The sequence below is a fragment of the Tursiops truncatus genome, chromosome 11 (assembly GCF_011762595.2).
Source record: "Tursiops truncatus isolate mTurTru1 chromosome 11, mTurTru1.mat.Y, whole genome shotgun sequence".
NCBI lineage: Eukaryota > Metazoa > Chordata > Mammalia > Artiodactyla > Delphinidae > Tursiops > Tursiops truncatus.
The window spans coordinates 7933485-8005573 of NC_047044.1; the positions used below are offsets into that span (position 1 = coordinate 7933485).

The 72089-nt window shown below is 39.9% G+C and overlaps 1 protein-coding gene across 9 annotated transcripts; it reads left to right on the plus strand.

Annotated features, from left to right (window-relative positions):
* Window positions 1-424: 424 nt before the first annotated feature.
* On the plus strand, window positions 425-57726 carry SLC25A17 (solute carrier family 25 member 17). Of its 9 annotated transcripts, none has more exons than XR_002178058.3 (10): window positions 425-598; window positions 21123-21183; window positions 24022-24088; window positions 25443-25594; window positions 36153-36269; window positions 37596-37741; window positions 37830-37925; window positions 39168-39250; window positions 53345-53572; window positions 54931-57081. XR_002178058.3 is itself a non-coding variant. In XM_019943883.3 (10 exons), the coding sequence occupies exons 1-10, from the start codon at window positions 545-547 to the stop codon at window positions 53366-53368; spliced, it is 837 nt and encodes a 278-aa protein (XP_019799442.1). In that variant the 5' UTR covers window positions 426-544; the 3' UTR covers window positions 53369-57081. The 9 variants fall into 9 exon arrangements, 8 of the variants coding, with proteins under 8 accessions (XP_019799421.1, XP_019799442.1, XP_073644237.1 ...); XM_019943883.3 differs by adding an exon at window positions 52593-52629 and having other exon boundaries at window positions 426-598; window positions 53345-57081; XM_019943877.3 differs by lacking the exons at window positions 53345-53572; window positions 54931-57081 and adding exons at window positions 17660-17764; window positions 44741-45373 and having other exon boundaries at window positions 502-598.
* Window positions 57727-72089: the final 14363 nt, after the last annotated feature.

Genomic DNA, 72089 nt, shown 5'->3' on the forward strand with positions numbered 1-72089 from the left:
ATTTCCTCTTGACCAAAATGTGACTAAAAATACTAGCGAGAGCAAATACGAGTAAAGTCTCAAAAGAGAAACAGGAAGATGAGTCCCCCATCTTGCTTGTCTCCATCTTGTCTTATGGAGAGAAGTGGAGAAAAATGAGGCTGTCCAGGTTTTCTGAAGTCTCCAGTGTTGCAGTAGGTGTGAAGTACGACTGGCCAGGTCCCGAGAACGTAGCGGAAGTCGAAGCTGACCCATCCCGTACTGAATTTCGGCCCGACCCACCGCTCCGCGTGATAGGGGCAGCACAGTGCTGCCCCGCCCCGCGCAAGGCCTGGGGGCCAATCAGAGCCAAGGGGCGTTCCCAGTCCCGTCTTTCCCTCTTCCTTCCCCTGCGGCCGACGGCCGGGAGACTGGGCGGGCGCCCTGCGACCCGGAAGTAGTTCTGGAGGAGGTGGGCCTGAGGGGTTGGAGCTGGTGACGTTGCCTCCCGGGGCTCCGGCGCTTGTTACCGCCTGTTTGCGGCTCCTGCGAGAAAACTGTGGCCAGGTCTGCGGGAACCGCACCTATGGCTTCCGTGCTGTCCTACGAAAGCCTGGTCCACGCCGTGGCGGGAGCCGTGGTGAGGCGGGATCTTTATGCCCGGGGCCACTGCGGGGTGTGGGGGTTTTCTGGGGCCAGACCGGGATATGGCTGGGGGGTGGGGATGAGAAGCAGATCGTATCGTGACTGGGACATAGAGGAATGGAGCATAGGCGAAATGTTGCTGGAAGAATTTGGGGCGAGGCCCGACACTCACCCTCCGCCCCTGGCTACCGCTTTGACCTCTTACAGAATATCTGGGATGTAGGCAGCGGTGATCCCACACCGCCACAGGGAGTCAGGAAGAAAATCATTGCCGTTTTCTTTGCCTTCTGAAATTTAAAGGGCAGTCGTCCCCCTAAACCCACCCCACCGCACGCCCCAACTTTGTCTGACTGGGCCAGAGGAAAACCTAGGTGTGAAGCTGTGTTGCTGAATCACATTCTTAACTACAGCCTATTTTCACACACTTGCTGCAGACAAGTGGCAGTACCTAGCAGGGATATCTCTGGCCAATATCATTGGCAGGAGAAGATACTTTTTTTTTTTAATTAAATCAAGATCAGAGTCGCTGTCTACCACATATGTGGTTTACTATGAGGAATGTGCTTGGTGCTTGGGCTCCTGGATTTCTCGCTTCCATTTGACACCACTCCCTTTTCCTTGAAACTTTCCACTCTTGGTTTGAGTAACTTCCTCAGTGGTTCTCGTCCTGTCTCTCTGCCTGCCCTTTCTCACATCCTTCTCTAGCTGTCAACACGCACGTGGAGTCACTGGGACTTCAGAGGAATATCACTGACTGAGTCCTCTTCTCCTAGGCCCCCAAAAGTGCACTGAGAGCTCACGTTCTGTGTAGGCTAATGGGAGTTGAACCCCAACTCGTCACTTGTTAGATGGGTGGCCTGTAAACCTCACTTTCCTAATCTGTAAAGTGGGGGTATTGACACCTACCTCACAGAGTTGTTACGTGAATTAGATGACACAATAGTTCATGGAAGTGCCTGATTCAGGAGTCCTGGTTCATTCAGTTAGATCAAGCTTTCAGCCAGTGTAAAGGCGCTGAAATGGAAGCTTGTTTGAGATGCTCTAGGATAGGCATTGGAGGCCTGTGTGTCTGGCATGGAGGGAACAAAGAGGCAAAATGATTTCAGGAGACCAAATTGTGTAAGAATTTTAACTCTGAGCGTGAAAGACAGCTAACTAGCTATTAGAACAAGTTCTTTTGAGCATGCAGCAACTTGCAGAGGTACATTTTAAACGTGATCACCCTGGCTGCTCTGTTGAGAGTAGACTGTACGGGAGCAAGGGTGGAAGCAGGGAAACTTTCAAGGGACTAAGATGGTAGTGAGGTTGTGAGAAGTGATCATGAACCTGGAATATATTTTGAGATAGAACCACCAGGGTTTGATGGTAGATTGGATGTTGGGTGTAACACGATGCGAGTTGGTTGACTCCCAAGAGTTTGGGTCTTGAGCAACTGGAAGGATGATATTCCCATTTACTGAGATGGTGAAGACTGTAAAGGAGCAGCTTTTGGGGGAAAGATGAGAATGGTTTTGGATTTTGACTAGTTAAGTTTGAAATGCCTAAGAATAGTTATGAGACTAGATGAGCTAACAAAGAAATGAGTGTGGACTGAGAGAAAAGTCTCAAAGACTTAGCCTTGAAACATGCCAACGTTAAGAGGTTGGGGAAATGAGAGCACCAGCAAAGGAGACTAAGGAAGGGCCACTAGGGTAGGATGAAAACTAAGAGAATGTGGTGTTCTGAGAGTCGCATGGAGAAGGATGTAGACCAACTGGGTCAGGTGCTGCTGGTGAGTCAGATAAGATGAGGACTGAGAATTAACCATTAGATTTATCAACATGATAAATCCAGTGGTTAATTGAGAGGACTTGTTTTGGTGTATTAGGGGGGAGAATAGAGTGCAACAAAGAGAAAATGGGAAGATGGGAAATGTTTGTTCTCCTTTCCCTCAATAAATGCCATTCATTCAACATCTTTACTGAGTGCTTTTTACGTGCCATGCACTGTTCTAGGTGCTAGAAGTATAGTGGAGAACAAAGTCTTTCTTCATGAAGTTTGCATTCCAATGGGGAAGTCAGACAATAATTGAGTAAATCAAAAAATAAATAATTTTAGATAGTTTTAAGTTTTATGAAAGAAAATAAGTGTTGGCAAACTTTTGCTTTAAGGAGGCAGATGGTAAATATATAGGTGTATCGTCTCTGGTGAAGCTGCTCAACCCTGCCATGATAGTTTGAAAGCAGCCATTGACAATAAGTAAATGAATGGGCAGAGCTGTGTTCCAATAAAATCTTATTTATGAAACCAGTCAGTGCATCAAGTTGGCCCTTGGTCTTAGTTTTCTGAGCCCTGCTATAGACAGTGATTGGGGGTAGAGGTGATACTATCTCTATTTAACCTGCAAAGACATTTCTATTTTTTTTTCTCTCCTTGTTGCCTATTTTTCTCTTGTTAAAAGTTCTGCTTGAAATTATGCACCCTGAATTTGCAGTGGTTTTTCTTTCTCCCATAAGCTATGTTAGATTATCTAATAGATATACTTTTGTAAAAATAATTTTTTTTTCTCTTGCTTCCCTCGGGGCAGTACTGTTCCTGGCACATGTCTAAATGAGAAATTGCATTGTGTTTTGTTATTCTTTTGAATTTTCATGCCAAAGAGTGGTTCTCAAACTCTTTTTGCAAATTTTTGAGTTAAGGATAAACCACACAACATGGACCCAGCTTTCTTCTGGTTGCTACCAAAGGAAAACAATTTCACCACAAAATGTCACTACATTTGATGAGACGTTTGACAAGAAAAATGGCATTGCTTTTAATGGTATAGTACTGTGGTAATGAATGGCTCATGTTTAATTAAATGCCTTTGCCATGATGTTCAACCAAAGCTTTGAGATGATCCAGGAGAGCACAGTAGTTAAGAGCATTTGAATGCCTGACTTGAGCTAGGCAGCCTGGGTCGGAATCCTGGCATAAACTTCAGGATTTGGTATAAACTCCAGAGTTGCCTGGAGTAATTAGTTGTGGCTTCTCCCCAAAAGATTGTTGGGTCATTGTTTAAGATGTTGATTTACAACCTTTTTTTTTTTTTTGCGGTACGCGGGCCTCTCGCTGTTGTGGCCTCTCCTGTTGCGGAGCACAGGCTCCGGACGCGCAGGCCCAGCGGCCATGGTCACGGGCCCAGCCGCTCTGCGGCATGTGGGATCTTCCCGGACCGGGGCACGAACCCATGTCGCCTGCAGGCGGACTCTCAACCACTACGCCACCAGGGAAGCCCCTACAACCTTTTTGAGTTGACATGTTTCATGTTTGCTTATTCACTTCTTTCCAGGTCCTACACTTTCTCACCCCAAGTGTGGTGTTATGTGTGCGCACACACACACACACACACACACACACTTTAAAAATTAAAATAAACAGATTAGTGATTTTGAGTGTTTTATGCTTCACTTTGGTATAAGTGCAGATAATCTCAAGTATTTGAAAATCAGAATTGTGCTGTTTCAGGAGAATGCTTTATCTCCAGTTGATGACTATTGTCTGATACAATTAATGGCCTCGCATGTAAATACTTCTCAAAATTTTGAGTATAATTAGGTTTATAATTTTATATTTTTGGTTCTCAGATTAGCTTCCAAAGATAGATTTTATTTGTAGAAGTGTACATTTGTAATTAAAAGAGATTTTATTAGTCTAGAATTTGAAAAGTGAGATTGGTTGGAATTGTCTAGGGGGTTTAGATGCCAAAACAGACTTTGGAATTGTAATGATAATTATTAATCAGTAACTTTCAGGGGTCTTCTTTTTTCCCTATTGTTTATTTAAAAATTGTTTTTTAAATTTTAATTGCATAATTTGTTTTAAAAGAATTACATTTCATTGAATAAATGCTGACCATTAAAAAATTCAAGTCATACAGAAATATGAAAGAGTTCTTTCTCCTTCCACTCTACCTATTATTGTGCTGTGACTCAAATCCCAGACATACCTCTCCTTAGAACTGTGTAAAAAGGCTTATTCGGAGCACTTTTCTCCAGTTGGTATCAAAGGAGAAAATTAGGCCCAACTATCTGACTCTGTAGCTCATACTCATACACTTAACATTACAGTGGACTTTCTACCATATAGACTCACTACCTGCCTTTTAGAAGTAGAAACCAAGTAGAACTTGTTGATTTTCTGTACAAGGTCTTCTGGATATAAAGGTTATCAGTGGAAAAGTCCCTGTCCTCAGGAAGCTCTTCTTAGGTGTATAGTGGTGGTGTGGATAAGACCCCTGGTGGTACCTAGGAAGAAGTGGTGGGCTGCCCCTGTGAAGATAATGGGAAGCCCCCAACGTTGACATATTACCAAGACTGTGCACAGTGGGAAGAGGTAAAGAAAATCAGGAAAAGGGAATGTTGCTGTGTGGCCCAAAACATCAGATATCCACTATATCATGTTGTTAAAAAGACTTGAAAAATCATTGGCTTTTTAGTATAAAATATTCTATCATATGGGTATCCCATAATTTATGGACATTTGCGTTGTTTCTAGCTTTTCACTGTGGTAAATATTTAGTATAGATGTTAATGTGACCTCCCAGCACCCCATTATGAAGAAACTATGGGATTGCTTGGTTAAGTGACTTTCCTAATGTTACTCATTGATTTATAGATTAGAAACAAAAACCTAAATTTTCAGATTCAGTTTAGTTAACTCTGATTCTAATTTGTTAAATGCCAACAACCTCACAGGGTTCTGTGAATATTAATAAAATAACTTAATTAAAACAGCTTTTATACTATCTGACACATAATAGGGGCCCAATAAGTGAAAGCCATTAATATTTTTGTCCACAACTATGTTTTCTAATTTTCTATGCATCCTAACTTGTTTGAGTTAGTTAATTTAATATTAGATTTAATAATAATATTTAGTACTTATAGAATTCCCTATCTTCTCACATCTGTTAACAACTTTGATAGGTAGGCAATATAACAAGTAGTTAAAAGTATGGCCTCTGAAACCAGACTTGCCTGAGTTCAAGTCCCAGTTTTGCCACTTATCACATGTGTGACCTTGGGCATGTCTCTCAATCTCTCTTGCCTCAGTTTCCTCATCTATAAACTGGGGAAGATAATAGTACTCACTTCATAGGGTTGTTTCTGAGGCTCTTAGACAAGTATCTTTATTCTCATATAGAGACAAGAAAATGGAAACAGGTATGTTAAGTGTTTTTGCCAAGATTACCAGTAAGTTATTTGGTCACAGGCCTGGGGCAAGAACCCAGGTCTCCCTTCTCTGCTACTCTTCTGTTGCTATGCCTAGCTGCCTGTTCCTTCATACTTCTTGTCTCTTTTCCCCATCCCTTTGTTTAATTCAAAACTAGCCCCTGAACATCTTTAGATTTTCAGAAAAAAGTGACATTAAATATTACATATATACATGTATAATCAAACTGGAGGCACTTGGACATTAATTGTTCATCAGGTGCACTTTAAACCACATATCGAACAATTTAAATGTTAAGTTCGTTTTGGAAGGGTTTTCTTTTCCACAGCTGGCTCATCCAGACCCATAGTTTGAATCTAGTCAGATTCTCATAGAATTAACTTAGGTTAGTATACATCTGAGAGCGTTGTATTACTTTGGTTTAGAAACCTTAAAAGGAGGTAATTAGAAAAAGTCTTCATTGTCTTTACTTCCTTGCTGTTTTATTTCATTTAGGCTTCCACTAAATTATGATTGAATTCTTTTTTTTTTTTTTGATTGAATTCTTATATAGCTTTTAATCTTTAGGACTTCTTTGCCTCACTACTCATCTAAAATATATCTTGATATCTTGATAAACTTTTTTTCAAGACTTAGTTTTTTAGAGCAATTTTAGGTTCACAGCAAAATTGAGAGGAAGGTACAGAGATTTCCCATGTGTCCTCTGGGCCCCCCCAGCACTCCCCTCTGGCCAATGCACAGCCTCCCGCATTATCAGTATCCCCCACCAGAGTGGTACGTTTGTTACAAATGATGAACCTACATTGGAACATCATAATCACCCAAAGTCCATAGTTTATATTAGGATTCATTCTTGGTATTGTACATTCTGTGGGTTTGGATAAATTTTATAATGACATGTATCCACAATTACATTATTATATGGACTATTTTCACTGCCCTAAAAATCCTCTGTGCTCTGCCTGTTCATCTCCCCCCCTCACCCCAATAAACTTTTTAGCTAATAGGGTCATGTCAGTTCAGTTCTCTTCATCTTAAAGGTTCTTATGTAGTCTTGATTGGAATTATTTTTCTAACTTTAATTTGCTTTGTGCCTGAGTAGTCTATGACTTAATTTTTTTTATTGAAGTAGAGTTGGTTTACAATGCTGTGCCAACCTCTGCTGTACAGCAGAGTGACTCAGTTATACACATAGAGACGTTCTTTTTTAAATATTCCTTTCCATTATGGTCTATCCCAGGAGACTGCATATAGTTTGCTGTGCTATACAGTAGGACCTTGTAGTTTATCCATTCTAAATGTAATAGTTTGCATCTACCAACCCCAAATTCCCAGCCCATCCCTCTCCCTTCCCTGCTCCCCCTTGGCAACCACAAATCTGTTCTCTGTGTTTGTGAGTCTGTTTCAGTTTTGTAGATAAGTTCATTTGTGCCATATTTTAGATTCCACATATAAGAGCTATCATATGGTATTTATATGACTTAATCTTTTTAAAGGAACAAATATGGTAGAATAGCTGAAAAAGGGATTTGGAGTAAGACGTAACTATCTGTGTCATCTTGGGTCATTTATGTTTTCTTTCTGAACCTGAGTTTTCTGAGCTGTAAAATGAAAACAATAACACTTTACTTACTGGGTTCTCTTGAGAAGCCAATGTGGTAACACTTGTGGAGTACCTATTGCAATACCTGTAATAGTGTAGTAAGGCCATAATCATTCGTTTCTTTTTCAGAGATTTTTTTTTTTTTTTTTTTTGCTGTACCCGGGCCTCTCACTGTTGTGGCCTCTCCCGTTGCGGAGCACAGGCTCCGGACGCGCAGGCTCAGCGGCCATGGCTCACGGGCCCAGCCGCTCCGCGGCATGTGGGATCTTCCCGAACCGGGGCACGAACCCATGTCCCCTGCATCGGCAGGCAGAATCTCAACCACTGTGCCACCAGGGAAGCCCTTCAGAGATATTTGTACCCAATTTTAGGAATTCAGTGGAATTGAAATTTTCTCTCATCTTGTTTAGTCAACTGTATCCATTCACTTGTAACAGATGATCTCGGCTTTTGCTCTAGATAAAATAGAGGCTACTTGGGATGAGCTTTCTAACGTTTCTGTTTTTTCTATTACAGAATCAACTGCAATTGTACCCAGTATTTCCTACATTGTGCTGATCTCAGGAAAAACAGATGTGGCTGGTCTCTGCTATCTTGATTCCGCCCTCCTGCTCCCCCCTGCCCAACTTACACTACCCACAGTTATCTTTTGGGACTTTGCTCCATTCATTTTCACTTCTTTCCTATAGCTTTAATCTTTTTCCATTGTTTTTCCCTTCAGCCCTGACCTGTAATAAAACCATACCAATCGGGTCTACACACTGCCTTTTTAGGTGCCGCTCATTCTCCTTCCCTTTATGCTAAGTTTATTTAATGACTATTCTGTACTTCCTGCCTCTCCTCCTCATCCTACTCTGATTGCTGGAACTGCTCTTCCATAGGCCATCACTGACTTTCTGCTGACTTAGTCTACTGACTTTTTCCATTCTTATTTGATTCGACTTCTTTGTAGTATTTTACACTGTTGACCCTCCTACCTTCTTGAAGCTCCTTCTGAAAGAGCAGTTATTCTTTTTTAAAAAAAATTAATTAATTAATTAATTTTTGGCTGCATTGGGTCTTCATTGCTGCGCATAGGCTTTCTCCAGTTGTGACGAGCGGGGACTACTCTTTGTTGCGGGGTGCGGGCTTCTCACTGTGGTGGCTTCTCTTGTTGTGGAGCACGGGCTCTAGGTGCGTGGGCTTCAGTAGTTGTGACACACGTGCTCAGTAGTTGTGGCTCGCGGGCTCTAGAGCGCAGGCTCAGTAGTTGTGGCTCACAGGCTCTAGAGCGCAGGCTCATTAGTTGTGGCACACGGCTTAGTTGCTCCGCGGCATGTGGGAATCTACCCGGACCAGGGCTCAAACCCGTGTCCCGTGCATTGGCAGGTGGATTCTTAACCACTGTGCCACCAGGGAAGTCCCTTTATTTTTTACTAAATGACAGTTGCTCTTTTGGAAGGAGTGTAAGTAACCGTTGCTAATTTTAGGACCTTGATTAATATTGAGCCCCACTGCTAAAAAATGCTGTAAAAAGGATATATAGGAAGCAACATTTGTTGAATGCCAACTGTGTACTTGAAATGATGCTGGGTCTTTCCATAAGTTAATTCTCACTTCTCACAGCAGCCTCCACATTTTTTATTGGTCCCCAAATTACAAATGGGGAGATTGAGGCATGGAGATTTGAAGTAATTTATTGTACAGTATGTACTGTAGCTGGGACCAGAACCCCAGTTTATTTTATTCCAGAGTCCATGCTTTTTCCGTTGGGCACTCAGGTGTGTTATCTATTAAGCCTTTTGTTTAACTTGTGTATCTTTGAATGGGTATGAGAGTTAGCTTGTTTGTTGTATCAGGGGAAAGACTTACATTAACTCTGATTAGGTGAATAACATTTTTGAATGTGAAAGCCACAATAAGTGGCTTTCATCTTTGGAATTTCATGAGCTCCAGATCTACCACTGACAGTGTATTTTAGTTGATTTCTTTTAAAAATAATCTTCTGTCCAGTAATGCCATATACTCCATCAGGAGATGCTGTACACTGATTTCAGTTGTCCTCCTGTGACTCAACCACCATTTCTGGACTCCTCTGGAAATTGACTTTGGAACTAGCATTGCATTTTTTTGGATTATTTTTCATCCTTCAGGGGTGAAGTAGCATTTTGGGAATGGTTGAATTTGGTTAGTAGGCCGTCATTGTTCATACTTAAAGGGTGTGATACTCTGCTTCTATATTTATGTGTGTCCCTGTCTGTCATTCCCATAAGATGGCACATGCTTGCAGAACCAAGCCTTGACCAAGTTTGCCCTACTGCTTCCTTCTGACTTTGTGGTGTTGGGTGCTTCAGTTCCACACCACGTGGGTTTGTGTCACAGCCAGATTAAAAGGTGGACTGAAAAAAAAAAAAAGGTAGACTGGATATTTATTGACTGCATATTTATTTGGCTGCGCTGGGTCGTAGTTGCAGCTCGCGGGATCTTCGTTGCTGGTGCAGGATCTTTTAGTTGTGGCATGCGGGATCTTTTAGTTCTGACATGTAGGATCGAGCTCCCTGACCAGGGGTCGAACCCGGGCCCCCTGCATTGGGAGCATGGAGTCCTAGCCATTGGACCACCAGGGAAGTCCCTGATTCTTTCTTTTATAGTTCTTTTTTAGTTCTTCTGGTAGATATCCCTTCTCCGTTTTCCTAGCCACCACTCAAAGTGATTCAAGGCCTTAGTATTTTAAATCAGATGTACTTTGCTAAAGCAGTGTTTGTATTTGTGCTCTGGTCTTTCAGGTTGAAAGCTTTTAAGGTTACTTGGATGGCTCCCTAAAAGGCCTTTGGTGTGTCTTTTAATCAGACACTTGTGTACAAAGGGCCTAATTTAAGATTTCTGGGTTTTTTTTCTCCCTGATTTTGTCATTTTCCTAATTTTCACGTCCAGGTGAAATGGTAGCTATTTTATGTTTGTTCTGATTTGCTTTTGTTTACTATTTGTTACACTACAAAATTTTATAAATTTTTGGAGGCAGGGTGATTAAGTTAAGAATAAATTTCTTAGTTCAATTGTTAAATATGCAAGGAACATAGAAGAGAGGTGGTAGATGCTATGGGGTAATAGATTCAAAATGTGAATATGTCACCAACCTGCCCGTATACAATCTTATGAAATAAGAACAAAATAGAATAAATAGCAAAGGAATAAACACACTCACAAATATTTTTAAATATTTATTTGCTAAGACTAGCAACAGTCCATTGTAAAATACCTAAAATGGGATTCCTGTTTCTAAGGAGCTTATCAAACTTTCTCCTGAAAACTTCCCTTTATAATTTAAAAAAATCTGTATAAAATATTTTTTAAAAAACAGTTACTTATTTTTTCTTAATTAATTAATTTATTTATTTTTGGCTGTGTTGGGTCTTCGTTTCTGTGCGAGGGCTTTCTCTAGTTGTGGCAAGTGGGGGCCACTCTTGATCGCAGCGCGCGGGCCTCTCACCATCGCGGCTTCTCTTGTTGCGGAGCACAGGCTCCAGACACGCAGGCTCAGTAGTTGTGGCTCACGGGCTTAGTTGCTCCGCGGCATGTGGGATCATCCCAGACCAGGGCTCGAACCCGTGTCCCCTGCATTAGCAGGCAGATTCTCAACCACTACGCCACCAGGGAAGCCCAAAACAGTTACTTCTTAAAAGCATTAATAAGGTGACAGGAAGGTAAGGAACTTTTAGAAATAGAGAATGAGTGAAGTCAGGACCCAGAGTCAAGGAGAGCAGTCTTTGCCCTGTAGGAATTGCTTAGCCAGGTAGACACGAGCTTTAGATTTGTAGCTTACAGAGATACAGGGAAGAAAAGAAAGAGTCCATTCTGTCCAAGATAAGTCCAGTAGGGGATCACCGAATAAACCTGAAATCCCAAAGGAATGCGCTATAAAGGTAAATGGGAAATAAACTTACTCCTCCCCAGGAAAATCGGCTGTCTCCAACCTTGGCACTAATTTGAGAGAGGAAATCACCACTGACATTTTGAAGCCACAGGTCCTCCCTTAGGTTGCAGCCTGAATTCTCACTATTTGATTGGAAAACCTAAAGTGAGTAACTTAGAGCGATTCCAGGTTGGTGGGTCCCCAGAGTGCCTGGCAGAAATCCTTTCCAGAGGTACTTACCTTTATCAGGTCTAAAAAAAAGCCCAAAAATAAAATTTTAAGGGAAATGAGCAGCTCAATCCAAATTAACAAAACTAACAGAGAAACAAGGCAATGTGAACAAGTACAGTAGACAGGAGCAACAATCAGAAAATGGACTTCTCAGTCACAATCTAAAAAGCTATTTAGTCTGTATAAAAATAAAAGGCTAGAAAATATGTGCAAAGAACAAGAAACTAACATTGGCCAAGCAGATTTGAAAATTAACCACGTAGAATATTTAGAAATGGAAAGTAAAATAATTGAAATTTAAAAATTGATTGTGTGATAGTCATGGGAACACTAAATATTGATTTAAGCAAAAATCAAAACTCTTAGAGGGCTGGCAGAAGAAGCAGAGGGGAATATGAGAGCTAAATTCTTACCCTCCGTAATAGAAGGTGAATAATGTCTAAAATTGATGAATCAAAAGATACCAGGATATTTTAAAGTTATATGGAGATGTGTAAATGACAAAAGATACAGCTAAAAGAAAATACTTTCCTCTGGGGAGGAAGATTGTATAAAATGGGCAGGAACTACTTATTTTGTCATTTATATTACATGACTTTTTAAAGTATATGCATGCTCTGCTTTGATCAAATAAACATTTAAAATTAAAATATTTAATGCATAGCTATGAATTGATCATTGTTGAAGCTGAGTGATGGGTTCAAATTCAAGCGTTTTTATACCATATTAGACACAGCTGAAGGTAGAATTAGTGAGCTAAAGGATAATTTAGCTGAAACCTGATTCTCACTTGCAATGATTGTAGTCAGGAAACTGGAATGTTTTCTACATTTTGCTGAGAGAAAATGACTTCCTACCTAGAATGCTATGTCCAGTGAAAAGTTTAAAAACATACATGAAAGAGAGACATTTTCAGATCATCAAAAGCAGTTTGCCACTAGCAAGATCCTCACTTGGAGAAATTCTAAACCTAATGAATATTTTTAGAATTGATAAGTTAGGAATATATGTTGTAATTACTAGATAGCTTGTAAAAGAATTAGAAACTATAACTTAAAATTTATTGGAAACTCTAGTCAAATAAGAAAGCAGTAAAGGGCAGAAAAAGCAACATAGAGCATGTATGACACATAGCACAAAATAAGATGACAGCTGGGAATTCCCTGGTAGTCCAGTGGTTAGGACACTGAGCTTTCACTGCTGTGGCCTGGGTTTGACCCCTGATCGGGGAACTAAGATCCCACAAGCCACATGGCATGGATATAAAAAAGATGACAACTATAAATCCAAATAAATGTTAATGAACTAAGTGTTTCAGTTAAAAGAAATTGTGCTAGATTGGTTTTCAAAAGGGAAAAATGCTATTTATAAAAGATATGTCTAAAAGAAAAGGATACAGAAAGTTTGAAAGTAAAAATGTGAGAAAAGACATGCTAGACAAATACTAAGCCAAAACTGTTAACATCAAAATAGACTGTTAACAACAAAATAGACTACAGTAATGTCACTACTAGAGATCAAGAGAATGACATCATAGAGAAAAAGGCTCAGTATGTCAGGAAAATAAAGCAGTTTTAAGTTTGTGTTCATCTAATAATATAGTCTCAATATCTTTAAAGCAAAAATTAATAAAACTTTAAGAGGAAATATCCAACCTGTCATCGAAGTGGTAGATTTTAATATATCCTTCAGTAATTGATAGAACAAAAAAGGAGGGAAAAAATATAGAAGATTGAATATGTATTTAACAAACTTGACCTAATAGATACATACAGAACATTGTACCCAACAACTGCAAAATACACATTATTTTCAAGCCAAACATGGAAAAGTTATGAAGACTGACCATTTACTGGGCTGTAAAGCAAAACTTAAATTTTGAAAAAGTTTTGAAATAGTACAGAATGCTTGAAGCACAGTGCAATTAAGCTAGCAACCAGTAACAAAAAGGTAACTTTACAATATAAATATATATATACATATATATATATATAAAACATATATGTTTGAGCATTAAACACATTACTGAATGATCTATGGGTTAAAGAAGAAGAAATCATAATGGAAATAAGAATGCATTTAAAACTGAGTGATAGCACAGATGGTGCATACTAAAACTTGTAGCTATACTGAAAATAAGTCATCACTGAAAAAAATTAAAATACCTAAGTAAGTGGGAAGGCATCCTCTGAATAAGTGGATTGGAGGCCAAGACTGTCAAGATGGCAACACTCCCTAAAAGGATCTACAGATTCAGCGTACTCCCTGTCAAAATTCCAATTTGCTTTTTTGCAGAAATTGATAAGATGATCCTAAAGTATATATGAAAATGCAAGGGATCCAGAATAGCCAAAAAAATCTTGGAAAAGAAAAGTTGGAGGACTCATACTTCCCAATTTCAAAGCTTAGTACAGAGCTACAGTAATCAAGAGACTGGTACCGGCATAAGGATAGACAGGTAGATCAACAACAGAATTGAGAGTCCAAAAAATAAACCTACAAATTTGTGTTCAAGGATGCCAAGGAACATCAATGGGGAAAGAGCAGTCTCCAATAAATTGTGCAGGGACAACTGGACATCCACATGCAACAAAATGAAGTTGGACCCCTACTTCACACCATACACAAAAATTTACTCAAAATGAACCACGGACCTAAATGTAAGAACTAAAACTACACAACTCTTAGATGAAAACATTGGCATAAATCTTTACAACCTTGGATTAGGCAGTGGTTTCTTATATATAATGCCAAAAGCACAAGTAATAAAAAAATATGTAAATTGGACTTGATCAAAATTAAAACTTTTTGTGCTTCAGATACTATCAAGAAAGTGAAGACAGCAGAATGGAGAATACATTCATAAGTCATTTATCTGATACAGCGTCTGGTATCCAGAATATGTAAAGACTGCTTACAACTCAATAATAGAAAGGCAAATAGCCCAATTAAAAAATGTACAAGGGATATGAATAGACGTTTCTCCTGTGAAGTTATATGAGTGGCCAATAAACACATGAAAAAATGCTGGATGGCATTACTTATCAGAGAAATGCAAATCATAACCACAATGAGATGCTATTTCACACCCACTAGGGTGGCTATAATCAAAAAGCACAGGTAATGACAAGTGTTGAAAGGATATGGAGAAATTTGAAACCTTGTTTTGCTGGTGGGAATATAAAATTATGTAGTCACTGTGGAAAACAGTTTGGTAGTTCCTCAAAATGTCAAACATAGAACCATATGACCAAGCAATTCCACTCCTAGAGAACTGAAGACATCCATATAAAAACTTGTTACAGGAATGTTCGTAGCAGCATTTTTCATAAAGCCAAAGAGTGGAAACAACCCAAATCCATCAACAGATGAGTGGATAAACAAAATGTGGCATATCCATATAATAGAATATTTTTCAACCATAATATAGAACGAAGTTCTGATTTGATAACATGGATGAGTTTTTTTGTTTTTAAATATTTATTTATTTATTTGGCTGCGCTGGGTCTTAGTTGAGACATGTGGGATCTTCGTTGGGATCCTTAGTTGAGGCATGTGGGCTCTTAGTTGTGGAATGTGCGATATAGTTCCCTGACCAGGGATCAAACCTGGGCCCCCTGCCTTGGGAGCATGGAGTCTTAGCCACTGGACCACTAGGGAAGTCCCCGTGGATGAGCCTTGAAAGAAGCCAGCCACAAAAGATCATGTGTTATTTGGTTCCGTTTACATGAAATGTGCAGAAGAGGCAAAATAGAGACAGAAAACAGATTAGTGGTTGCCAGGGTGTGGGAGGAAGAGAATGGAGAGTGACTGCTAATGGGTATGGATTTTCTTTTAAGGTGATAAAAATGTTCTGGAGGGGCTTACCTGGTGGCGCAGTGGTTGAGAGTCCGCCTGCCGATGCAGGGGACACGGGTTCGTGCCCTGGTCCGGGAAGATCCCACATGCCGTGTAGCGGCTGGGCCCGTGGGCCATGGCCGCTGAGCCTGCGCGTCCGGAGCCTGTGCTCTGCAACGGATGTTCTGGAGTTGGTAGTGGTGAATGTTGTGCAACTTTGTGGATATATGAAAGACCACTGAGTTGTAAAGAAAGAAACTTGTCAGATACAGCTAAAATACCTCGAGGGAAATGAGTAGCATTTAAATCAAGTTTGAAAAAGAACTTTCAAAACTAAACTGAACTGTACAATTTAAAATGGTTAATTTCAAAACTAAAACTAACACATACTTATTGTTTACAAATAATAATTATACAGAGATGCATCACAAGAGAAATGGAAGCCACCTTTAATTCCTTCCTCTCCTTGTATAGTCCCTGTTAAGAATTTCCCGGATTTTGTGTGTGTGTGTGTGTGTGTGTGTGTGTGTGTGTTTGTATTGTGTATACTTTTACAATTAGAAGAGAAAAATGAAAAGTCACATATCTTGATTGCAAAAAGGTTGAGAACTTAGGTAGAACGGTGAACAGTAGAACTTGGAGTTGAAGAGAGCTAGGTTCTAACTCCGCCTCTGCCACTCTGGCTTTAGGCAGACCTTAACAACCCTGTCCAAGACTTCTCAGTTCACAGGGGAAGGGTCTGCACTGCTAGGTTATCTCTGAAGGATTTTCCAGCTCCAGGTGCCAGTGCGGTGTAGGAATTCATTTGCTTTCCCAGCACCAAATGGTTAAATGCCAGTAGGGGATGGTAGAATGTTGTGACTAAAAATGTTTGATTTTGGTGAGATACAAGAAGGTTGTTTCTCTGGAAATAGAGTCTTTTAAATTGTAATTGTTGTCAGCAATAGAACTCCCACTCAGATGGTTAGAATTCTGTGGGACTCACAATAATGGGTTGATTTGTATGCCTCTCTGGCACAACAGTATTGTATCTTGTAGTTACCTTCTTACTATTTTTTGCCTTCTAATTTTATATAAGTAAACAGGCAGTCCTAGAGAAAAAAAACAACACTGAGTATTTATGAAAAGAGGAATTTAATTCAAATTCTGAAAAATCATATGATTGTATAGCTTAGCATAAGACTTGCATATATAATAAATATTTTCCTTCAGGTAACAGCTGCTTACGAAAATAGTCATCTATCTGTGTGTTTGCTTGGTCAGGAGACAAATATAGCAAATCCCCAATGTACAGAATAGCTATGTTCTAAATTTACCTTTAGCATTTGCAATACACTTTCTCGTAGATATTAAGTTTATATGTAGGTGGATACAGTCATACATTTATTAACAAGTTCAGGGCTTATGCTACGCCAGGCTCTCTGCTGGGTTTCCAGACTAGTCCATAAAAAAAAAATTTTTTTTGACACATAGTAGATCCCATATTACTATATTGCCTTCATTTTAAAGCTAATTTTTAGTTCTATATTAGTAAATTTTTAAGTTTTAATTACAACACTTGTTAAGTATGGACTCTGGAGCCAGACGGACTACATTCAAATACTGATTCTGCCACCTGCAAAGTGTATGACTTGAGAAAAGTTGCAAAACCTCTTAGTATCTTTTCCTCATCTATCAAATGGAGAGGATAATAGTACTTACCTCATATGGTTGTTGTGAGGATTAAATTTTTTTTAAAATTGAGATGTAACTCACATAACAAAATTAACCATTTAAAATTGTATAGTTCAGTGGTATTTAGTCTGTTCACAGTGTTGTGCAACCATTACCTCTATCTCATTACAAAGCATTTTGAATAGATAAACAAAATGTCATATTATACATACAAGGGAATTTTACTCGGCCATAAAAAAGAAAGAAGAACTGATACACACTACAAAGTGGATAAGCTTTGAAAACACTGTGCTGAGTGAAAGAAGCCAGACACAAGAGGTCACATCTTGCACGATTGTTTTTATATGAAATGTCCAGAATATGTACATCTGTAGAGACAGAAAGCAGGTTAGTGGTTGTCAGGGCCGAGGGGAGGGGGAAGTGGGGCATGCCTGCTTAACAGACACAGGGTTGTCTTCGGGGTGATGAAAATATTCTGGAACGTGATACAAGTGGTGGTTACACAATATTATGAACGTACTTACTAAATGTCACTGAATGGTATACTTTCAAGTGGTCGATTTTATGTTATGGGAATTCCACTTCAGTTAAAAAAAAAATAATAACAAAGCCCCTTGATCACTTAGACTCGCAAAAAAAATCCTCTCAATGAACACCAAGGAGGCTGCTTAACCCTATGAGTTTCTACTCTTCTTTGTGGCCCCAAGGAGGTTCAGCTAATCATTTAAAGGGTACGTGTTATATTTTATTTTTAAATTTTTAAAATATTTTATGTTTTAGTTAACAGTTCTAGGTATTTTGTAGTGTGTGGTGTATGCCAGCATATTGCTGGCAGTGGAAACCCCCATTTCACCCTTACATCTTTAACTCTCACATTTAAACTTAGGTTTTTTGCCAAAACCTAGAATAAATTCATGTGTGTATGTGTATATCCTCTTCTTAAATAGGGTAAAACTAGTAAGCTTTTTATTTCCTTGCCACTGCGCGCCCCTCCCCCTGCCTGTACTTGTTTACTGCTGGCGGCTTCCAGGAATTGTGGTATAAAGGTGGCATGTGTTCTGGCAAGGTGTGACAGTGGCTAGGTCTCAGCGTTTCTGCTCACCTCAGGCAAGTTCAGGTTTCCATATTCACAGTCACTGCCTGGGGTGGGGACTGCCTGGCTGTGGTTGTCACGGTACCAGCTAGTCAACCGGAAAGTCACCCCAGAGCTCCCTTCTGCTTCCCCGGGCTGGTCCCCACCATTTGTAGTAATCCTGTTTTATTAGTTTTCTATTGCTGTTGTAACAGGTTACCAGATTGAATGGTTTAAAACAACACAAGTTTAATATCTGTAGGTCAGAAGTCTGATGTACAGCTCACTGAGCTAAAATTAAGGTGTCAACTGGGTCATGTTCCTTTCTGGAGGCCCTTAGGAGAAAATCCATTTCCTTTTTCTGGCTTCTAGAGGCTGCCCACATTCCTTGGCTAGTGGCCCCTTTGTCCATCTTAAAGCCAGCCATGATGGGTTGAGTCCTCCGTTGCCTCACTCCCACCTACTCTTCCACTTTTTATTTTATTTTTTTTTGGCTGCGTTGGGTGGGTCTTGGTTGCTGCGCGCGGGCTTTCTCTAGTTGCAGCGAGCGGGGGCTACTCTTCATTGCGGTGCGTGGGCTTCTCTTTGTGGTGGCTTCTCGTTGCAGGGCACAGGCTCTAGGTGTGCGGGCTCAGTAGTTGTGGCTCGCGGGCTCAGTAGTTGTGGCTCGCGGGCTCTAGAGCGCAGGTTCCGTAGTTGTGTCGCACGGGCTTAGTTGCTCCACGGCATGTGGGATCTTCCCAGACCAGGGCTCGAACCCATGTCCCCTGCATTGGCAGGCGGATTCTTAACCACTGTGCCACCATGGAAGACCTACTCTTCCACTTTTAAGGACCCTTTTAAGGACCCACTCAGAAAATCCAGACTAAACTCCTTATTTTAAGATCAGCCAATTAGCAACCTGCCATGTAATGTAACATGTTCACAAGTACTGTGGATTTGAATGTGTTCATCTTTCAGGGGGCCATTTTTCTGCCTGCCATAGCTATTGTCTGTGCATTTTGGTCTGTGATTTCTTCTTTCAGAACAGCCTCACTCTGCTATCCTTTTAATTTCTGGTCCACCATTCAGACCCCTTTTGTTTTTCTACACAACACTTTTATATGTAAATCTTCTCTCATTATTAGTGATTGGAATGGGGAGGAGGCAATGGTAGGTTTTCAGTTCACCATCTGGATCCAGTCTTTCCAGTACTAATACAATTTTAAGTGTTTTTTATTTTTACAGATTTGAGTTTTTTATGCTAGTCCTTGAGGAGGTAATAGATCTTTGAGCTCTTTGGACAGACTGTTCTCTTTTATCTTGGTGTAAAATGTACTTTAAGATTTCAAGGTAGGTAGGGCAGGGTCTTCTAAGTTAGGAAACTTCAGGTGTCTATTTAAAGCTGACAGGGAAGAGGGATGGAGGTAATCCAATTGTATGAAAAAGTAGTTTCCAGGCAGGACTTTTTTGCATAGGTGTGCTAGTACCACGTGATAGGAAGTAAAGGCCTTAATAACCTTGATAAGCGTTCTCCAGCTTTGCAGCCCCCATTTTTCTTGGAAATTGCCTGTAAGGTGAGCAAGGATGCCGGAAGAATAGATTTGTAAACTGTAAACCTTTACAGATCCAGTGTTTCTTGAAATATTAAGTATTATCTAGTTCTTACTAGGAAAGATCATTTATGTGGGAGCCATCTAAGTTGTATAAATAACTGAAAGTAGAGTGAATTTAATAAACATTTATTTAAGAATCTATGGTATACCAAGAGATAAATGGATATTCTTGCAATCCGGTGGAAGAGTTAGGTTTCACTGCAATATGAGTGCTCTAAGAGACATATAAACAAGTGCTGTGGGAACACAGAGGAACCTGATTGGTAGGGTGTTAACATTTAATCTGAGTCTCGAAGAGTAACTAATGGGACAATACAGTGTTCTTCCTTGTCAAATAGGCTGATCTATTTAAATAGATAAGAGACCTAGCAAATTTTTATTCTTATCTATAAAGTTGACCTAGTTTCCCATTGTTATCATGATAAAAATATGTATGTTACTGTTATTCTATCAGTAGCTTAAAACTTGACCTTATGCCTGAGAATATATACCACTGGGCCTGCATCTAGGTTGAGAACCATAAACCCACCTGGAGATATTATGCATATAATTTTATCCCTAACTGTATACTTGTGGTTTTTATCTGTCACAGGGCCTTATGAATGAAAAGACTGGTTGTTGGCTTCTTTTTTTTTTCCAGTCATAATTTTTGTCATGTTATCTTGGATAAATTATTTATAGAATTTTTAGCAAAGATATTGCCCCTCTTTTTTTTTTTTTTTGTGGTACGCGGGCCTCTCCCTTTGCGGACCACAGGCTCCGGACGCGCAGGCTCAGCGGCCATGGCTCATGGGCCCAGCCACTCCGCGGCATGTGGGATCTTCCCGGACCGGGGCACGAACCCGTGTCCCCTGCATCGGCAGGCGGACTCTCAACCACTGCGCCACCAGGGAAGCCCTGTCCCTCTTTTTTAAAACATAAGCAAACAGAACTGTTTTAAAGAACAATATGATTTTAAAGAACAATATGATTCTTATATTGTGGTGAATATATTGATTAAGCAGAGAGTATAGAAATACATATCTGTTTGATCACTAGATTTTTTGGTTTCTGGGGGTATCAGAGGAGAGCATAGGAGCAGTAGCTGACCAGTAAAAGGTTAAAAATCCATTTACCTGCTGTCTTTGACATGTGTCCTAGGTTGTAAATCCCTAAGTTTGTCATCTCCAGGGACCCACTACATTTACTTTTTCAATATCAGAGAGAAAGAGATTTCTTCTGGAAAATTAAATACGTCTGTTTAAGTATATAACTACAGAAGTTTGAACACTAATGATCCCAATAGATAAAAATATTCTGTATATTTGTTCACTGAAAATTTCATCTGACCCATTGATAATAATGAACTTTTTGTTCATTTAAAAGTTGTGGCTCATTATTTTTGTGATACTGTAATGGCTAAAGGCTTTTCAAACTTTTCAGGGAAGCATGACAGCAATGACAGTATTTTTTCCCTTGGATACAGCTCGACTTCGACTTCAAGGTAAGTATCTTATTGTCATCATATTCCTGTTCATTTGGTATCAGGAAGCAAACATACTTCTCTACTAAGTTCTAAGTTAACATAGGATTTCCCATTTCATTAGAAATCTGTTGTCCATTTTCACTAACTTTAAATACTTTTATTTTTGATGTTTGTGAATGAGTCATAGCCTCAGCCATTTTCTAATCTGAGAGACCTGAGTGGGCTTGCATTAGTAATTTTGAATCATTACAGTTCATTCTAATAAACAATACGGCTTTTGAAAGGCACAATGTAGAGATTTTTTTTTTACTGGGGGTAGATTTTCTGGAAAGAGAACAGAGAATAGGAAACATGGTGGAGCCAGATACCATTGTCACTGCTCACGTGGGTACGTAGTCCTAGTCTCCCTCTTTCACTTTACAGGGCTATGCAACTTTCTGTAACTTATGCTTGTTCTTTCCTCAGTATTTTTCAACTTTAAATTATAAACCTATGCCAGAACTTAGATGAAGAGATAAGAGTAAGATTAGCTTTGAATAAACTAATTCCTATATTAAAATCCTTCATGGCCACTATTTTTAATTAATTTTAGAGATTTTGGAAAGGTAATAATTTTATATGACTCAAAAACCAAAATACATAAAAAGATAGGCAGTACAGTGAAATATCTCACTCTACACTGTCTCCTTTTCTCTCCCCTGTAGATAATGTCTCTATTAGTCTCTCAAAGAGCCCTGAGAGTTTCTTTATGTAGAAAAACAAGCAAATAATATATATTCTCAATTTCCTCTCTTTATTACTCAAAAAGCATACTTTTCACACTGTTCCATATCTTACATTTTTCACTTAACAGCATTTTTTAAATATCTTTATTGGAGCATAATTGCTTTACAATGTTGTGTTAGTTTCTGCTATACAGCAAAGTGAATCAGCTATATGTATACATATATCCCCCATCTCCTCCCTCTTGAGACTCCCTCCCACCCTCCCTCTCCCACCCCCCCTCTCCCACCCCTCTAGGTCATCACAAAGCATCAAGCTGATCTCCCTGTGCTATGCAGCAGCTTCCCACTAGCCGTCCATTTTGCATTTGGTAGTGTATATATGTCAATGCTACTCTCTCACTTCGTCCCAGCTTCCCCTTCCTCCCCATGTCCTCAAGTCCGTTCTCTACGTCTGGGTCTTTATTCCTGCCCTGCCACTAGGTTCATCAGTACCATTTTTTTAGATTCCATATATGTGTGTTAACATACGGTATTTTTCTCTTTCTGACTTCACTCTGTATAACAGACTCTAGGTCCATCCACCTCATTACAAATAACTCTATTTCATTCCTTTTTATGGCTGAGTAATATTCCATTGTATATATGTGCCACACCTTCTTTATCCATTCATCTGTTGATGGACATTTAGGTTGTTTCCATGTCCTGGCTACTGTAAATAGTGCTGCAATGAATATTGTGGTACATGTATCTTTTTGAATTATGGTTTTCTCAGGGTATATGCCCAGTAGTGGAATTGCTGGGTCATATGGCAGTTCTATTTTTAGTTTTTTAAGGAACGTCCATACTGTTCTCCATAGTGGCTGTATCAATTTACATTCCTACCAACAGTGCAGTGCCTTTTCTCCACACCCTCTCCAGCATTTATTGTTTCTAGATTTTTTTAAATAAATTTAATTAATTAATTTATTTATTTTTGGCTGCATCGGGTCTTTGTTGATGCGTGCAGGCTTTCTCTAGTTGTGGCAAGCGGGGGCTACTCTTCATTGCGGTGCGTGGGCTTCTCGTCGCAGTGCATGGGCTTCTCATTGAGGTGGCTTCTCGTTGCAGAGCATGGGCGCTAGGCGCGCAGGCTTCAGTGGTTGCAGCATGCAGGCTCAGTAGTTGTGGCTCGCGGGCTCTAGAGTGCAGGCTCAGTAGTTGTGGCTCGCGGGCTTAGTTGTTCCACAGCATGTGGGGTCTTCCTGGACCAGGGCTCGAACCTGCGTCCCCTGCATTGGCAGGCAGATTCTTAACCACTGCACCACCAGGGAATTCCCCATATGCTAATTTGTTTCTGTAAGTTCTATGAGATAAATTCCCAGAAATAGGATTGTTTGATCAAAGGGCAAATGTTTGTAATTTTGATAGTTATTGTTAGATTGCCTTGTACAGGGGTTTCCTAATTTGGCATCCCATGAGCCATAAAGGTACCAATTTTAATTCTTAAGAAATCGGTTCATTTTCCTATTTTTATGTTTTCAAAATAGTCTTCAGATGTGGGTAGGAAATTTGAAGTTAATTAAGGTACGTTTTGTTTTATTTAGAATGCCAAGAAAAGCAGAGTTCCCATCTTTTTGAGACCTTTTATTTTTTTAGATTAGGGAACAGAGCACAAGGTTAAAACTTTGTAAACTTGAATTTTAATCCCAGCTCTGCTGCCAACTACATGTGTCCTTCACAGCTTTGTGTCTGTAACCTCTTCTCTGAAAGGGAAATGGTAATTTATTTCCTCTCTACTTTATAAGATATTAAGATAAAAAGGAGAATATATAACTTTGAAAAAAACCTAGAGAGCCCTATGAAATATAAGAAATAAATTTCTCCTGTTACATTTTTTACTTTGGAAATTAGGTATTGAATTAAAATGCTTTATGGTTCATGAATAACAGATGAAACCATGGAATCAATAGTAGGAAATTTAGCACATGGGAACAGAGGAGGATCATTGAGTTCTGAGGCAAATGAGGGAGCGCAAAGAATAGGGTGAGAGACTGCTCATGTGAGGTAAATGGCGTTTCAGTGAAACTTGCTGATGCTGAAGATAACAATTCTCAAAGGATTTAGTTTAAACATGTACTCTTTGGTCTTGTAGTTGATGAGAAAAGAAAGTCCAAAACGACACACATGGTGCTCCTGGAGATCATTAAAGAAGAAGGCCTGTGAGTACTACCTTGTTCATCCTTGTTAGGTAGAGCAGCTCATTAGGAGATTCCTGGGCGTCCATCATACCTACACTCACTTTCTATCCATTCTCTAAGCCTCACAGTGTTGTGAATTTGTAATTGCCTGAGTTGTAAGTAAATACATAGTTGTTTTCATTTCCTTAAAGTTCTGTGGTTGACCATTTTGATTCTTGATCATGGCGTCTTACATGAAACCAATGAACAATAAACTGAAGAAGGTAATAGTTGTTCAGCTCATTCTATCAGATGCATTCAGACCTGTGTACCTTTTAAAAAACTTTTTATTTGGAAATAATTTCAAATTTACAAAAAGTTGCAAAACTAAAATAGTACAAAGAATACCAGTATGTGTTTTAACCAGATCGACCTGTTGTTAACACTCTTCCGTTTGTGCTCATGCTTTCTCCCTCCCTTCCCCACTCCCTCCTTCTTTCTTTACTACACAGACACATACACACACCACACACAGATTTTTTCAGAATTAATTTGAGAGTAAGTTACATACCATACATCAAAGCCCCTTACCCCTACGACTGACATTTTCAAAGATGTGGACCTTCTCCCCTTATTTTTCCTTAAATAAAATTTTTCTCACTTTAAGTTTGCCTCATGTTTCTTCATGATTAGATTGAGTCTATGCATTCTTGGCCAGAATAATGTATAGTTGAAATTGTGTCCTCCTCAGGATGTCACATTGGAGTCACATATTGTCTACTTGCCCTCCATTGGTTAATTATGATTTCTTAGATTCAAGTTAGCACTGAATAATTTTATTTTTCCTCTTTTGCAACTATAAGCAGTCTATGAGGAAATAATTTAGTATCATACAGACTCAGAAATTCAATGGTTTACAATTAATTACTTAATTATTTTGGTGCTCAAATTGTCCCAGGTGTGGCCAGTGGGAGCTCCTTCAGTCTGGTTCCTGTGCCCTTATAACATGCCCCCATCACTTTTTTTTTTGCACTTCTATATTTACTTCATTTTAAATGTTCTTGCCCTGTAATGAAATGTGAATGATGCTATATTAACTAACAGCCATGAGGAAATTGTCTTTAATTTTACATAGCAATTTACTAAAGGAAATCGAGGGGGGAAATCAATAAATCAGTCATAGAATGTATGTTGTTTCTTTGGTATCATTAACGCTAGAAAAGAATTCTTGGTTTGGGCATCCTCAGAATGTAGAATATGTGTACAGTTTGGAGTACATTGTAGTGTAGGAGTGAACTTTGAGAATATGTGAATGATGATCAGCCTTTTCTAGGACTCTCATTTCTAGTGCCTTTTGTTCAGCATTTTTACTTTGCTTATTGTGTTCTTCCCCTAGCCTGGCACCATATCGAGGGTGGTTTCCAGTTATCTCCAGTCTCTGCTGCTCCAATTTTGTCTATTTCTACACTTTTAATAGCCTCAAAGCAGTCTGGGTCAAAGGTCAACATTCTACTACTGCAAAAGATCTGGTAGTTGGATTTGTTGCAGGTAACTAAGTTTTCTGAATATAAGATATTTTTATATTTTGTTGCTTATATTGTGGTCCATATACCCCGAGAGGTTATTTTAACACAAAGTAATGCTACAAAGAATGTAATTAGTTTTCTGACTTGACTCTGTGTGTGTGTGTGTTGTGTGTGTAGTAAAAATGCATAACATAAAATTTACCATCTTAACAATTTTTAAGTGTACATTTCAGTAGTAGGTTTACTTACATTATTGTGAAACAGATCTCCAGAACATTTTCATTTTATACATGAGAAGTTCTGTACCCACTAAATAACAACTCCCCTCTCCACCCTCCCCCCAGCTCCTGGTAAGCACAGTTCTACTTTCTGTTTCTATGAATGTGACTACTTTAGATGCCTCGTATAAGTGGAATCATGCAGTATTTGTCTTTTTGTGACTGGTTTATTTCATTCAGCATAATATGTACTCAAGATTCATTCATATTGTAGGATGTAACAGGATTTCCTGGTTTTTTAAGGGTGAATAATATTCTATTGTATGTATATACCACATTTTGTTTATCCATTCATCTACTGATGGACATTTGAGTTGTTTCCACCTCCTGGTTACTGTGAATATTTGCTGCTATGAACATGGGTTGTATGAATAGTTCTTTTGAGTCCCTGCTTTCAGTTCTTTTGGATATATTCCCAGAAGTGAGATTGCTGGATCATATGGTAGTTCTTTTTTTAATTTTGAGAGGAACTACCATACTGTTTTCCACACTGGTTGCACTATTTCAAAATCCCACCAGCAGTTGGTTCCAGGTTCTCCACATCCTTACAAACACTTGTTATCTTCTATTTTTTCTATAGTAGCCATCCTAATGATGGCAAAGTGATAGTTCACCATGTTTTTTGTTTTTTTTTTTTTGCGGTACGCGGGCCTCTCACTGTTGTGGCCTCTCCCGTTGCGGAGCACAGGCTCTGGACGCGCAGGCTCAGCGGCCATGGCTCACGGGCCCAGCCGCTCCGCGGCATGTGGGATCTTCCCGGACCGGGGCACATACCCGTGTCCCCTGCATCGCAGGCGGACTCTCAACCACTGCGCCACCAGGGAAGCCCTCACTGTGGTTTTGATTTGCATTTCTTTTATGATTAGTGATGTTGAGCATCTTTTCCTATGATGTTGAGCATCTTTGGAGAAATGTCTGTTCAAATCTTTTGCCCATTTTTTGAGTTATTTGATTTTTTGTTGTTGTTGCACTATAAGTATTCTTTATGTATTCTGGATATTAACCCCTTATCAGATATACGATTTGCACATATTTTCTCCCATTTTGTAGGTTGCCTTTCACTCTGTTGATATGTCCTTCGATGCTCAAAAGTTTTTAAGTTTGATATTGTGCCATTTGCATATTTTTCCTTTTTTGCCTGTGCTTTTGGTGTCATGTCCAAGAAATCATGCTGAGTTTAATGCCATGAAAGCTTTCCTCCTATGTTTTCATCTAGGAGTTGTATAGTTTTAGGTCTTTAATCCATTTAGAGTTAATTTCTGTGTGTGATGTAAGATAACGATCCAACTTCATTCTTTTGTATATGGAAATCCAGTATTCCTAATACCATTTGTTGATGTGGCTAGACTGTCCTTTCCCCCTCTGAATGGTCTTGGCACCCTTGTGAAGATCAGTTGACCATATACACAAAGTTTTATTTTTGAGCTGACTTGGCTTATTTTTATCTTCTTAATCCAGAGAGGAGGGTCAGTTATCCCTGTTTAGCAGCCTGTACCCAGAATTTATGGACATAAGGTCTCTTTTTTTAAAAATGAAAATTACAATACCTTTCCTGCTTACTTTCTGGGGATTTTGGGGGGGATTTTTTTTGTTTGTTTGTTTTGTTTTGTTTTTTTGGACTGAAGATTGCATGCAATGTTTAACATGAACAGGACTGGCTACATAATTTTCAGGGTCCAGTATAAAATGAAAATGCAGGACTCCTTGTTCACAATTTATTAAGCATTTCAAGATGGTTGACACTAAAGCATTAAACCAAGCACAAGACAGGTTACACACTCATGAAGCCCACCATGAGTGTGAAAGCATTTAGTCAGATGTGACAAAGAGTTTTTAGTGCACAGCCCAGTGTAGTCAGTATCACCATAGTCGTTAGTACCCTAGGGGTTCATAGGAGAAAGGTCACTTTTGGCTGGGAGGTATCTCCTTATAGGAAGCAGTGCCTCTTGAGCTGAGCCTTGGCAGAATTAGTAACACTTGGAGATAAGTGGTGATGGTTTCTGGATGGAGAGAATGGTAGCAAACTGAGAGAATACAGGACCACATTTAGATCAGTGAGTTCTATAATTTTGTGAGTGAGTGTAGGAACATGAGCAATAAAGTTGGAGAGTTGAATAGGAGCCCAATTTTAGAAGACTTTGGATCCTTGTCATCTGAGACTTCAGAAGCACTAAGGAGCCACTAACCTGATATTGTGAATATTTAGTTACTGTCTGTCTCTACTTAGTGGAATATGAGCTCTATAAGAGCAGGCATCTTTATCTATATATGGTATATCAAAGATATATATAAGATGCAGAGTAGTATCTTATATATACTTTATATATATAAGATATAGGGGCTTCCTTGGTTGTCCAGTGGTTAAGACTCCGTGCTTCCAGTGCAGGGGGCACAGGTTCAATCCCTGGTCAGGGAACTAAGATCCCGCATGCCGCGTGGTGTGGCCAAGAAAAAGAAAGTTAAAGATATATATTACATGAGTAAGACAATATATATTGCAATTATAAATTTATCTCTATATATGTATAATTGTTATATCTATACATATATAAGATAACGAATACATATGATACCTGCTTTTGTGGCATATGTGTATATATATATATCTGTTCCCCCCTGCCTTGCTAAATTTTCAGTAAGAACAATTCCTAACATGTAGTAGGAGCTCAATAAATATTTGCTAAATAAACAAAATATTTGTTGAATTAATCAGGGTTTTATTAAAGAGATGGGAAAAAAGTAGATCTCTTTCCTATGGGTTTTTTGTGTTTATCTAGTCTATATCTAAATTAATTTATTTAAATGTTGCATGTTTAGTGTTAGTATTTTGTGGACTCACTTATTGATATATTCTTTGAAAAATTACTGATTTGGGAGCCACACAGTTGAATAATGTAAATGTCCATTTGAAATGAAAATGATTTGATTGAAAAATAGTTACCAGGCCAGGAGTATTCATGGCCCCCAGTTCTTCCTCTTCACCTATATGAGACCACTGCTGTTTTTTTATTTGGTCTCTGAGCCTTTCTTATGCTTAGTACTCTCATTTTAGTCTCAAGTTGATTTTGATATAATGAACTTTCACTTGGACCAACTTTTTTTTTTAATTGAGATATAATTGACATAATATTCTATTAGTTTCAGGTATATGACATAATGATTCAATATTTGTGTATAATGTGAAATGATCACCACAAGAAGTCTGGTTAACATCCATCATCACAGATATTTACAATTTTTTTTCTTTTCTTGTGGTGAGAACTTTTGAGATCGACTCTCAGCAACTTTGAAATATGCAGTTCAGTATTATTAAGTCTAGTCACCTTCTGTGCATCACATCCCCATGACTGACTTATTTTATAACTGGAAGTTTGTGCCTTTTGACCACCCTCATCACCCCCAACCCCCACCAGACCAACTTTCACATAAAGAGTATAACACACAGGGTTTCATTTTCTGGGGTAATAAGTGAATACTTGTAGGTAGGTAACTCAGGATAGAAATCTGGAAGTCTTCATAGAGGGTGCTCTCTTACCCTCCATGTCTGCCTGGTCTTCATGAACCATCAGTGTGTCTCTTAAATATCTCTTGAATCCATTCCCTCGTCTCCATGTCCGTAGCCGTTTCCCAAAATCAAGTGCCATCATCTCTCCCTTGGACCATTGCTCTGTTCTGATCTCTTTGCCTCTCAAGTCTTTCTCACTAACATACTTTGCATAGTTGTGCTTCAAGTAGCCTTTCTAGAAGAATGGTTTTCAAGCAATGTCATAATTCAAAGAACTCAAGTTTGAGATTTGTTCACTTGAAAAAATATCAGAATAGATCCAACCTGTAGAGGAGGAATCTTCTTTTTTACATAATTGCAACAAATGGCAATCTGGTATGATGTTTTATACTTGACACCAAGTATTGGTAATACCTTGATTTTAATACTTTTTTTTTTTTTTTTTTTTGCCCGCGCTGTGTGGCATGGGGCATGCAGAATCTTAGTTCCCCGACCAGGGATCAAACCCGTGTCCCCTGAATTGGGAGTGCGGAGTCTTATCCACTGGACCGCCAGGGAAGTCCCTTAATACTTTTTAGATTACCGTGGTTCATATGTATTTACATTTAAAAGGTTATGACTCACTGTCAGAGACTAACTCATATAACTTCCCACGAAACTACTAGTTTATGAAGTATATGATTAAATCTTCTTCTTTTTAGGTGTCCAAAGTTGTTTGTTTGCTGTCATCTGGCATCCCATTATCTACTAGGTACACACAACCCCTTGTTATTCTCTCTCACTGTGCTCTGCTCATTTTCTTTCTAACTCTTATGCAGTTTATAATTACAGTAGATCCTCCCATACCTAAAACAGCTAGACTGGTATGGTAGGGCAGTTAGTTTTAAAAAGTCAATGGAAGTAGGGACTATCATAGCCTACATGCCTTAAATATTTTATTTTAACCTAAGATATGTGAATATATACTTATCCAATTTTTTGTATGGCCAAGACATATCCACTCACTGATGGAAGTTTTGTACTTTTTTTCTTGTATAACCCATACCTGTAAATGCTTTGCCTACTGTAACAGATATGGCCGACATAAGCAGGTTTGAGAAAAGACATAATTCACTCCTGGTAAGCCTAAACCCCTGTGGGATGGAAGTAGAAGAGCACGGGTACACTAGGGAGTAGCCTACTGGCCGTAGCTATCAGCGTGCCGTGGCATCTGTCGGTGTGTCCTGTAAAGGGAAAGAGGAACACAGGTTTATCTGGTGAGTCCATTATATGGAACTGGTTAAAAGAGATCCCACTGTATTAATATCATTCTAATTCATTTACATTCTGAAATGTTTTCTTGAGAGCGTGAGAAAAGAATGGAATTACGCTTGACGTCCAGGGAGAACCCGTGGGTCTGTGTTGATTGTGAACATCATCTGTTACATGTCTTGTCAGAGAAATGATTGAGAACTGCTATTCTAATATCCGAATCTGATTATGTTGTGCCCAGCTTCAGACCCTTCAGTGTCTGCCGCTTGCGTGTAGGATGGAGTCGCGGCACCCTCAGCAGAAAAGGCCCCCCTCGTACACGTGCAGGATAAGCGCCTAACATACGAGATCTGCTGTGATACTGCTTACCTCCCTATCTTGGTCTTTTCTATTCTTGTTCTCCTGTGCCAAACTGTGATTCCTTGAATAGACCGAGCCCTTAGTAACTTCATTCCTCTACAGCTGCTGTTGTCAGTCTGAAGCAGCCTTACTGCTTTTTTTATCTTATTAATTCCTAGTCATCCTTTTATTCTCATCTCAAGCCACCTCCTCTTCAGGAAGCTTCCCTGTTTCTCATGTCCACCACCCCCAAGTTGTATTCTGGGTTAGGTGCCTACTCTCTGTGCTCCAGCTCTGTATATACCTCTGTCTCAGTGCTTACTCTGCTGGATAACAATAGTCTGCATATTTGTCTTTATCTTTTATTAGACAGTGAACTCCTTGAGGGCAGAGACTACATTGTTTTAAATCTCTGTATCCCCAGTGCCTGATACACAGAAGGTGCTGATTAAATGTTGAATGAATGAATTCAGTTTAAAGGACCACTCCTCCTGTAATCTTCCTCATTTTACTAGTTGCCCTACCAAAAGTCGAATTCATCCTCTTTCTCTTTGACCCCACCTCCAGTCTGTGAGCAAATCCTATTGCCTGTTTCTTCATATGGTTTCTAGAATTCAGCCCCTTCCCCCACTACCACCTGTGTCCAAGCCACCACTAAATCTTGCCAGGATTATCTTCAGAGCCTCCCAACTGATGTCCTGCTTCCTCCTTTGTCCCCTTCAATATGTATTCAACACAGCAGCCAGTGTGCTCATGTTAAAACATAAGTGAGGGCTCCCCTGGTGGCGCAGTAGTTAAGAATCCGCCTGCCAATGCAGGGGGCACGGGTTCGTGCCCTGGTCCAGGAAGATCCCACATGCCACGGAGCAACTAAGCCCGTGCGCCACAACTACTGAGCCTGTGCCCTAGAGCCTGCAAACCACAACTACTGAGCCTACGTGCCACAACTACTGAAGCCCATGCACCTAGAGCCCATGCTCTGCAACAAGAGAAGCCACTGCATTGAGAAGCCTGCGCACTGCAACAAAGAGTAGCCCCCGCTCGCCGCAACTAGAAAAAGCCCACACACCGCAACGAAGACCCAACACAGCCAAAAATAAATTAATTAATTAAAAAAACATAAGTGAGATTGTATTATTTCTCTGTTCAAAGGACTCCAATTGCTTCCCTTCTCACTCAGAGTAAAAGCCTTGTCCTACAAAGCCCTGTGTCACCTGGCCCGCCCGTCCTCTTTACTCACTCCACTGCAAGCCTCACTGACCTCTTCTCCAGGAACACTCCTGGCATGCTTCTGCCTCAGGGCCTGTGTACCTGCTGTTTCCTCTGCCTGGTTACTGTGTGGTTCATTCCCTCACCTCCTTTAAGGTCTTTCCCTAAATGGCCACACTGATGAAAATGGTGCCCCCTTCTACCCTGCAAAACTTTATCTGCTTAAATTTTCTCTGCTTAAATTTTCTCCTTAACCTTGTCCTCTAACATACTACATATTTTACTCATTTATCCTGTCTTGCACCATTAGAACATAAGCATCAAAAGGGCAGGGATTTTCATTTTTTATTTACTTCTGTATCATCAGCACCTACTTAGCACATACTAGACACACAATACGTACTTGATGAGCAGACCATGGATGACTGACTTGCAGGTCATAATCATTTACTTATCCTAAGATACACATAAAGTTATTTAAGAATTGCTAATTCATACCTCAGATAAAAAAACACCTATTAGCTAGTTTTATGTTTCCAGTTGCTTTAAGAAGGTAGATTTAGTATCAGTAAAAATAAAATTTCTAACAGCTCTTGTAAAAAATAGGCTATTGGGGTGAGAATGAATTCCTATCTTTTGAGATTTTCAAAAATAAAATGAATAATCACCTGGTGATTGGATTAGATCAGTGGATCCACAGGGAACATATGACCATGTCTGGGAACATTTTTGGTTGTCACAGCTGGAGGATGCTCCTGGCATCTAGTGGTAGAAGGCCAGGGATACTGCTAAACATCCTACACAATTGCACCCCTGCCCTGCCCCAAACTAAAAATTATCCAGCCCCAAATGTCAGTAATGTCACAGTTGAGAGACCCTTGATCAAATGAATTTTATAGTCCTTTATAATTCTGTGATTCTCCGATTATAGGTCCTCTCTTTTTCTGAGGGTAGGGAATTCCTTGGAAATCACTTTTGCGAGTTTTAAACTCCTCATGTTTTTATATCTTAATGCTTACCGCATTTTTATGATAATTAAAACAGCTTTTTCTCTTCCTGCTGTGAACCCTGCCATTGTGTTCCAGTCACTGTAGGAATGAGTTGCATTGTCGCCAGGGAGAACTAGGAGTAGTAGTATTGTTACTCCACTTCTGGGAACTTAGAGAGTTATTACTATTTATTTTATTTTCACAGAAGAAAGCCCAAATAGTTTAATACCCTGGGGAAGAATTTGAGATCAGAACCTTACAGGTAACTTAAATGAAGATGATACTTGCCATTTTTATGAAATTGGAATTTTTATCAATAACTCTTTTTGAATGCTAACGGTGTTATCATTGTTGTGACAGTGAAATTAATTTCCTGTCCTTAGGCCTTAAATCTGGTAAGGCAGGTTTGTTCCTGTAGTGTATCAAGTTGCATTCCTTTGTAAGGAGCCAAGCACTTAGATTTATGACCCTGATCTGCCATTTTCTTATCTCAGTGGTCATGGCACCTGTTCCCCAGAAGTGCACCCAATTAGCATTCTCTGTTTTTGTTTTCTGTCCTTAACTCAGGAGACTCACTACTAATAAAACTTTGTTTTTAATATTTCAGAAGTAAACAGCTGTGTTTCACGTATCCTTGAGTCAGTGAGTGATTTTAGTGAGTGTGTTCAGTTACTGTTCTTCATCTTTTAATTTTGGTTCTGTTTTTTATAAATGATTTTTTATGAAGAAAGAAAACAGAATCATTTGAATTGGAAGAAAAACAATTTCCTGTTCTTAAGTAGGTAAGGTATTAATATTCCCATCTTAGAGCGGAAGGAACAGCCATGGCTTGGAACTGGCAGAAGAATTTTCTACACGTAAATAAGCAGACAGCTTTCTCTATCCTGCAGCCATATCCACCGTGCTTTAGTCAGAGTCGGAATCACTCATCACGTTCGTTTGCAGCTTGTTTTTCCTCCGTGGAATGTTGTCCTTTGCTTGATTATATAGGTTGCAAGTTTTTAGTAAAGTTTGGATCCTCAGGTATTTTCCCAGAACTCATAAAATGATAGTGGTTAAAAAATACCTCTCCATCTATTTTGGCTTAGAGCATTAAAGAACTTCTCAGAAAGAAAGCTTTGAAATACAAAATGTTCTTACAAGGACTTTATATTCTCTTCTTTAAATGATGTGATGCATTTTTGTACTTGACAGTGTCCTTAGAATCCTCTCCATCTTTCAGCCTGCGTTAATAATGGGGATATGTAAGCAGAATTTTAAATAGTGGCTAAATCTTAATCTTTGCTGCATTGCCTCTGAAATGTTTTGTGTGTGCCTACCTCTTGAATAGAACATGAAGGGAATTTTGATTGCCAAAGAATTTATTTAATGGGCAACCTATTTCATTTGTTTAGAAAGGTATGTACACTGTGCCTGTCTACAGTATCCACAGAAGCTTGTGATCTCTGGTTCTGAGCTCTCCTGTCTTCATCTTTAAAAAAAAAAAAGCAGTAGACTGCTTAGTAGCACTTTCTAGTCTGATTTTTCTGGCTGTTGATTGTTTTTTGTTAAGTGATGTGTACATTATATTGAATAGGAATACATTATAAAGTCTGGGCAGATGGGCGTGTATTGATAGTCTTCTATCTTGGCCTCTTGGGCACTTGTGCTTTTGTAAAATGAGACTAGCAAGAATCTCTAGTTAAGACTTTTTCAGATTATGATCAATGCCTCAAGTGACAATGTATGAATATATTGAGTCATAACTAAAGATGACTCCTTTGTGTTATGTGGAAAAATATAACAAATACAACTCACAAAATTATTTGATAATGCCTTTTTATTTTGAGAAATGTGTTCTCACAATGTTTCTAAGAGAGAGGTGCCAAAATATCTTACTTTTGCAACTGCATTCAGCTAATGAAAATTTAGAATTTGAATTTCCTGGTGTTTTCACCAAGCTTAGCCTTGGTGTTTTCTAGATATAGTATGTTGTGAGATTCCTTAAATCAAAACATTCTTAATCCTGTTGTATTTAAATGGCTTCTAGTAAAAGAAGATTTCTCTTCCTTATAATTGTGCCTCTTGGTTCTTCAGAGTATGGCTAGAGCCAGATAGCTTGATATACCATTGTTTGCTGAGTTTGCTCATTAGTTTACTTGTTAAGTATTTATTTAACAAACATTTATAAAGTATATACTGTGTGTCAGGCACCTTGTTACAAGTCTGTCTGGTACTTTTCTCTAATCATTTCAGGACTGATGAGGAATATTTTAATAACTCAAGGTGGTATTAAATTGGGATCATGTGTTTTCAAAAAAGAAGCACCTGGCTCATTGTGTTGTTCCACTCTGAGGCCACCTTGGGCAGCCAAGATCCCCATCCTTAAACTTGTAAGGATTATGATGCTTGTGAAACTGTTTCAGGTGTTTTTGTAATGGTTCATAACTACTGCTTGCTGCCTGCCTATCCTAATTCCCCAAGTGATGAAGAAGTCTTCTGTGAGCCTCCAGTCCCTGTTGAAGCACTTTCAAATGTCACACTTTCTCTCATTTATTGTACTAGATCCATACTCACTTAAAACCATGTGAGCTACTTACATGAGAGTTGTAAATCGTGTGTTTTATGTGATATTGTCATGGACTTATTTAGCATGTGATCAACAAGTCACTTCCCTGTCTTAAAGCTGTTTTTAAAAACTGTACTTAAAACTATATCAAAATTGCTACTTTGGTGGTTATATAAATTGACAAACAGATTGCCTCCTATTATACAAATGAGGAAACTCAGTACTCTCTTCATGTGGAGAAGTACTGCTGCCAGCCATTCTGCTATCAGCAAGGCTTCTGCATTGCTTCTAACAGTAGTGGCTTGTGTTGTACCCTGGCACAAAGGGACACCTTACCTTAGGTCTCCTAGTAGGTGGCAGACGTATAACTGAAACATTGGTGTGTAGCTTTAACATAAGACGGCAAAGCTTAAAAGGTTACATTTTGCTTTCCCTTTGTCTCTCCCCCTTTCTTTTTGAAGGAGTGGTGAATGTGCTGCTAACAACTCCACTCTGGGTAGTAAACACCAGACTGAAGCTGCAAGGGGCGAAATTTAGGAATGAAGACATTGTACCAACCAACTACAATGGTATTATTGGTGAGTGCCTCTTGGGTGAGTTCCTTTGTAAAGATTTTCTTTTCTCTTTGTATCTGGAATTTATCACCATGATAATGCTACAACCTCAAATCTCAGTGCCCAACAGTAAGTATTTGTTTAGCTCCTGTGTCTCTGGATTGACAGGGATTTGACTCATCTAGGCTGACTCCAGCCTAGGAGTCTCAGCTCCATGTGTCTCTCTTCCTTTTCCCGGGACCAACCTGAGCATATTCTTCTCTTGGTGATGGCAAAAGCACAAGAGGACATGCCCAATCATAACAAGCATATTTCAAGCCCCTGTTTGCATTTTGTCTGCTAACATCCTCTTGGCCAAAGCACAACCAATGGCCAAGCCCCAAGAAGATAAAGGGTAGAGAAATACACCCATGGAGTATATCCCATGGAGCATAGGTGGGAGGGGATGAATATTTCTGAAGAGCAATCTGCTACTTTTTTTTCCCCTAATGTTTTCTTTAGATAAGGATACCAGATTAGCATCTGATATCCTTGAGCTTCTGCTTTTTAATAGTATTACATTGCCAGGTTCTCCTTTCCCATGCTTCCATCTTTGTAATGAGAACAGGGGTTTTCTTATAAGGCAGTCCTATAAAATGGACTCCAGAGAACTATCTAATCTTTTTTTATACATTTATTTATTTATCTATTTTGGCTGCATTGCTGCGCACAGACTTTCTCTAGTTGTAGCAAGTGGGGGCTACTCGTTGTTGCGGTGCGCAGGCTTCTCATTGTGGTGGCTTCTCTTGTTGCGGAGCAGGGCTTCAAGAGCTGTGGCACACAGGCTCAGTAGCTGTGGCTCGCGGGCTACTGAGCACAGGCTCAGTAGCTCAGTAGCTGTGGTGCACAGGCCTAGTTGCGCTGCAGCATGTGGGATCCTCCCGGACTAGGGCTCAAACCCATGTCCCCTGCGTTGGCAGGCAGATTCCCAATCACTGCGCCACCAGGGAAGTCACCTCTAATCTTTTTCTGTACTGACCTTTGTTGTGAAACACATGGGCTATCAGTTCACAATTCTGTGTAGTACAGAGTTCCCAGTGGTGGTGATGATTACTTAGGAAAACTTGACATGCTAACCCCAGATTTGTCAGGAAAGGTTGCCTATGAGTGAAATTGGTCTCTCAATAACTTGGTGATGGTCAGTATCTGATGATTATTCAAAAGTAGTTAACTGATTAACTTGTCATTGTGAGAAGGAAATCTTGATAGAATCAGTGTGATAGAATACTGATAGAATGAGGTTTGTGTTCTGGGTACATTGTCTTCTCTAGTTAGGGGATTGTCATCAAAGGTCCTTGATTTCTTGCTCAGATGCTTTTCACCAGATCATTCGCGATGAAGGAATCCTGGCTTTATGGAATGGCACATTTCCCTCCTTGCTGTTGGTCTTCAATCCTGCCATCCAATTCATGTTCTATGAAGGTTTAAAACGGCAGCTTTTAAAGAAACGAATGAAGGTAAGCCCTGATTCTGAAAGCAGCAGACAATCCCTGACACCTTCTTGCTGTTTAGATTGATGCAGTTTGTTCTTCCTTTGCTTTCCAGCTTTCTTCTGTGGACGTGTTCATCATTGGTGCAATAGCCAAAGCCATTGCCACCACGGTCACCTATCCTCTGCAGACAGTACAGTCAATTCTGAGGGTGAGTGCCAGGGTTCTCCCTGCATTTAGTCAAACAACATTCTAAAATACTTGGTTTCCCTGTTTGAAGCAATGTTATTTAATAAAGCAATAAAGTAGTCCGGAGCAGTCCTCATGCATTCTTTCCATTATTTGATATTTTGCAGATTGAGGAAAGAGCTATAAAGGAAGTGAACAGCATTCTATGATTTAGTGGAGAGGGGCATGGTGGGGGTCTTCTCAGGTGGCATGATTGGAGATGGGCTCCTCTGAGGAGCCATATGTAAATTAAGACTTAAAGGAAGGTAAGGATCCAGCTGTGCAAAGAGCAGAAGAAAGAGCATTCCAGGTAGAGGGAACATGATGTACCGAGAGCTTGGTGAATCCTAGGAACTGAAAGGAGGCCATTGTGGCTGGAGGTGGCTCAGGAGGAGATTAGAAAAGGAACAGGGAGCCTATAGGTAAGGATGAGATTTTAGTCTCTCTGCAGCGGGAAACCTTTGCAAGGCTTTAGACTGGAGAGTAATGTGATCTGATTTACAATTCGAGAAGATTACTGTGACTTTTCAGTGGTGAATTGGGCAGAAGGCTAAGAGAAAAGGAGGTTGTCAGGTTAGGAGGCTATTTCGGTCATACAGGTAAGATGTGAGCGTGGCCTGGACTATGGTGGTAGCAGTGGGGAGGAGAGATTCAAGGTCTGTTTGGGAGAAAAAATTCAAAGGACTTACTGATGGGTAAAATGAAGGTGGAAGTGAAAGTATTTCAGTTCAAAAAGATTATTCCCTTCTGTTAAAAGTATTTTTACTAATGTACTATTTTAAAATTGGTACTTAATATAAAGAAATTCAGTAGCAGTCAAATGAATGTATTTTGACACTTTTATAATAGAAACATATAATGTGAAAAGCTCAAATTGCAGAGATTCTAATTAATTAGTGTTTATCATAACTTCTTAAAGGATTGGAAGCCATACCATCAATATCTAAATCTTCATCGTGGGCATGGCTTTTTCTTTTGAGGTAGAATTTTCCCCATGACTCTCTGTAAAATGAAAATTCTCATGCTTGCTTCATTGAAAAAATATTTCTTATTTTCACTTATTTCATTGAAATAAGAGGATTAATTAAATCTAAATACTGATGGATATTTTTATTACCATATGCTGTAACATGTTACTCCAACATAATTTCCTCTGCAAGCGGAAATTGAGATAAAGAAAGCAGTAGCAAGCAGTAATTATTTATCTTTTTTTCTTCTTCCCCAGTTCGGACATCACAGACTGAACCCAGAAAACAGAACACTGGGGAGTCTTCGGAACATTCTCTATCTTCTTCACCAACGAGTAAGGTGAGCTTTGTAGATGGTTCACATTCTGTCCTCTTTTTTTTTTTTAATTTATTTTATTTATTTATTTATTTTTGTCTGCGTTGGGTCTTCTTTGCTGTGCGTGGGCTTTCTCTAGTTGCGAACGGGGGCTACTCTTGGTTACAGTGCACAGGCTTCTCATTGCGGTGGCTTCTCTCATTGCGGAGCACGGGCTCTAGGCGTGTGGGCTTCAGTAGTTGTGGCACGCGGGCTCAGTAGTTGTGGCTCACGGGCTCTAGAGCGCAGGCTCAGTAGTTGTGGAGCACGAGCGTAGTTGCTCCGCAGCATGTGGGATCTTCCCGGACCAGGGCTCGAACCCGTGTCCCCTGCATTAGCAGGCGGATTCTTAACCACTGCGCCACCAGGGAAGCCCTCTGTTCTCTCTTTTAACAGCCCTCTCTGCCAAGAAGTGGTTGGATTTGCTTACCTTGCACTTCTGCCTTGGCAGTGGCAGCCTAGAAACCTCTCCCTTGCCTGCTGTGCTCAGACATTTCTGACTTTAGGGGCTAAGTGAGATATGACAGCATTTTGGGAAATTATGGAAGAGTTTACGTCCTTATTCTTTGTTAGTTACAAAGATTCAGTACTCCTTTAGAAAGGGAATCCTCCTATGAAATCCTGCCATTTGCGACAACATGGATGGACCTTGAAGGTATTACGAAGTAAGTCAGGCAGAGAAAGACAAACATGTGATTTCACTCATATGTGGAATCTAAAAACAAACAAACAAACTCATTGATGCACAGAACAGACTAGTGGTTACCAGAGAGGAAGAGGATTCAAGGGTGGGCAAAATGGGTGAAAGGAGTCAGCTGTACAGTAATGGTTGGTTACTGGACTTGTGTTGGTGATCACTGTGTAGTGTATACAGATGTCAAATTATAATGCTGTATACCTGAAACATATAATTTTAAAAAAGAGAGAGAGCCCTGCTGTAATCTAATATAGAGACCACTCTGCTAAGTAGTCCTCCATCGATGACATATCCTATGACCTCTCATAGATAGAAATAAGCAGCTATTAGAGAGCAGCAGTCATAGCGGGAAAGGGAGGGAAGAGTAGGAAGAGCTACAACAATTATCATCAGAATGATGACAACAGTGATAATGGTGATGAGAGCAGCTAACACTGTTGAGTGTTTGCTATGTGGCAGACACTAAGCCAGACGCTCTACCTGGGTAATCGCACTTAATCCTAACAACAGCCCTATGAGGCAGGTACTGTCGTCATTTCCCCGTTTCATTTAAAGAAACTGACCCCTAGGGAAGTCAAATAGATCAGCACCTTTGAAGCAAAAGCTGCTGTAACTTTATTACTGTTTCTAGATGTAAGATATTTTAAAATAAATTTATTATAAAGATAGAATATACTTGGGATAAAAAATAAAATCAAAGATAAAGAATTGGTATAAAGTAAAAAATAAATGCTGACCATACCAAGTGTTGGCAAGAATGTGAAGCGACCAGAACTTTCCTATGCTGGTGGGAATTTAGAATGGCACAACCACTTTGGAACGCAATTTGGCATTTTCTTATAAAGCTAAACATACACCTACCATAGACCCAGCCATTCCCCTTCAAGGTATTTACCCAAGACAAATGAAGTGCGTCTATACAAAGACCTGTGCATAAATGTTAATAACGGCTTTATTTGTAAGAGTCAAAAGCTGGAAACACCCCAAATGTCCATCATCAGATGAGTAGATACAAGTTATGGTATACCTATACAGTGGAATACTATTCAGAAAGGAAAAAGAAATAATTACTGATACATGCAGAAATGTGGATGGATCTCAAAATAATTTTTCTGAGTAAAAGAGGTCAGTATGAAAACGATTTCATACTGTATGATTCCACTTATATAAAACTTAGAAAATGCAAATAATCTACAGTGACAGAAAACATATTAGTGGTTGCTTAGGGCCAGAGTAGGTGGAGGGAGAGTGATTGCAAAGGGACGTGAGGATACTTTTTCAGGTCATGGATATGTTCACTACCTTGAATGTGGTGATTGTTTCATGGGTGTACCCGTCAGTCAAAACTCATCAAATTGAAGTCATTTAAACTTCAATAAAGCTATAAATACGTGCACACCTACTGTGTTTTCTCTCCTGTCTCTTTCCCAAGAGCTAGTCACTGTTAACAAAAAGTGCATGTATTTCTAGAATACTGTATAAAACATATATTTTGGGTATTCATTTTTATACAAATGGAATCATATGGTAATACTGTTTTGTACCTTGCCTTTTTGTAAAAACGTTACAAACAATCCTTCACATCAATATCTGTACATTTATCTAGTTTTTTTAAATGACTGCATTTTTTGTTATATAATATGCCATAATTTATTGACCAATACACTTACGATAAATATTTAGTTTGTTTCCAGGTTTTTGCCTTTACAAACATTGACAAATGAATAGTCCATAAATTTAGCTTTGTATACCTCAGTTATTATAATTGTAGAGAAAAGTCCTTGAAGTGGAATTACTTAAGAAGTTTAAACATACAAAATTTTGATAGGTATTGCCATGTTGACCCAAAAAGATGATACCCATTTCCATTTCTGCCAGCATTGTGAGAGTTAAGAAAGATGTAGTTAAGAAAGTTAAGAAGGTAGTGTCAACAGGAAATCTTTAGAATTATATAGTTTTGAAATTCAGCGTGTTTTTACATCTTTCATCTTGCTTGGTTCTCACTCAGCCTTGTGCGTGTGGAAGGGTGACTATATTCCCATTTTTGCAGATCAGGAAGCAGGTTTAGAGAAAATGACTTGCCCAACACCAGAGAGATGCAGGCAGAGCCAGATGTTCAAACTCATACGCTCAGTAAGCACTCAGGGACCATTGAATGAGTGTTCATCCACTAGAACGTTCTACAATGATGGAAATACCTGTTCTGTTCAGTAGGGTTGCCACCAACCACGTGTGTCTGTTAAGCACTTGAAATACTGCCAGTACAATTGAGAAACTGAATTTTAAATTTTATTTAAATTTAAATGACCACGTGTGGCTAGTAGCTACCATATCGGACAGTGCAGTATACCATGCCAGGCCTCTCCAAACTTTTGATTGATTAAGAACACCTGAAGTGCTTATTAAAATACAGATTCATGCCGCCCCTCTGGAGTGGGGCCTGGCAATCTTCATTTCTAAACAGACCCTGGTGATTCTGATGTGAGTGGATGTGAAGAAAATCAACACTATTGTGTATCTTTCCTTTACTACTGACACAGAGCACTTCACTCCTGGCACCTCCGGTCACCAGACGTTGCGTGGGGGGTTCCCCGCGCCAGGCAGTTCTGTGTGATACCAGCCGGGCGTCCCGTGATTTAACTCCGTTCTGATGCTGCGTACCCGGGGATAGCATTAGATCCCACAGGTTAAGGAAGGGCTCAGTCCTAGGATGCTGACCCTCACTTCAGATGACAGTCACAGGTAGTCGGTCTCCAGGTTACACAAAACTTCTGTCTGACTTGGCTACGAATTGGAGGTTGCCATAACCTCCTCCCCCTTGGGTATGATTGTTTGCTAGAGCAGCTCACAGAACTTAGGGAAAGGGAAACACTTACGTACGTTTACCAGTTTATTAAAGAATACAGATGAGTAGCCATATAAAGAGATCTGGGAGGGTCCCAAGCACAGGAGCTTCTGTCCCCGAGGAGTTGGGGTATATCACCCTCCTGGTACATGGATGTGCTCACCAACCTGGAAGCTCTCTGAACCCCATACTTTTGGGATTTTTATGGAGGCTTCATTATGTAGGCATGATCTATCATTAACTCCATTTCCGGCCCCCTCTGCTCTCAAGAATAGTGAGTGGGGCTGAAAATTCCAAGTTTCTTATCACAGCTTGGTCTTTCTGGTGACCAGCCCCATCCAGGAGCCCACCAAGAATCACCTCATTAGAACAGAAGACCCTACTATCACCGAGGAAATTGAGGAATTTAGGAACTCTATATCAGGAACTAGGATCAAAGACTAAATATTAGAATAAGAAACGCACCTAGCGCTCTTATCACTTAGGAAATTACAAGGGCTTTAGGAGCTCCGTGCCAGGAACTGAGGACAGAGACCAATATATATTTTTTCTGTTATCTCCCAGCAGACCTCACCTTGAGAAGCATTGAAGTGGACTTGCTTGGCTTTCTTGGGGGAACACAATTCAAATTAGTCGATGAACTAGAAATTTATGGGTCAAGGCTTTTCATTCCTATTTATCACAGGATTTGCTCCAAATGATAAGTTTTCACACATAGCAAATGTATAAAATGTAGAATAGTTTCTGAATGGAGCGCTTGATTAGCTTTAATCTCTCAGTCTGCATGCCGTATATAGCCCTGGAGTTGCTGATGAACTAGCGTATGAGATTAATTCACTCTCAAAAAGTAGCTTTGGAGACATCGTTTACTCTGAACTCCTGGTTCTAGCTGAAGCATTCTTCTCTGTGGTTAGAGCAGTGGGTCTAAAGGGCTGGTGTCCAGGCTGGCCTCATCATCCTCATCACCTGGGAGCTTGTTAGAAATGCAAATTCTTGAGTCCCATCCCAGACTTAATGAATCGGAAACTCTGGAGGGGACCCAGCAATCTGTGGTTCACCAAGCTTTTCCAGTGATTTTGATGTATGCTAGATGTGAGAACCACTGGGTTAGAAGATCAAATGTGGACTTCCCTGGTGGCTCAGTGGTTAAGAATCCGCCTGCCAATGCAGGGACACGGGTCTGAGCCCTGGTCCGGGAAGATTCCACGTGCTGCAGAGCAGCTAAGCCCAGGCACCACAACTGCTGAGCCTGCGCTCTAGAGCCCACAAGCCACAACTACTGAGCCCACGTGCCACAACTACTGAAGCCTGCGCGCCTAGAGCCCGTACTCCGCAACAAGAGAAGCCACCACAGTGAGAAGCCCGCGCACCGCAACGAAGAGTAGCCCCCACTTGCTGCAAAGAGAAAGCCCGTGCACATCAATGAAGACCCAATGCAGCCAAAAATTAATTAATTAATTAATTTTTTTAAAAAAGAAGATCAAATGTATGGGAAGACTCAGAATTGGAGAGCTTTTCATTTCTGTCACTTTCTCTCGTTTTGTTGCGGCTACAATGATCTAAACCAATTGGCAGCTTTGCCACCATTTAGGGACTGTTAGGTTGAAATAACTGAGTTGGGAGAGTGTTAAAGTCAAGATCTAAAAGTTCTTTGTTAGATCCCAGATTTTGGCATAAAAATGGTTTTAGGATTTTAGGATCTGTACCCTATCTGTGGGATACTGTCAGCATTCCACTAATTAATGGTGGCTGTGAAGAAATACTAAACTTTCATCAATCCCCAAATACGTTTAAAGATAAGAAGTACTTAAACAACAGAAGTCCGTTATATCTAAAACTTCCATAGCTTCTTTTGATCCTAAGAATAAACCTTTGCAAAATAGTATTGTTTCTTTGAAAACCTTTTGTTTTTTTCTCACCTCTTTCCTTTTAGGCGTTTTGGAATAATGGGACTCTACAAAGGCCTTGAAGCCAAACTGCTGCAGACAGCCCTCACTGCTGCTCTCATGTTCCTCGTTTATGAGAAACTGACGGCTGCTACCTTCACGGTCATGGGGCTGAAGAGCGCACACAAGCGCTGAGGCACCTTCCACCGCCAGGCACTCAGAGATGCTCAAGACAGGGGATCCTTCTCTGTGAAGAGAAGCGGTTCCCCTTTTACTCGCTCCTTCCACTGAGAATTTTACCCTCATTGGCTTGGAATGCATCTAAGTTTACACATGGAGTATAGCCAGCTTGACCTGTTACCAACTTAGTTTTATGATGGTTGGTTGAATTTTGTGGGGGAGGTTGGGCCAATGGCCATATGAAAAGAAAACATTATTGAAAACCTAAAAATGAAAGTTTATGGGGGTTTATTGGGTTTTTTTGAGGGGAATGGACTCTTGCTCTCATGTATAATCTTTTCCAAGTAGAGTCTTTTTTTAGATTTGCCAGATGGTCCCTTTCCCTTGAACCCTCCCCCAGGTCCTAGGGCAAATTTGCTACCATGTAATTCTCCTCATATACTTTTGTATGTCTTCATCTTGGTATTTTCTTCACTAAAAATGTTATGACTGTGCCATAAGCATGACTTTATTTTTCTTGGCATTTTTTTCCTCCTGCTTAAGGAAAGGTATCTTCTTTAGTGTGTGAGCTATTTATTTTGTGGGGGAAATGAAAATTATTAATTCCAAATGATTCTCTTATAAACTATTTGTAAATATCACTTATTTAGTATTTGACATAATTTTAAAATATTTATTTTGAATCAACCTTTTCACTACAAAACTTGAGGTTTTATGTTCATCCACATGGGCCCCAATAAATTGTCGGCACAAAAGTCATTCTTAAAAGTTGCCCTTTATAGTATTGCATTGAGTTTACAAGCAGCTGGTAAAAATCACAGAAGAGGGAGCAGATACCTTGTTTAGGCTCTGGAATATTATCTTCTTTTATAAACTCTTGGTAGAGACTGTATATTTTGAGAATAAACTTGATTGAGGTTATTTCTATTTGGAAACATTCCTTAGAGTCCTGCTACTCAAAGAGTGGTGCCTCAAGCAATAGCATCGCCATCACCTGGGAGCTTATTGGACATGCAGTCCCAGATCTTCTGAATCATATTCCGCATTTTAATAAGATATCTAGGCAATTTGTACTCACATCAAAGTTCAAGAGACCTTAGAGCTCTTGACCCTGCAGAAGATACAGTTGGTTTCAATTATGGAAACCAAGACAAAGATTGTTCTCAAAGGAAGGATAGACTAATGTATTAGAGCAACCTCTGAAAAAACTGGGAGTCCTATGTCATCATTTACTTTCACCTCGTAGCACATGTTCAGGTTCGTAGGACTTTTGTTATGTGGCCAGCAATGAATTTAGACATCTCAAGGCACTCAAGAAGCAAACTCCCTTGACATTAGTAGAACAACAGCTTAGTTCTACTTAGTTTGACTTAGTTTTTGACTTAGTTTTTGTCCCTATAACACAATGACAGGTTTTTCATTTGTAAGTCTAATTCATTCAGAGTCAGAGAGAGTAATAATCAAGTGTCTGTGGACTCCAGTATTTAAATTCAATTTTGAGAGTGGAAATTTCTTTCTCTTATTTCTCCTCTCGTCCCTGTGGTAATTTCAAAATATGTGATTATTAAACTATTAATAATTGAAAGATCATTGTGTTGTTCTAGAAAACAAGAACTAAGAGGAACTGATAATCTGGGAACTAGCCTGAGCACTCGCTTATTTAAGCTAGAGAACTGAAGACAGAGAACTGGCCCCATTACTACTTTTTATTTTATATTAAGGTATGTGTTGTGTTGGTGGCGAGGCTTGGGTGGGGAGCATGGGAGAAGAATGATCATAAAGGTACCATGTGTACTTTTGTTACTATTTTTAATTTTGATGTCCACTTTGGAACTTGAATTTTGAGCTCAGGGTATCGTGTATTGTTGGTATGTTAAAATAATTTCCAAGTCAGGTTATATAGTTATATTAGATGTTTATGATGTGAGAATGTATTTGATGCTTCTTTCTTTTCTGATTTTATGAAGGAACAATTTCATAATGTGGTTTATATTCCCTTTGGAAGCTTTACAGACTCACTGCATAGTTGAAACTAGGTAATGAGTCACCCGGTTTTGTAATCTTTGATTATTAAATAGTTACTTGAGAAAACTAAGGAGCCGAAGTCTATACTAAGGGAATGGAAAATTTTTTCTTTTTGATTCTTTGTGAGGTTTCTTTAGAATGTGAGGATTAAGAGCCTTAGGGATTATGTTAGTGTCACCTCAGTAGAAAACTTAATCTGTGTTTTTAAGTGGACACTAATATGTCCACCCTTGTCTATTTTACAATTAAGTTTGAAATGCAGAAATAGGATTTACCATAAGAACAAAAGCAGTGGGAGTTAGAATCTTGGGTTTTATTCCCAGCTCTGTTACTGACTAGCAAGTTACGTCATCTCCTTGTGCTTCAGCTTTTTGATAAGTGGAGATAATAATACTCACTACCCACTTCAGAGGATGTTTGAGAGCTAATGATGTCAGCTAATTCCCTTTATGATCGTGGGAGAGAGAAGATCTGAGTGAAACTTGTGACAAGCCTAGATTTATATAGCAATTTCCCTTCTTAAAGCTTGTACACTTTCTCATTTTATAACCCCAATATCTCTGTGAAATAGGTAAGGACGAGTAACGGTATCCCCGTTTAATTAACAAGGAAATTGAGACAGAACTATCAAATGACTTGCCTGGTTGGAGTCAGGACTAAAGTTGAGTTTCCTGCAGTCTAGTGTGATGATTACGAGAATAGGTTCTGGCATTAGACAGACCTAGGTTCTACTCTGATCCTGCTCTTACCGGCTGTGGGAACAAAGCAATTGCTGAACTGCTATAAAACTCAGTGTTCTCAACTGTGAAGTGGAGATCTTGATAAATCTACCTCATAGGGTGATTGTGAGGATTAAGTGAGATCATATACATAAATTTCTTAGCACAGGGCTTGCCACATGAGAAAAGCTAGATAAATGTTAGTGATGACTATTATTATAATATTATTATTATTGATGAGGGATATGACTGTTTGAATAGATGCAACCGTGGTTCAGTGGAAAGCACACTGGATTTTGAGCCAGATCTGTGTTCAGATTTTCATTCTATCACTTAAAAGCATTGTGGCCACAGACAAGTCATTTCCTCACCTTTCTTAGTCTTTATGTGTTTATTTGTCTAATAGAAATGATTACCGCACAAGACTGTTTTATATATTTTAAAAATTTTTTCTTTAATCCTTCTTTAATCTTTAGAACAGGATGTAGATATACATATATATATATATATATATATATAGGATGTAGATATATATATATATGCATCTGGCATATATATATATATATATATATAGATGAGGATGTAGGTATACATATATATATATATATATATATACATCTGGCAGAGTACATGACGTATAAATGTGCTTAATAAATGCCGGGGTTTTCTATTCAGATGTAATTAACATACAACATTTTATTAGTTTCAGATGTACAACATAGTGATTTGATGTACATATATATTGCAAAATGATCACCACAGTAAGTCTAGTAAACATATATCACTAAAACATCCATCAGATAAATGCTGTTTGAACCAAGAGAACCTTCTAGGTTTTACTTTGGGGCAGTGTTTCCTCTTTCCACTTGTTTTAATTGTGAACATTTCTTTTCTGGGAGGCTTTTGTGTACCTCCTCAAAAGTGAAGCCAAATCCAATAAGTTAATGTTTTATCCAGTATTCAGATTAAGGCCCCCAAACATTTATCAGTTCATCAGTAAAATACGAACTCGTTCAGTAGCCGAAAGTCCCTGGCTGAGCTAGCGTCTCATCTTGGCTCTCTGGAAAAGCTAAAGAATTGTGACTTCATGGGTCTAAATGCCACACATCTCTGGAGAGCCCTCCCTCTGGGCAGGTAAATTACTTACCTGGCAGTGTTGACTGTCACCAGAATACCAAATATATATGAAGATTCACTTGCAGATATTTATATATGCAGTGAATGTAATTAATGTGACCCCCACAGGGTTTTTACCACTATAGAAATGAAAGGGCCTTGGGTTAGTGCTAATGTTTATGGGACATACTGGTAGCCCCTGAAAACTATGTTCACTGGGACATAGACAAGAAAATAACTCACCCATGGGCTAGGTGAGAGAAGAAAAGAAAGAAAATTACTATGTAAAGACAGAGTGAAGAAGAGATTAGGAGATGGATAGAAGGTTCATGGGGAGGGAGGGACAAGGCACCAGTGCCTAGCACAGCACTCAAGGAGACATGCTCAAAAAATGTTCATAGACTGGGCAGTGAACTGCGGAACCCAGCCAATGAGGTCCAATCTGGGGAAAGGGAAGGAAAACTCGGTTTGGAACTAACCATGAAAATGGGTAATGGAACTTCCATGCATTAGTGCATGGTAAATGCCAGGCACAATTAACTTACATACGTCTTGATATCTTTGTAACAACTCTAAATATATGAGGTTCATTCCCACTAACAGATAAACTAGTTAAGGCTTCAAGAGTAACTTATCTATGGTCACTCAACGATTGAGGGTCAGGATTTAAAATTTAGGCTGACTCCAGGACTTTCTACATTGCCACACTACATCCCTCAGATATCTTTAAAGTAAGACTTCTAAGCCAGGGCATGGTTCCCTTCTACAACCTAGAGGGGCATATGATTGAAGATATGTAATTCTTTCTGTAATGAACTATCTGAACCCCAGTATGATGCTACAAGTCTCAAGGAAAGCCTGTGGCCTTTGTATCCAAGGGTGGCTCCATAAATCCAGGCTGTTTCTTGCTTCAGTGCCTGTGTTTATAGTTTCAGGAATCTCTTCCTACTATTCTTGGTGAACTGCCCAGATCAGGCATCAGCTCTTCCTGGAAGCCTTTCTGGAACTTTGCTTCCTCCTACTCACCCACCTCCAAAGACTTTTGTACTTCTTTACTATTTTGTACATATGTCTATCGTTGACCTACTCCATTGAGTTTTGAATCGCAGTATCTCTGTCTTCCCTTAGATACCAACTTCTTCCAGCGCAGGAAACGAGACTTTCAAGTAGAGTGTCACTCAGGGTAGGCACTCAGTTGTCACATGAGTGTTTTTGGCTAAAGATAGTGCTGACCCTTCTCCAATCAAGTGCATCTGTTAATTATGAGTTTACATATTTTAGAATCCTTGTCCTTTGGCATTTTCTTGGTCGTTGATTATCAGTTTTTCATATTTCTTTTCCTTAATTAGTTCACACTTTTTGGAAGTATACTTTATTTTGCTAGTCATTTGGCTTTTTTAAGCCTTAAAGATCCATTATTTCTTTGCTTTAATTGTAGTCACCAAAATTATCTAAGTGTAGTGGTATCGCTTATCTAATTCTTCCACGTGTACTTCATTCTTGTTTTGCTTTAGCTTCTGTAGAACCTATTGACAGAGTAGATGGCCAGCCAAGTAGGTGATTCCCCTATGTGGGTGTGGTATGTAGGACCTCATTAAATTGCACATTCCTATTCTAGGACTAACATTCTATTCATTTATTCAAGAAATTGTTTTTGATTACCTCCCATATCCAAGCACTATGGCAGTTTGCTGGGATTACCCAGATGAATAATACTTAGTCTCTGCCCTTATGTAGCTCATTGTTCTACATGGGGGTCAGACAAAAAACAACTTGGAATTCTACCACTAATGAGTTCTCATAAGAAATGTAATGGAGGGAACTCCCTGGTAGTGCAGTGGGTAGGACTCTGCGCTTTCATTGCCAAGGGCCTGGGTTCAATCCCTGGTTGGGGAACTAAAATCCCACGAGACACGCGGCATTGCCAAAAAAAAAAAAAAAAAAGTAATGTAAATGTTCAGGAGTTGCTTCGGGAGCATGGAGAGGCTGGGCCCACCTCTGTCTTGGTCTGTGTAATCAGAAGGCAACATTTGAATTAAGAACACACCAAGTAGGACTTCCCTGGTGGTGCAGTGGTTAAGAATCTGCCTGCCAAAGCAGGGGACACAGGTTCGATCCCTGGCCTGGGAAAATCCCACATGCCACAGAGCAACTAAGCCCGTACGCCACGACTACTGAGCCTGTGTGTCACAATTACTGAAGCCCACATACCTAGAGCCCATGCTTGGCAACAAGAGAAGCCACTGCACTGAGAAGCCCGTGCACAGCAACGAAAAGTAGCCCCCACTCACCACAACTAGAGAAAGCCCGCGCACAGCAACAAAGACCCAACGCAGCCATAAATAAATAAATTTAATTAAAAAAGAGCACACCAAGTAATGCGTAGAGGACCTTCTTTTTTTTTTTTTTTTTTTTAATTTGGCTGCTCGGGGTCTTTAGTTGTGCATACAAACTCTTAGTTGTGGCATGTGAGATCTAGTTCTCTGACCAGGGATCGAATACGGGCCCCCTACATTGGGAGCACAGAATCTTAGCCATTGGACCACCAGGGAAGTTAGAGGACCTTCCTGACAGAGGAAATAAGTAGTTTTGCAAAGTAGAACGAGGGTGATGCTTTATTATTTGTACATTGGTTTGAATTGGATACAGAAGCTTCCCAACCTAGATCTCTGAGTTGGACACATGTTGGAATGGTGGTGGCTACTGAGAACCTGCAACAAGGAAGAAGAGACGATCAGGATCCTTATCCTGCTTAACAGTTTTATCTATGGTTAGATTTGGGTCTAAACAAAGAAGATACATTCCCTGTACTCCATGAATTTAAAATCTAATTTTAAACATACTTTGAAAATTAGACATAACATGAATCATTTTGTTCCACCTCTATGAAGAAGGGCCAGCAAGAGTAGTTTAGGGTATCGTGAATTGCTGTGACTGTCAAGGTCTGGAGTTGCACTTTATCTGGATCAATATGGACATGTTTACTTAGAAAATAGTTCTGAGCCTAGTTGAGGATAAAACCCTAAGTACTTTATTGTGCGTTTGTTTGTGTATTAAAAATTATAAAAGCAGTGAAGGCTTAAGGGAAGGGGAATTTAAAAATTGAGAAAGTCCTTTCTATTTCTCTTTTAATTTACAACTGGTTTATAGATGTGGCATTTACAGATTTTTTTCTTAATGCACTCATTCTCACTTTATTCTCTCTATTGTAAGAATTACTTTAATTACTTTTATACTGTATAGATGGGGAAATGGAGACGCAGATCTGGCTCAGGTCACATAGCAAAGGATTGGGAGTCAAAAACGTGAATTCAGACCTCCTGATATTCTATCCAGTAATCTTTCACTGTCTTGTACTGCTTGGAGGTATCTCTGTTTTCATTTTGGTTTAAAGTTTTTCTTTTAGCTTTTTTAGGTTTTTTTTAACAACAATAATACACAGTCATTAAAAATTTTTCAGAAAATACAGAAAAGAAGAATGAAGAGAGTAAGGATATATTCCTGTATATATATGTTTATATATCTTCCTATATTCTTACTGCCTAGAAATCACTGCTAATATTTAACTATATCTATCTTCAGACTTGTTTAAATATATACATTCACAGAATATAGGGTTTTTTAAATGAGATCAAACTATGCCTAATTTTGTAACTTTTTCATCTCAAATATAATTTGCTGTCAGTAAATATCTATGTCATAATTTGTTACATAGAATTGCATTGTATGAATGTATCATTATTTAGTTAGACTCCTACTGATGGACTTCTAGGTGGTTTCCAATTTTTTGCTATTATAAATAATGTGATAAAATCCCTAATATATGATTCCTTTTATATTTTCTGATTACTTCTTTAAGAAAAATTTCCAGGAATATCCAGTTACCAGGTCAAAAGGTATGCCTCCTGTGAATTATGTTATTAAATTAAAACTTCATCCTATCTATTCCTTTATGTTCCTTGTCACTTTGGAAACACTTTCTTTCTCTCCTCACGTCTCCTTTGGCAAGCTGCAGGAGAATTCCATTCTGAGTGTGAAAGGGAAGAAGAGTTGTATGCCAGGGGCTGAGCTTTACATGCTTTTTCATTTAATTCTCATAACAGTCCTATGAAATTCAGAGTTAAATGAGGTATATCAAAAGTAATCATAATAGGAGTTTAGATTTGCTGAAAATTAGATTTCTTCCAGCAGATGGCTTGGATCATTGAATATCACATGCTAAAACATAATAATTTATTGAGCACCTACCATGCACCAGTTGCCATACTAGATGCTTTACATAAATTATCTTATTTAATCCTTCTACAAAGGTTCTAAAGCCTGTGTACTTTCCACAGTTCTACCCTTTGAACCTTGGTTCCAAGTCTGTATCCTTGCTCCTGTGCCTTTGTTAGATGGCAAATTTTAGAGGGCAGGGACTTGCTATTGATCATTTTCTGAATCACCGTGAACATGGGGTCACATTGGGCAAGTGCCTCTGTAAGATGCTTTATGATTATGATCGTTATGAAAAGCAAAGAAGACTTTTACAATTTATCTTTGTTGACTTTTTAATTTATAAGTAAGCTATTTGGTAGAAAATGGCTGTTGTTTTGTTTTTGTTTTATGCAGCTGCAGATATGGCGAAACCTTTAGGCCACCAGAGGGCATTGCAGTCAGCCTCCTTTATCATCACTATAAATCACTGCTGTCAGAGATGCCTAGTGAAAATTGTTCCCATTTTAACCAAAAAGAGAAGCATTCTTAGACCCGATGAGCAATCTGCATAGGACCTGTGGATTGAACTTGGTGGAGCACTACCTTGAAGCACCCTTTTTATCTATAAAAGCGAAGAATGGAGTAGGTAGCATTTTGCTGAAATTATATTCTTTTACTTTTTCCTTTCCCCAAGCATATGCCTAAACTTTTAATTTGTCATCCACAATTTATAATCTTCTCTTGGCCAGATATTAAAGCTGGCAGCTCTCAATCTCTATAGAAACTGAAGGCAGAGAAACAATAGACAGAGCCTTTGTCCAGTAGCATCCACCTCTTTACTGGTCTTTACTGACACTAATAAAAACTTGCAAAATTGACTGATCCCCAGTTGAATGACTCCCTCGTTTCTGTTCACCATCTGATAGAAGTGCCAATAGGCAGAAAAATGACTAAAAGGCAGAGCAGGAAAGAAAAGATGTAAAAGGCATTTTGATAACTTGTGAATTTGAAAATCAATTTAAATCTTTACTAGACAAGTATTTTTTAAAATGTAAACAGGTAGGGACTTCCCTGGCGGTCCAGTGGTTGAGACTTTGCCTTCCAATGCAGGGGATGCGGGTTTGATCCCTGGTCTGGGAACTAGGATCCCATGTGCCTCAGGGCCAAAAAAACCAAAACATAAAAAAACGGAAGCAGTGTTGTAACAAACTCAATAAAGACTTTAGAAATGGTCCACAGAAAAAAATCTTTTAAAGAAAATGTAAACAAGTAAATCTTACCACATAATTTGAAATAAATTTTCTAAGTATTGAGGCTTCTAAGTTGCAGCCAACTAGAGCTCTCATTGATCTGTGCCGCAGGAGCGTTTAAGATACTAATTTATCTCACAGATATTTTTGAGTACATTCGTACTGGGCACTTGATAAGCACTGGCATACAGATATGAATAATAATCTTAATGTCGCTTTATAGTTTAGAAAACAATCTGGCATCCACTGTCTTACTTGGTACTCGCTTCATACCGCTGAGATGAATTGGGCAGATGATAGCTCTCCATTTTACAGGTGGGGAGATGGGTTCAAATGGTGAAATGACTTGTTCACAGTTACACAAAGAGTGACAGAGTAGGACTCAAACACAGGTCTTCTGACCCAAGTCCCATCCTTTCCCACAACACCATGCTGTCTTCCTAGAAGAAGTGAGCCTATTACTCTCAAAGGAGGACTTGAGGGATATACTATGCCAGAGGACCCAGGGTTTGAAGTACATACATTATAGCCACTTGGTGGTTTTGATTGTTAGTTTGATAAGCAACTTAGCACGTAAGTTCAAAAGCTTACCAGTACTATTTCTGTTTTTTCCAAAAATGGAAGGTAGATTCAGTATGCAGGCAATGAAAAAAAAAAAAAAAAAACTGGAATCTTTTTTCCTACTTGGTTGACATATTTACTAAGAATTTAACTTTTTCAAGTCTCTGAGTCCCTGCATCTTTCCCTCAGGTATGATTTATGCAGTAATGCCCATGTTAAAAAGAACAGGACCATCATTTGTGTGTCAAGCTTGGGTAAGAATGTCTCTAACACAAAGTTCACTGTGTGCTTTTTATGTCTTTGGTAGTTTTGGAACATAATACACTGGCTAGAGCTCTTATCAAGTAACCTCTGCATTAAGTTGTATTTCTCTGTTTACTTCCCTACCTCCCTGGATAGATTAAAGGCCCATACTTCTCATCACCATTGCTGTGTCCCAGGCATTATTATGAGTACTCTATAAATATTTGTCCAATGAGTATATATATTGAGGGAGGTGGGCTATAGTGTTGAATTTAGGTTTGTCTAAGCCAGAGTACCTAGAGTTGCAATCCCCGGGATAGTATGTATTTTGACAGAAAGTAAGACGTGGCTTCCCCAAGATTTAGCATCTTGGCAATTTCCCCACATTAAATACAACATGATACCTGTATTCCTTAGTCTGAAGTGAATAAAGTGTGTGATGTGTCCAGGCAGAAGGGAGCTGAGAAGCAGATGCACAAGCTTAGCATTATGTAAGCAGAAAGAATACTATGTAATTAAAACAAGAATGCTGGCATCATCCTTCTCACATGTTTTTCATCTGTGCTCCTGGTCCTAGAGTGCAGTTTTCATTTTTGTGTCTCCGGTACCTAACAGGAGACTTAATAATGGTGCTTAATAAGTATTGTTGCCTTGTACCAAAGGTACTCTGCTAATCAAGAAGTCAACAAAGAATTTTTGAGCATATGCCACGTGCCAGCCACTTTGCTAAACAATAGGGATACAGTGTGAGCAGAATAGATGAGGTCCCTGCTCTTGTGGGACTTGGGTTGGGATGGAAGGAGATAGCAAGGAGCATACAAACCAGTAAGGGGACTTTAGGTACAGATAAGTGCTGTAAACAGTATAACGTAGGGAGCAGGTAGAGCAGGTAGCGCTAACATACTCTAAAGATATTTTAGTGACCAGCCTCCGTGTGAGAGAGAGTATTCAAGCAATGTGTGCAAGCGCTGATATGAGGAAGGCGGTAGAATACCAGAGCAGGAGAACACCAAGCCATGCAGAGATAGAAAAGGGCTCGAATGCAGTATAAAGTCGCCAACTAAGGGAATTTATATTAAATGTATATGTATATATTATTATGATGATTGAGACTTTTCCCTCAGCTTTGGGTCTTTGTATTAGACTATGTGGCAGGTGATGTGAGACCAGCCTTTCTTCCGCCCAAACTTCATAAATTCGATTTCTAAAGTTGATTCACCATCCTCATAAACAGTATCTTCTTTATCTGAGGTGCCGATTGGGCTTTACGTGTGCTATACTAAGTTCCAAAATACTGTTTCCACCCAGAATGGCCTCCCTGAGCATTCTAGGTCCAGCAGGTAGTGGCTGCAGATTGCCATGATTCTACTTCCACTCATGAACTTGGTGCTCTTTCCCCCACCTACCAAATTCCACCACCAAATTCCCCCAAATCAGAACTTGGTTCAGAACTGAATTTAGTCATGACCAACTAAAATCTGGAGTAAGTTAAGCAGTCACTTTTCTATTATCTTTTTTCTTCTTCTTTTTTTGGCCACACCATGCAGCATGTGGGATCTTAGTTCCCCGACCGGCAATCAAACCTGTGCCCCCTGCATTGGAAGCACGGAGTCTTAACCACTGGATTGCCAGGGAAGTCCCTTTCTTTCTATTTTTATTTATGAGCTCATCCTTAGTGGTGATGCTGAATTTTTTTTAAACAGTTTTATTGAGGTATAATTCACTTGCCATATAATTCACCCATTTCAAGTGTACAATTCAGTAGTTTTTAGTAAGTTACAGATGTGTGGAACCATCACCACAGTCAATTTTAGAACATTTCCATCACTTCAGAAAGAAAGCCCATACCCACTCCCTCATCTCCCAATTCCTTCCCCTGCTATCGGTAAGCAGCCACTAACCTACATTCTGTCTCTTTGGAGACCTCTGTTCTAGACTTTTATATGAATGGAATCATATAACATGTGGACTTTTGTGACTGGCTTCTTTCAATTAGTATGTTTCTAATGTTCATAGAAGTTGTAGTGTGCATTAGTACTTCATTACTTTTTATGACTATATAACATTTTATGAATATACAACATTATTTTATCCATTCATCTGTTGATGGGCATTTGGTTTGTTTCTATCCTTTGGCTATTGTGAATAATGCTGCTATGAACATTCATGTACAAGTTTTTGTCTGGACATATATTTTCATTTCTTTTGGGTACAACGCATTCTCTTTGGTACATTCCTAGAAGTGGAATTGCTTGGTCAGGTGGTTACTCTATGTTTAATCATTTGAAGAACCACCAGATTGTTTTCCAAAGTGGCTGCCCCATTTTACATTCCCCCCAGCAATGTATGAAAGTTCCAGGACTTCCCTGGTGGTCCAATGGTTAAGAATCCGCCTACCAATGCAGGGGTCACGGTTCAGTCCCTGGTCCAGGAAGATGCCACATGCCGTGGGGCAACTAAGACCCTGTGCCACAACGACTGAGCCTGCGCTCTAGAGCCTGTGAGTCACAACTACTGAGCCTGCATGATAGCGTCTTTGGGGGCTAATCCTCTAGAACCACAATAGACTTTTGGGTGTGAAATCCTCATTAGTGACAAAACTCCTGTTTTGCTGAATCGTGACTATGTACACAGTTAAATACTACATTTCCCAACTTTTCTTACAGAGACGATGGCCTCCTCCCCTTCCCCTCCTCATCCTTCTTAACTGGCAAAAGTTATATGTGAATACATTCTGGTTGTACAGGCTTCAAACAGTAAAGATGTACGTCCTTTACCTGCTCTCCACCCAGAAGTAATTACCATCAACAGTTTGATACACAACCTAACAGTACCCTTCTATGAATTTAAGTCAGTTTATTTTCTACATAGTCACCCAGTGTTTCTGATTTCTTATTTCCTAAGTATTGTTCAGCAGCCTTTTTTTATTGAGGAATTTCAAGGCACATTTTAAAAAAATATCCCTTTGTAAGGAAAAGAAATCCAGAAATTTTAGGTTAGAGGAGCCTTTTGGAATGCACTACCCTGTTACCTTCAATCACATCTCTCCTGAGTCTGAGTTCTTGTTTTCCAAAGAACGGTGAAAATCTATTTTTCTCCCTTAGTCTTCTAGTAGCCAGGTTAAAGTGAGGTCACTGTGACTGTATTATCTTCAGAGAGGAAGCACCTCCCCTTCCTTAGGATAGAGGCACCTGCTGGCTAAGTAGGCAACAGGCCCAAAGATTTAGGGGCAACATATAATTTCCAGTCCAAACATCTACCAAATATAGAGTGTTACTGTATTCAAGGCATTATGGAGACTCTGTGGGGTGCATGAAGAAATGCAAGGCAATACTAGCCCCCAAGAAGCATGCAGTTTATTCTGGAAGATAACCAGCAATACAAGATTGTTTACTTTTATGTAAAAAGTAGTATCTATGGGAGTCAGGATGGCGGTGTGGGAAGACACGCAGTTAGTCTCCCCACAACTAGGGCACGTGCCAGCCACTGGTGGGGGACTCTGATGCCCAAGGAGACTGGAGGAACCCCAGAGTGAACCGGTAGGACATAGGGGGACTGAGGGGAAAGGAGAAGTGGAGTCTGGACAGGGTCGGCGCCCCTGAGGCTGGGAAGATCAGGAGAGGCAGGTGGGAGGGACTCTCCGGGAAGAGCGGAAGAGGAGCAGAGAGCGGTTGCCTGGCCCACTCGCGCTGGGGAGCCTGCTGAGCTCCCAGGCCGGTAACACCCCCCCCCCCCACCCCGTTCCAAAGCCCCATCCAGGCCGCATGGGTCCTGGGGGCATAGGAGGGAGGCTGGGGAGATCAGGAGAGGCAGGCGGGAGGAGCCATCCAGGAGAAGCAGGAGAGAAGCAGAGGATGATTGCCCTGCCCACAAGAGGCCAGGAAGCCTGCTGGGCTCCCAGGTGAGGTCCCTTGCCCTCTGAGACCAGGGGTGGGGGGCATGCCTGGGTTCCTTCTGTGTCTTGAGCCTAAGCCCCACCCCAAACAACCCCCAGGGCCTTTTCCAGCCCTGTGGGTCCTGACAATTGGCCCCGCCCACCTCCCAAACGTTGCCCCTGCTTAGGCCCCGCCCTCCACAGCCAAGGCCTTTCCCCACCCTTTTTTTTTTTCCCCTCCTCTTTTTTACTATTGTGGTACCTTCCAGTTGTTGATTCAACTATATTTTTGTTTTTATATTCTTCCTAACATATCTGTTAGTTTCATAGTCTAATTTTATTTTTTACTTTTATTTTTTGGTTTTTTTTTGCCACCTCAGGCGGCTTGCGGGATCTTGGTTCATGAGTCCGGGATTGGGCCAGAGCTCCTGTGGTGGGAGCCCCAAGTCCAAACCACTGGACTAATGGAGAACCTCAGACCCCAGGGAATATTCATCAGAGTGAGGTCTCACAGAGTTCCTCACCTCAGCACCAAGACCAAGCTCTACCCAATAGCCTACAAACCCCAGTGTTGGAAGCCTCAGGCCAAACAACCAGTAAGACAGGAACACAATCCCACTCATAAATATATATATATATATATATATATATATTATATATATATATATATATATATATTTATGAGACAGCAAAAAAAATTATCACAGGGTTTCCCTGGTGGTGCAGCAGTTGGGGGTCCGCCTGTCGATGCAGGGGACGTGGGTTCGTGCCCCAGTCTGTGAGGATCCCACATGCCATGGAGCGGCTGGGCCCGTGGGCCATGGTCACTGGGCCTGTACGTCCGGAGCCTGTGCTCCGCAGCAGGAGAGGCTGCAATGGTGAGAGGCCCGCGTACTGCATATATATATATATGTATCTATATATATATCACAGATGAAGAAGCAAGGTAAAATCCTACAAGACCAAATAAATGAAGAAGAAATAGGCAATCTACCTGAAAAAGAATTCAGAGTAACGATAGTAAAGATGATCCAGAATCTCAGAAATAGAATGGAGGCATAGATTGAGAAAATAGAAGAAACGTTTAACAAAGATCTAGAAGAACTAAAGAACAAACACACAGAGATGAACAACCCAATAAGTGAAATGAAAAATACACTAGAAGGAATCAATAACAGAATAACTGAGGCAGAAGAACAAATAAGTGAGCTGGAAGACAAAATATTGGAAATAACTACCGAGGAGCAGAATAGAGAAAAAAGAATGAAAAGAATTGAAGACAATCTCAGAGACCTCTGGGACAACACTAAACGCACCAACATTAGAATTATAGGGGTCCCAGAAAAAGAAAGGGTCTGAGAAAATATTTGAAGAGATTATAGTTGAAAACTTCCCTAACATGGGAAAGGAAATAGTCACCCAAGTCTAGGAAGCACAGAGAGTCCCATACAGGATAAACCCTAGGAAAAACACACCAAGACACATATTAATCAAACTATCAAAAATTAAATTCAAAGAAAATATATTAAAAGCAGCAAGAGAAAAACAAAAAATAACATACAAAGGAATCCCCATAAGGTTATCAGCTGATTTTTCAGTGGAAACTCTGCAGGCCTGAAGGGAGTGGCAGGATATACTTAAAGTGATGAAAGAGAAAAAACTACAACCAAGATTACTCTACCCAGCAAGAATCTCATTCAGATTCGATGGAGAAGTCAAAAACTTTTGACACAAGCAAAAGCTAAGAGAATTCAGCACCACCAAACCAGCTTTACAACAACTGCTACAGAAACTTCTCTAAGTGGGAAACACAAGAGAAGAAAAAGACCCACAAAATCAAACCCAAAACAATTAAGAAAATGGTAATAGGAACATACATATTGATAATAACCTTGAGTATAAATGGATTAAATGCCCCAATCAAAAGACACAGACTGGCTGAATGGATACAAAAACAAAACCCATATATATGCTGTCTACAAGAGACCCACTTCAGACCTAGGGACACATACAGACTGAAAGTGAAGGGATGGAAAAAGATATTCCATGCAAATGGAAATCAATAGAAAGCTGGAGTAGCAATACTCATACAGATAAAATAGACTTTAAAATAAAGACTGTTACAAGAGATAGGGACACTACATAATGATCAAAGGATCAATCCAAGAAGAAGATATAATAATTATAAATATTTATGCACCCAACATAGGAGCACCTCAATACGTAGGCAAATGCTAACAATGATGAAAGGAGAAATCGGACAGTAACACAATAATAGTAAGGGACTTTAATACCCTACTTACACCAGTGGACAGATCATCCAAACAGAAAATAAATAAGGAAACACAAGCTTTAAATGACACAATAGACCAGGTAGATCTAATTGATATTTATAGAACATTCCACCCAAAAGTGGCAGAATACACTTTCTTCTCAAGTGCACATGGAACATTCTCCAGGATAGATCACGTCTTGGGTCACAAATCAAGCCTCAGAAAATTTAAGAATATTGAAATCGTATCAAGCATCTTTTCTGACCACAACACTATGAGATTGGAAATCAATTACAAGAAAAATACTGTAAAAAACACAAATACATGGAGGCTAAACAGTGTGCTACTAAATAACCAAGAGATCACTGAAGAAATCAAAGAAGAAATTAAAAAATACATAGAAACAAATGACAATGAAAACACGATGACCCCAAACCTATGGGATGCAGCAAAAGCAGTTCTAAGAGGGAAGTTTATAGTAATTCAATCTCACCTCAAGAAACAAGAAAAATCTCAAATAAACAATCTAACCCTACACTTAAAACAACTAGAGAAAGAAGAACAAAGAAAACCCAAAGTCAGTAGAAAGAAAGAAATCATAAAGATCAGAGCAGAAATAAATGAAATAGAAACAAAGAAAACAGTAGCAAAGATCAATAAAACTAAAAGCTGGTTCTTTGAGAAGATAAACAAAATTGATAAACCCTTAGCCAGACTCATCAAGAGAAAAAGGGAGTGGCTTCCCTGGTGGCGCAGTGGTTGAGAGTCCGCCTGCCGATGCAGGGGACATGGGTTCATGCCCCGGTCCGGGAAGATCCCACATGCCTTGGAGTGGCTGGGCCTGTGAGCCATGGCCGCTGAGCCTGTGCATCCGGAGACTGTGCTCCATAACGGGAGGGACCACAACAGTGAGAGGCCCGCGTATCATAAAAAAACAAAAAAACAAAAACAAAGAAAAAAGGGAGAGGACGCAAATCAATAAAATTAGAAATGAAAAAGGAGAAATCACAACAGACACTGCAGAAATACAAAGGATTATAAGAGACCAGTACAAACAACTATATGCCAATAAAATGGACAACCACGAAGAAATGGACAAATTCTTGGAAAGATACAACTTTCCAAGACTGGACCAGGAAGAATTAGAAAATATAAACAGACCTATCACAAGTAATGAAATTGAAACCATAATTAAAAATCTTCCAACCAACAAAAGTACAGGACCAGATGGCTTCACAGGCGAATTCTATCAAACATTTAGAGAAGAGTTAACACCAATCCTTCTCAAACTCTTCCAAAAAATTGCAGAGGGAGAAACACTCCCAAATTCATTCTATGAAGCCACCATCACCCTGATACCAAAACCAGAAAAAGATACCACAAAAAAAGAAAATTATAGACCAATATCACTGATGAACATAGATGCAAAAATCCTGAACAAAATACTAGCAAACAGAATCCAACAGCACATTAAAAGGATCATACACCATGATCAAGTGGGATTTATCCCAGGGATGCAAGTATTCTTCAATATACGCAAATCAATCTATGTGATACACCATATTAACAAATTGAAGAATAAAAACCATATGATCATCTCAATTGATGCAGGAAAAGCTTTTGACAAAATTCAACACCAATTTATGATAAAAACTCTCCAGAAAATGGGCACAGAGGGAACTTACCTCAACATAATAAAGGCCATATATGACAAACCCACAGCAAGCATCATACTCAATGGTGAAAATGGTGAAAAACTGAAAGCATTTCCACTAAGATCAGAAACAATACAAGGATGTCCACTCTCGCTACTCTGATTCAACATAGTTTGGAAGTCCTAGCCACAGCAAAAGCCACAGAGAAGAAAAAGAAATAAAAGGAATACAAATTGGAAAAGAAGTAAAACTGTCACTGTTTGCCAATGACATGATACTATACATAGAAAATCCTAAAGATGCCACCAGAAAACTACTAGAACTAATCAATGAATTTGGTAAGGTTGCAGGATACAAAATTAATGCAATCTCTAGCATTCCTATACACCAACAATGAAAAATCAGAAAGATAAATTAAGGAAACACTCCCATTTACTATTGCAACAAAAAAGAATAAAATACCTAGGAATAAACCTGCCTAAGGAAGCGAAAGACCTGTACTCGGAAAACTATAAAACACTGATGAAAGAAATCAAAGATGACATAAATAGTTGGAGAAATATACCATGTTCTTGGATTGGGAGAATCAATATTATGAAAATGTCTGCACTACCCAAAGTGATCTACAGATTCAATACGATCCCTATCAAACTACTAATGGCATTCTTCACAGAATTAGAACAAAGAATTTTACAATTCGTTTGGAAACACAAAAGACCCCGAATAGGCAAAGCAATCTTGAGAAAGAGAAACGGAGTTGGAGGAATCAGGCTCCCCAACTTCAAACTATACCACAAAGCTACAGTAATAAAGACAGTATGGTACTGACACAAAAACAGAAATATAGATCAATGGTACAAGATAGAATGCCCAGAGATAAACCCATGCACATATGGGCACCTAATTTATGACAAGGGAGGCAAGAACATACAATGGAGAAAAGACAGCCTCTTCAATAAGTGGTGCTGGGAAAACTGGACAGCTACATGTAAAAGAATGAAATTAGAACACTACCTAACACTGTACACAAAAATAAACTCCAAATGGATTAAAGACTTAAATGTAAGACCAGACACTATAAAACTCTTAGAGGAAAACATAGGAAAAACACTTTTTGACATAAACCACAGCAAGATCTTTCTTGACCCACCTCCTAGAGTAATGGAAATAAAAACAAAAATAAACAAATGGGACTTAATTAAACTTAAAAGCCTTTGCCCAGCAAAGGAAACCATAAACAGGACAAAAAGACAGCCCTCAGAATGGGAGAAAATATTTGCAAATGAAACAACAGAAAAGGATTAATCTCCAAAATATACAAAGAGCTCATGGAGCTCAATATCAAAAAAACAAACAATCCAATTAAAAAATGGGCAGAAGACCTAAATAGACATTTCACACAGGAAGACATACAGATGGCCAAGAGGCACATGAAAAGATGCTCAACATCACTAATTATTAGAGAAATGCAAATCAAAACTACAATGAGGTAGCACCTCACGCCAGTCAGAATGGCCATTATCAAAAAATCTAGAAACCATAAATGCTGGAAAGGGTGTGGTGAAAAGGGAACCCTCTTGCACTGTTTGTGGGAATGTAAATTGATACAACCACTATGGAAAACAGTTTGGAGGTTCCTTTAAAAACTAAAAATAGAACTACCATATGACCCAGTGATCCCACTACTGGGCATATACCCTGAGAAAACCATAATTCAAAAAGATATATGGGGCTTCCCTGGTGGCGCAGTGGTTGAGAGTCCGCCTGCCGATGCAGGGGACATGGGTTCGTGCCCCGGTCTGGGAGGTTCCCACATGCCGTGGAGCAGCTGGGCCCGTGAGCCATGGCTGCTGAGCCTGCGCGTCCAGAGCCTGTGCTCTGCAACGGGAGAGGCCACAACAGTGAGAGGCCCGCGTACCACAAAAAAAAAAAAAAAAAAAAGATATATGTACCACAATGCTCATTGCAGCACTATTTACAATAGTCAGGACATGGAACCAACGTAAATGTCCATTCACAGATGAATGGATAAAGAAGATGTGGCACATATATACAATGGAATATTACTCAGCCATAAAAAGAAATGAAATTGAGTTATTTGTAGTGAGGTGGATGGACTTAGAGTCTGTCATACAGAGTGAAGTAAGTCAGAAAGAGAAAAACAAATATCGTATGCTAACACATACATATGGAATCTTAAAAAAAAAGGCACTGATGAACCTAGCTGCAAGGCAGGAATAAAGAGGTAGACATAGAAAATGGACTTGAGGACATGGGGTGGGAGGGCGAAGCTGGGGCAAAGTGAGAGTAACATCAACATATATACACTACCGAATATAAAATAGTTGGCTGGTGGGAAGCAGCAGCATGGCACAGAGAAATCAGCTCGTTGCTTTGCAATGACCTAGAGGGGTGGGATAGGGAGGATGGGAGGGAGGCTCAAGAGGGAGGGGATATGGGGACATATGTATGCATATGGCTGATTCTCTTTGTTGTGCAACAGAATCTAACACAGTATTGTGAAGCAATTATAGTCCAATAAAGATCTATTAAAAAACAAAAGTAGTATCTATAATCTTCCTATACTGTAATTTCTTCATATGTACATATCTCATCAGTGCAGCTAAATTGTGAATTCCATGAGAGCAGAGACGGTATCCTGTGTTCCATTGCGTATTCCAACACGGAAGCTCTCAGTTTGGGTTAAAGATGATACTGAGCTATACAGATGATAATGTTCCCAAGTTTAATCCTGTCTCTTCCATGAACAATGAGCTTATTTGGAAAAGAAATATCATCGGTTGCCAGAGGTTTACAGTGAGGACGTTTGTGCGCTGTCAGGAGGCATGATCAGTGGATGTGGATCAGCTGTAGAGCACAGACCATGCCTTGTGTTCCTCCTCTTCCCTTCCCTCTGGCTCCAGCCAAGTGGGCAGAAAGGTGAAACAGAAAACTTGGATTCAGCTGTGAGAGTCACAGGTGCGCTCTGTGGGTAACCTGTGTGAACCACCCTCTCTCGGCATGTTTAACTCTGAGCAGAAAAGGAGACCGGGGTTCCCCAGCTCACGTGGGATTGTGGTCAACATGACAGCTGGCAATACCACCCACTGAATGACAATCAGGGTTGTGTGCAGCCATCATATCCCCTTCTTATGCTTTCTTCCTGAGCTAACCCACCCATCTAATGCCAAGTTCTAGAACCAATCCTTTTACAGCAACCTGAACTTTGAAAATTTTTCTAGTCCACACTCTGTACACCTAGGCAAGTTTTGCTTAAATTACTCCCAATTGTGACATAATTTAAAATTCCATACCTTCATTATATAGATTTTCTCACTAAAGAAAACTTGGTCCAATTAGATAAATGAATGAAGAAAAAAAAAGTCACCCAGAGTTCTGCTGCCCCAAAACAACAATTGTTAATATTTAGCGTATTTCTCATTTATTTGCCGGTATGTGTATATATATAACTAGGATTGAGATGTATAGTTACAGGGGGGTTTTTTTGTGTTTTTTTTTCGGTACGCGGGCCCCTCACTGCTGCGGCCTCTCCCGCCGCGGAGCACAGGCTCCGGACGCGCAGGCCCAGCGGCCATGGCTCACGGGCCCAGCCGCTCCGCGGCATGTGGGATCCTCCCGGACCAGGGCACGAACCCGTGTCCCCTGCATCGGCAGGCGGACCCCCAACCACTGCACCACCAGGGAAGCCCTAGTGTTTTTTTTAAATTGAAGTATAGTTGTTTTACAATGTTGTGTTAATATCTGCTGTACAGTAAAGTGACTCAGTTATGCATATATATATTCTTTTTCATATTCTTTTCCATTCTGATTTATCACAGGATATTGAATATAGTTCCCCATAATTACAGTTTTAAATCATAGTGTAAAAGGCAAGTTTTACATACTATTTTTGTCACTCTACCTCAGATAACACCTAATTCCCATGTTATGCCGTGGTTTGGTAAACATAATTTTTAATGGTCCACTCCATTGTTCGTGTAAACCAATGAGTGCTGGGAATCTCCACATCTCACACATTAGGAACCAGTGAGAGGGTGGGGAGAAAACCCAGAAGTCTTCTGTTCAAACTGCTCCCCTCAGGAAGAAGAGTCAGGGACATCTCAGACTCCGTCTCATGGTTGAGACCCCAACCCTGCTCAGGCTCCAATCTCAGCTCTACCACGACCCGGCTGGGTGACCTCAGGCAAGATACTTTGCCTTAGTTTTCCCATCTGCAAAGTCAAGATGATACAGCTCCTTCCTCCTAGGGTTTTCAGGAGGATTAAATGAGTTAATATATGCAAACTGCATAGAACAGTGCCTGGCAAATCCTGAGAGTTATGTAAGTGTTGGCTATTTTTCTTAGCCATGGCTGGAGGTCCTAGAGTGAGACTGGCTGGGTGGAAGCTGTAATATTTGTATTATATATGCCTCTACTGTGATTTAATAGCTTTTATGCCTTTAGATGAGGTCCTCTATTTCACTTGGGAACAAATGTGTTGTTGCTTCAGTATGAATGTTAGAATTTAATTTAATTCAGAAGGAAAGGAAATAGATTCAGGGGAAAAAATTCTCTCATAAACTTAGCATATCATTAATAATTTTTTCCCTCAAAAATGCCAAAAACTGATTCCTCTGGATAAATACTCCCTAGAACTCTCCTAGTGCTCTGAGACACCAGTTTCTAAAAGCCTCTCATGTGGCCCTCTGTGTGAGCTCTATGATCACTCCCATAATATTTGCTTCTGGAAAATCATTTCATCTAAGTTGATTTTCCAAGAACTCAGACAGGAAAGTGAGTTATTTTTTAAATCGTCACTGGGTACGGTAGCAACCTCACTGGATGTACACAGTAGGGTCAGGAGACCTGGATTCAAGTCCTAGCTGCTTCCTTAGTTCTTTCACTGATTGGCTGGGTGGCTTTTGGCAAAGCACATGACATCTTTGAAGCGTGGTTTTCTCTTCTGTAAATGGGAATGAGTGTTGTCCATAACAGCCTTGGAAGGATGATAAAGGATTAGATGAAATGCAATAATATGCAAGAAAGTGTTGCAGAAATTAAAAGGCATCATGTGGCTATGTCATTCTTATTATTAGACCGAGTGGCCTAAACTCATTGCTCTGATTCCCCATCTGAAAGGGGTTTTGTTCTTTTCATTCTCCACCATGTCTCCTGCATGTGCCTTCTGGAAGCGTGCCATGTCCAATAGCTGAAAACGCTTCACAGTGAACAGATAATTGCAGTGTCCAGCTTTGTGTTTTTTTCTTGGCTCCCATAATGAACCAGCCTGTTTATTTCCATTATTTTTACCAGATTTTGTTCTGTCACGTTCATTAATTATAAGTTCCAAGGGAAAACATCTCATTTAGGCAGAGATCTACATCTCATATGACTAGCACGGCCGTCTTAAGGCACCTACTGTGTGGTGTGCTCCCTAAGAGACAGGTTTGTAGCTATGGTAACTGAAACCTCACCCAGGCCCATGGTGTGGATAAGGCAGGGACAGCATGACTGTTGATTTCTCTCTTCTTCACTGTGGCACTGAATCCCCTGGGGATTACTGTTGGTGGGATTACTGAGAGCTGATTCCCTTGGTTCTTAGCTGTGTCTTTTGTCCTTTTGTAGCATTAGATGTCAAACTAAAGAAGAGAGTACATAGAGAATTGCATGTTTTAATACTTTTGTGTCCAAATGATCTAAGACACTGAGCACAGTACCCAGACCTAGCGGGAACTGGGATTCGGGTATTCATGTGTCAAAAAACATTTATTGAATGAATGGTTTATAGATGAGTGTGAATGCATTTATAACATCCACATCTGTAAAACCTGTTTTCAGGTTCTGTTCTGTACTGGTACTGCTTCTGCACCAACAGTAGAACATACACTTTGGTTTCACAGTAAGAGGAGTTGTGGCGATCTGTCTCCCTCTGTCTCACCAAGTCCTCCTCATGAATTGCAAGAATTTGCTGAAAGGCTGGTAGGGGTTAGGGATGAACCCACACTGTGACCAAATCTGAACATGAACCCAGTGTCTTTGACCAGCCTTTATTAGGTATCCTAACCACATGCCAAGCATATGCTAAGTGCTGGGAAAACAGAAAAAGTGGGACCAGGCCTCTGTCTGTGGTTCATATTCAGTGGGGAACACAGACGTGGAGCAGTGACAATGAAGGGCTTGGTCAGGGGTGATAGAGCACTGTGGGAACACGCCTGCCAGGCCTGTGCTCACGTCCCTTCCTTTGCACCAGCTGGTCCTCTGCAGAAGATGCTACTCCCTCCCTTTTCCATTTGGATAACTTCCCATCTGACTTTCTAAATCCAGTTCAAAGGTCACCTTCTCTGGAAAGCTTTCCTGATATTCTGCCCACCCCCAAACCTGATTTCCCAGAACCCTTCATTAAATTGTTAGTTTGCTTGTCCAGTTCACCATTTTTTTGGACTCTACACTATGTTTAGCACTGTGCTTAGCACAAAATTAATTGGGCCCTTGAGGACTGACTCATCTGATTCACACAAAGCAAACTCACAAGAATCTAATCTATTAACCAGGGAGTCATTTTCCTCATTTCCTGGGGGCAGCGGGGGGGCACGAAGCGGGGAGCAGAGGAGAAGTCTACACCTTTCCAAGACCCCTCAGCAGGCTCCCCTACTGTCCAATGCAACCTCTGTTCCATGGCAGAAGCATGTGGGTGCCTTCTTCCAGCTGGACCCTGAGACCCTGAGAGCGAGGGCAGGGTCTTCATGAGGATGGAAAGAAGGGAACAGGGATTCTACCTGAGGGTATGGTAGTTAATTTTATATCAACATGGTTAGGCTAGGGTACCCAGTTGTTTGGTCCAACACCAGTCTAGATGTTGCCGTGAAGATATTTTTCAGATGTGATTACCATTTCCATCAGTAGACTTTTGAGTAAAGTGGATTACCCTCCATAATGTGGGTGGCCTCATCCAGCCAGTTGAAGCTGTTAAGAGAAAAGACTGAGGTCCCCAGAGAAGGAAGGAATTCTGCCTCCAGACTGTCTGAGGACTCAAGGCTGCAACGCTGACTCCTGTCAGAATTCCCAGCCTGCCGACCTTCACTGCAGATTTCCAACTTGCCAGCCCCATAATCACTTGAGCCAATTTCTTAAAATAAATCTCTCTATATAAATACAATCTTTTGGTTCTGTTTCTCTGGAAACCTGGACTAATACAGTTGGTCTCACATGGGGACTTAAACTGGAACCACAAGGATTAGTGAAGGCTGTGGACTTTGATCAAAGTCATCGTATCTTAAGCTTTTAGACTTGAAAGTGCTCTAAAAGGTTATCAGAATTACAGTTTCATTTTATTATTGAGACAACTAAGGTTCAGAGAGGCCCAGTTTCCTATCCAAAGTCACCCAGCAGAGAAGTAATTGTAATAGGTGAGACTGGTACCTGGTCTTCTGACTTATCTCACTTTCTATATAGCAAAAGAACATCAGTGAAAAACGAAATATATAATGTCTTTATACTGTGCCTTGATTTTATGATGGCATAAGTAATGAATTTCCTTGCAGGATCTGATTTACATGTAAAAGGGCCATTTTGGTTCCAATATGGAGAATAAAAATGTGGGGGGCTTGGATTGTAGAAGCAGGGAGATGGGTTCATAAAGGTTCATAAAGGTTCATAAAGTAAACTAGACTGTAAACTCCATTTGTTGCCTAGTGATACTTGCTTAAGGAAGTCCTCAAACTCTCATAGATGATGCGTTTGTTTCCCCAACTGATTCTGAGAAGCGCCTATTCCTACTCCTACTACTAAAACTAGTGAAGGGCCTGCAGCCTCCTGATCCCAGGGACCCTTCTGTTCTTCAACACTTTCCCGGGACTTCCCTGGTGGTCCAGTGGTTAAGACTCTGCGCTTCCACTGCAGGGGGCACGGGGTTCGATCCCTGGTCGGGTCAAGATCGTTCGGCTAAAAAAAAAAAAAAAAAAAAAAGATATTCAACGCTTTCCTGCAGGGCAGGCTGTACACTTAGACGTGGCTGGTGACAGCCTACGGATTTCGAAAGACACCAGGAAGACATCCTCTAACACTTATTCTTTTTAATGTTTGAAATTCACCCATCAGAAGCTGAATCATCTATATTGTCCTGGACAAGTGATAAAATTTGGCAGCTTTGGGGAAGAGGCTGGAAAAACTGTTGTAATATTCTGGTTTATAAAATCCTTGTGGGGGGATTTGGGGAAGATGGTGGAGTAGAAGGCACCAGGAATGTTTCCCTACCTAGACAACAACTGCACTGACACATCTGTCTGATGTAACTATTTTGAAACTCCAGAGTCTGCTGAAGGCTTGCAACTTCCAGGCTTCGGCCCAGAAAGAGAACTTTTACCAAAAAAAATTTCCCAATTTTTAAAAAAATTGGGAAATACACATAACATAAAATTTACCATTTTAAGTATACAGTTCAGAGATATTAAATACATTCATAATGTTGTGCAGCCATCAGCACCATTCATCTCCATAGCTCGTCATCTTGTAAAGCTGAAACTCTGTACCCGTTAAACACCAACTCCCCATCCCTCCCTCTCCCCAGCCCCTGGCAACCACCATTCTACTTTCTGTCTCTGTGGATTTGGCTCCTCTAGGGACCTCCTATGAGAGGAATCACACAGTATTATCCTTTTGTGACTGGCTTATTTCACTGAGCATAATGTCCTCGGGGTTCATCCATTTGTAGCATATGTTGGAACTTCCTTTACTCATGCAAAGGAAAATATACTTTCTGCTTTCTCTATCCTGCTGTATACAGTAATGCCTTATGAATTTAGGTGTGAGTTTGGTAAGTGTGAAGCAGATGACTCAGTCCCTAAGAACCTGATCCGTTCTGTATGCACTAGAAAAGGTCTGTTTCTTCATTCATTTCTTTGACAGACATTGATTGAGCACCTACGCTAGGACCAGCCCCTATGCAGTGCTCAGGGTACAAAGAGGAACAACATAGTCTGTGATCTGAAGTAAAGGGGTCCCTATATTAAGTGAGGAGATGAACTGGAAAAACTTTAAAGCTCCTTTCATAAAAATAGGTTGTGTGATTTTATTAAAATCACAGCTTCTTGGTGCTGGCAAACTCTACCCTTCCCAGGACTGGGTCCTGCCATCACCTCTCTTGCCCAGCAGTACCAGAATTCCTTTTTTTTTTTTTTTTAATATTTATTTATTGGGCTGTGCCAGTTCTTAGTTGTGGCCCGCATGATCTTTGTTGCTCCATGTGGGATCTTCGTTGCGGCATGTGGAGCTTTGAGAGGGAGAGAATCTGAAGTTCCAGTTGG

What these genes read in the sequence shown, in the direction of transcription:
- SLC25A17 (XM_004323046.4), top strand. Translation starts at nt 545, where the DNA reads ATGGCTTCCGTGCTGTCCTACGAAAGCCTGGTCCACGCCGTGGCGGGA. An exon ending in CAACTACAATGGTATTATTG is followed by an intron (nt 36,270 to 37,595) that starts GTGAGTGCCTCT and finishes TTTCTTGCTCAG; the next exon opens with ATGCTTTTCACCAGATCATT. An exon ending in CTTCTTCACCAACGAGTAAG is followed by an intron (nt 39,251 to 44,740) that starts GTGAGCTTTGTA and finishes CTTTCCTTTTAG; the next exon opens with GCGTTTTGGAATAATGGGAC.